General features: G+C 46.3%; 5 protein-coding genes across 8 annotated transcripts in view; all 5 read right to left on the bottom strand.

Moving 5' to 3' along the window:
* Window positions 1-600, bottom strand: part of LOC110079322 (cathepsin L2-like) — a 6747-nt gene extending 6147 nt beyond the window's left edge. Inside the window, exons 1-2 of the mRNA XM_072978162.2 lie at window positions 455-600; window positions 1-123 (exon numbers count right to left, since the gene is read on the bottom strand). The exon at window positions 1-123 is cut by the window's left edge and continues 6 nt beyond it. Coding sequence (XP_072834263.2) covers window positions 1-123; window positions 455-457 — 126 coding nt within the window. The 5' untranslated portion in view covers window positions 458-600. The remainder of the gene's footprint in view (window positions 124-454) is intronic.
* A 19559-nt stretch (window positions 601-20159) lies between these two features.
* LOC140701783 (procathepsin L-like) lies at window positions 20160-28941 on the bottom strand. The gene is made up of 6 exons (XM_072978771.2): window positions 28886-28941; window positions 24555-24873; window positions 22149-22277; window positions 21515-21628; window positions 20748-20903; window positions 20160-20312 (listed from the first exon to the last, which is right to left on the bottom strand). Exons 1-6 carry the CDS (start codon window positions 28939-28941, stop codon window positions 20160-20162), a joined length of 927 nt encoding a protein of 308 aa, XP_072834872.2.
* Window positions 28942-33582: 4641 nt separating this feature from the next.
* LOC140701782 (procathepsin L-like) lies at window positions 33583-36511 on the bottom strand (the record flags this gene model as incomplete). The annotated part of the gene is made up of 4 exons (XM_072978770.2): window positions 33583-33831; window positions 34849-34957; window positions 35369-35537; window positions 36266-36511. Coding segments are annotated over 4 exons (621 nt in total), but the record flags the coding sequence as incomplete, so codon positions are not given.
* A 650-nt stretch (window positions 36512-37161) lies between these two features.
* On the bottom strand, window positions 37162-39701 carry LOC140701693 (procathepsin L-like). The gene is made up of 4 exons (XM_072978165.2): window positions 39648-39701; window positions 39173-39301; window positions 38533-38655; window positions 37162-37721 (listed from the first exon to the last, which is right to left on the bottom strand). Exons 1-4 carry the CDS (start codon window positions 39648-39650, stop codon window positions 37467-37469), a joined length of 510 nt encoding a protein of 169 aa, XP_072834266.2. The 5' UTR covers window positions 39651-39701; the 3' UTR covers window positions 37162-37466.
* A 7893-nt stretch (window positions 39702-47594) lies between these two features.
* On the bottom strand, window positions 47595-69314 carry LOC110079328 (cathepsin L2-like). 4 transcript variants are annotated; one of them, XM_078378865.1, is made up of 8 exons: window positions 69196-69314; window positions 66350-66478; window positions 65726-65848; window positions 64950-65108; window positions 63793-64017; window positions 63030-63195; window positions 62157-62262; window positions 61109-61381 (listed from the first exon to the last, which is right to left on the bottom strand). In XM_078378865.1, exons 2-8 carry the CDS (start codon window positions 66470-66472, stop codon window positions 61288-61290), a joined length of 996 nt encoding a protein of 331 aa, XP_078234991.1. In that variant the 5' UTR covers window positions 66473-66478; window positions 69196-69314; the 3' UTR covers window positions 61109-61287. The 4 variants fall into 4 exon arrangements, 3 of the variants coding, with proteins under 3 accessions (XP_078234992.1, XP_078234991.1, XP_078234990.1); XM_078378864.1 differs by lacking the exon at window positions 69196-69314 and adding an exon at window positions 66804-69160; XM_078378866.1 differs by lacking the exons at window positions 61109-61381; window positions 62157-62262; window positions 63030-63195; window positions 63793-64017; window positions 69196-69314 and adding exons at window positions 47595-51159; window positions 52005-52107; window positions 52881-53007; window positions 66804-69167.
* Window positions 69315-69851: the final 537 nt, after the last annotated feature.

Below are 69851 nucleotides of genomic sequence, written 5' to 3'. Positions count from 1 at the left end.
GTATGCTTTCCCGTGGAGACTCTTCCAGTCCTCCCAGGCTGTGTCCAGGGCCGGATCCAGGGCTGCTGACACCCTCAGGAGCACCACCAGCACAGACGGCCCCAGGAAGGGCATCATCTTCACCTGCAGAAAGCAGCAGGAGCCCATCAGGATTCGGGGCAGAATCCTTTACCTGGAGCCCCCGATGACTCATCTTCCCAACCCCGATAGCCAGAGAGGCCTGATTTCCCCCCAACGCCCTCCTGCAAATCCATGATCGTTTGAATTTCAGCTCGAGGGTGCATCTGCTAGCACACATTCCTTTAAGTGATCTTGTCCCCTAACTTGTCAGAATTGACTTGAGGGCACATCATCATCATCATCATCATTATGACTACCCACCCAACATTTCACCTGGAAGGATCAGGTCTCTTTCTACCTCACCTGGAGAAAATAAACGGATGATAGACCTTACCATGAAGAACGGGGGTCCTTAATTGCTTAAAGGTTCTTCCTCCGGACCTCCAAGGGAAGCGTCTGATCGGGGAGACCAGGAGGTCCCTTTTATAGGGCAAAGACGGCCGAGTCCCTCCCTCTTTTTTTTTTCCAATGAATCCCGTTTGCATCATTTCTTGGTACCAAAGGTCATCTCGGGGAAAGATCGCTCATTTGCCTGAGGTTATCTTCCTGAACTCAGAACCTTCCCCAAAAGCTTACACCACATCACTTGTGGGTCCAGCCCTAGACCTCGCTGAGATCTAGCCACTTGCCTGAGGTCAGATGTTTGTCGTGTCGCTTAACTCCCTCCATCCGGCCACTTTCCCTGAAAGCGTTAGATCTTTTTCTGGCCTTGACCCACTTGGGCAATCAGGTTGATTAATTAGTCGACCAATCGACTTTCACCTTTCTCCCAAATTGGGCATTGACATTTGAAGCTTCACACCAAGAAGTATACAACGAACACAAAAGTTATAAATCAGTATCATGGGGTTAAATTCAGTGGCTCAGGTCCACGAGAGGAGAGCCGCTGAGTCAATGGGATTGACGTGCGTTTTGTTCTACGGTATCCTCAGATTTGTTTCGGGGAGTCTCCCTTGATCGGGACTAAGAGGGGATGCAGGATTACTCAGTGGGGCTTGCCATGTTTCTGGGGGCCTCTGCTCCCAGTTGGATGGGAATTGCATGCTATAATACATAGGCACAAAAGATTTATGGAGTTAACAGGCACACCACCTTCCACAGAGGCATCGAACCACCATCCATCCATCCAGTCTACTAAGAATTGCCGTTTTTAGTTTTTTTTTCCTTGCGGATGTTGCCATGTTTCTAACTGTCTCTTCTAAGATCCAGAAGGGCTTCTGTGTCTTAACGAATCTTCAGAAGATTCGCTAAGGAGGGGGAGAAGGTCCTGATTTCCAGCACCGGCTCACCGGGGGGTTCAGAGAAAAAGTGGCACATGAATCGTCCCACCCGATAAAGCTTTTTATCAGACAAGGCGGCCGAGCCGCCTGCTCTTTTTCTAAAACGAACCCAATTTGCGTCATTTCTTGATACCAAATGTCATCTCGGGGAAAGATCGCTGCTTTGCCTGCGATTATCTTGAGTGAACGCAAATAAACCCCATCGAAGCTTGAGCCACATCGCTTGTGGGTCGGAGGCTGGACCTCGCTGAGATCTAGCCACGTTCCTGACGTTGTTTGTTCCTCACAGCTTAACTCCCACGGCTTAACCTTCCTGGAAAGCTTTATAGCTTTCTCTGGCCCTCGCCACCTAAAGCAGCTAATCAATCAAACAAATCAATTCACTAATCTGTCGATCAATTAGTTTATCCTTTCACCTTGCTCCCAAACATGGCATTCGAAACATCTCACAATTATTTTTTTAATCAGATACAAATGAGAACACAAACGTTATAATTCAATGCAGTTGGGAGAAATTCAGAGGCTCGTGTCAACAAACGGAGACCTTTTGATTCAACAAAAGATTTATATGACATGTCATCCCCCTCCCGCAACCTATACAGTATTTGAACTTACAAGTAAGTTTAAACACATTTATGATGAGTAATCTGGTCAGGAGTATATCGTTTTTATTTTGCCTGGAAAGTCATCTTTTGACTTTTTTTTTAACATGTTAGTTATGTCATATTTATGCCTAATTTTGTAGTAAGCATTATATTTTGGTCACCGTTTCGTTGTTGGCAACCCTCCGGACGAGCCAGCAAATGAGGTGAGATGGATCGATCCTCAGAAGGCTGTAAAATACTGTACTCGCCTGCCGCGACCGAGGGAATCCTGTGTGGTTTCAATAGATGCAAGCAATGTAAACAGACAATATGGAACTACAGTAATGTATTTATTAGCACTCTAATGAGCCTGGCAAGGTGTTTATTCTAAGATGTAAAATTCTACAAAACTAAACAATTCCACTGTTGTTATGGTCTTTGATAAGTTTGTGAAACTCCTCTGGCTGGCTGGTGTAAAAAAGGGGAAACGTCTTCCTCTTCATCATCGATGCTGCTTCATACATGACTAAGGCAGCCAAGGGGTTTAAACTCCTTTATCCCCCCCCCCCAAAGATCCATCTGACATGCACCTGGTTTACATCAAGTGGCCTAATAGATACGAAGCAGCTCTCCCGATGTAGATAAGATGATTTCAAATGGGGGAAGAATTGTTCATTAAAACGGCGATGTATTGTTCGACAAACTATGATTCCGGCTTAAAACTGTACGACTGGAATGAGTGATGGCCTAGAAATTGCCGCGGAATGGAGGGGCCCGGCACCTTAAAAACCACAACATTCATCTCTTAAGACCACACCGCTTTGTTAGCACTCCATGAAACAGTCCACCTACCTCTGTTTCTAGTCAGGATGGTTTAGTGGATTGGCTCTCCAACCAGGATTAAGAGACCTGCATTCAAATCCTGCTAGGGCAAGAAAACTTGGTGGGTGAAGATAATGAACATCTTCTTGAACAACATAGGCACTTTGAAAGCATCACATAACGGAAACAAATGTGTGACCTAGAATTTCCATCCATCCATCTACAAATTTAATCTGCAGATTTTCTGTTGTAAGGGTTACCATGTTTCTGGGAGCCTCTGCTCTCCGTGAGATGAGAATGATATGCTACAATACAGATCCACAAAGAATTTATGGAGTTACTGGCATGCCACCGTCTACAGAGACATGGAACCACCGTCCGTCCGTCCATCCGTCCGTCCGTCCATCGTACCACTAAATGTGATTTCCAGATTTTCTCTTGCGGGGGTTGCCATGTTTCTGGGTGCCTCTGGGAAGGAGAAAAATCAAAACAGCTCGCTGGCGGCAGCCGCATCAGCCCATCTTATCCCTCCCAGTTGTCAAGAAATAGATTTTCTTCTTTAATGGAGGGCTTCCGTGTCTTTCTGTGTGTTTCACTAACAAGTCTACAGCCCATGAGAGGAAAATGATATGTATCTAAGTTCTTCTCTTCCCAGCCTGATGAAACATCCTAAAAGTTTTGAAAGCTTTCCTGTTTATGGCATTTTAGGGACGTCCTGAATCTATTAATACAGACACATCCCAGTTTAGGGACCCCAGAAAAGTCTTCCTCTCAATGGGGAAAAGGCCACGTATCAACGGGACCAATTCACCCTTCAGAAGATTCGTTAAGGATTAGAGAGGCAGATGTTCGTACTGTATTTGTAAATCAATATGGGCAGGGGGGCGGGGGGACGAGTCTCCCCGGATGGCTGTGGAGTAGCCAGCCGAGCTGGGCGAAAGCGAAGCTACGTCCCCGGCTGGCACTATTCGCACTTGGAGGCACAAGTGGGATGGGTTCTGGGGGGCCAGCCCCGCATGAGGTGCAGCTGCCATGGGGATAGTTATATTCGTTTACGATTATTAATACCCACATCTTTATTAAGGAGGGTGTGAGGGTCATCATTCCGAGCACAGGCTCACCAAGGGGTCAGAGAGAAGCATGCGTGGCCCTGTCAGGAAACAACGTTTTTTTATCAGTAAAGGCGGCTGAGTCGTTTCCTCTTTTTTTCTAAAATGCATTCTATCTCGGTTACCAAATGTCATCTCGGGGAAAGATCGCTCCTTGGCCTGAGGTTTATCTTCTTGAACTCAGAACCGGTTGAGAGTTTGCGTCAAGTTTCCGTCAAATGCACATCGGAAGGCCATCTCGTTAACATGGGAAGGAGCGACTCAAGTCCCCTTGTTTGCCCGATTGTTCTGGGTATCCACCGTCTCCAAAGCCTGGCACTTTAGGAAATAAAGATTCAGGAGCCGATCTTTAAGTATAAAAGGTTTTGGTGTGTTTTACTCACTTAAAAGTCAATTTCTAAAAGAGGCACTCCTTGGGCTTAAAGTGGATAGAAAGGAAATTAGTAAAAAAAATTAAGGTTTGTTTCCTCAGCCCACATGGCTGGGAATGGATCTCCAGGGTTCAGAGATCCTGCCTGGAGATCTAGCCTCTTCCAAGGTGAAAAAAGGGTCTGAGACCAAACGGAGTCTCCTCGAAATGCCTGAGGAGGAGAAGGGAAGAAACGAGGGCAGAGTTTTCTCTAGGCCGTGAAAAACCAACCCCTCTGAGGAGTTAGCGTGCAAACAAACATGCAAACCAGTTAGTCTGAGACAGAGCCTGTTCCTCCCATATCTTGAAATTGACATCAAGATTGTTCACTAGCCAGCAAGAATCCTCCCCAAAACCTTAAACCACATCCCTTTGTGGTTCCAACGCTGGACCTTGATGAGATCTAGCCACAGTCGTGAAGCCAACTGTTTGTCATGGCTTTAAACACACACACACACACACACACAGTCCAGCCACCTTCTTGGAAAGCTTTCACCCATCTTATCTGGGCTTTGTCCGCTTCCATCGAGATACAGATTTTCCATCGATCTATCTATCTATCTATCTATCTATCTATCTATCTATCTATCTATCTATCTATCTATCTATCTATCTATCTATCTATCTATCTATCTATCTATCTATCTGTCTGTCTGTCTGTCTGTCTGTCTGTCTGTCTGTCTGTCTGTCTGTCTGTCCTGGTTATGACATTTTAAGAGCCTAAAAAGATATTCACACATATTTTTTAATTTTGGACATGGAGCACATAAACATGTTTCCTTTTTTTTAATGCATTAAGGATGGCTTTTCCTGCTTGTAGAAAGATAGCCGGAGAGGGAAGTCAGTCTAATTTCCAGTGGGAGGGAGTTCCCCAGGTTAGAAAGGGCCACCAAAACCCTTCTCTCTCTCACACACAGAAATTTCCACCCAACATGCTGTGAAGGTGGCAGGACTGAGAGAAGGCCCCCCTTTCGAGATCTCAGAGCCCCAAAAATGCTTTTAGGAAGGAAAATGTGTTTGTTCAGTTCTTCTATTTTTATTTATTTATTCCATTTATTTCTCTTTTAAGGCGTAACAAGTCACTGCTGATTCTAATTAAAAGCACGGATGGAAGTCTAAATTTGGAAGTCCAGCTACTTCTCAGGAAAGCCCCCCCTTTAGCCATTCCTTTTTTTAAAAAAGGAGAACCCAGAAGCACAGCTTGGTCAGGCCATACCAAGGAACAGGTCTTTTGTAAAGCTGATAGCTCTTAATTGCCTTTACTCATTTGCAAAAGAGATCATGAACAACCACATCCTAACGCTGGGGGAAATCCATTTCTCTCCCAACATCTCTGAAGCGGGAAATCGGGAAGCCCGTGCTTCAGGAGATGTATCTAAGCCTGTTTGGTGGATAATGAATTGGTGAAGAAGTAGGCTTTGCTATTTAAGCGTGCCTTTTGATCCGGCTATACGCTTTTGCCTTTTCAGATGGACACTGTGTGTGCAGAGAGAGGGAGGGAGGGAGGGAGGGAGGAAGATAGACGGGCGGACTATTTAGACCCAACAGTTGTGAGGTTTTCCAGGTCCATTTCCGAGTCTGGCACTCAAAAGGGTTTTTAGAGATTTTAAAAATGCTGAATGTCGTACAGAGAGCACGACCGTGTTAGAACAGGAAACCGCAAGAGGGTGAGAAACGGCCGTGGGGAGAGAATGCTATTCATTGAGGGCTAGGTTTTCTAGGAAAGGCAAACTTGATTCCGAGCGGTTTGCCAGACTCCCTTTCTCCTGCTTTTCTGCAGAGAAAAAAAATAAAGATCAAGGCCATGAAAGAAGCAACTCCATCATTAAAATCTTCATGATCCTTTTTCCCCCCCTCATTGGGCTTCCTTTCGCTCTTTCTCACTCTGTCGCCCTTCCCAAAAGGTTCAGACTTTGCAAACAGTGGCCGAGCTGGTGTGTTATAAGAAAAAAAAAAAAACTAAAAACGACCAGCTAGATGTCATCCCTTTTGGGATGAGCACCCACCTCTCTGTGCATGCGCAGAGAGCGGCCCTCATCATCCAAAGATGAGTCTATTCATCATTTTTTAAAAAAATCTAGGTGACCTAAAACTCCTGACTCTTATCTCATGAACCCACACCACGGCGAGAGTATTTCGCATCTTGTGCTCAAAGAAACATTGGGTGCTGAGCTGGCATTCCAGGTGGACACCTTCTCTGGTTTCCATCCCCTCGGCCGCAGATGGGCCGTTTGCCCTCCATTTTCTGGCAAATTTGGCTTTGAAGACGGGACCGGGGAAGACCACCTTGGGTGACCCGAGCCTGCGTGACAAGCTTGAAAAGTCTGTAACTTCAAGCAACTGTAATTAAATTTAAAAAATTTTTTTGGTTCTTTCTCCTACTAATGTCTCAAAATGAGCTCCTGAGACTGTAAGTGCCAGTGGATGATCTGTAACGATTCTCCACTGTGGAGCTCTGTCCTTCTGCCGCATAGAAATAGAAGAATTTTACCAGAAATTGAAAACTGTGCAATACTTCTGCCCCGCCTTAATAATTAATAAATTAATTAATTAATTTGATTTTTTGTTTTTGTTTTCGTCTAGTCTCCCTAATTGCTGATGACCTGGGTTCTTATGATTGAATGCTTGGTCTCTCACCGTTCTGAATTCTGTCACAGATTTAATTGAAGTCGGAGTTTGGTCTGCTCTGTTATCTCATGTCTTCATGGTTGTTTATTTTTGAACGTTAGTTTATGTTGCGGATGTGATTTGTTTTTTTAAGCTGCCCCAGAGGAGTGGCCTGGCCACTAGAGGGGCCGGGGGGGGGGTAATGGAATTAAACAAATTAAATGGAATTAGCAAACAAAAATTAAATATTCAGAGTCTGCCTGAAAAGCTTTAAAATGACAATCTCTCCTTCCATTCCTTTATTTCATGGATGCCGGGTGCATCCACGTATATTCCCGTCTTGCGCTTCTGCCATGTGAACCGATGGCAGCGTAAAGGGAAACACGTTAAAACAGAGTTAGAGCATTAAATAATCAGCAACGAAAACTCTTTCAACGCAAATACAGCTGTTTATTGTTCAGGAAGCACCTTGAAGAAGCCGTTCTCTAAATTTTAGGGCAGGGGGTCCATTTGAGCTCAGCGGACGGAGGGGGAGGAGAGAGAGGGAACAGCTACCGGAGGCAAAAGAAGGATCTGGAAGGAGAGATCCGGCCGCCCTACTCCCTCCGAGGGCGGGGGGGTCACACGGGGTAGTTCGCTCTGTTGGCTATGCCGCACTGGTTGGATCCTTTCAGCAGATACAGGCAGCCCTTTATGCCCCAGTTTTTAGCGTAGCTGTGAGAAGATGAGAAGAAGCAAGAGAAAAAAAAAATAAGGGTGGAATAAAAAGAAGATGAAAAAAGTCACCATAATCATCTGCAGGCAGGATGGTGTAGTGGTTAGAGGGCTGGAGTAATGGAGACTGTGCTTGACTCCCCCAAAAGCCATGGATTTCCCTGCTTGATCTTGGACCGCCCCTGGCCTACCTTACAGGGCTGTGGTGAGGACAAACCCCCACGGATGCCACCTTGTGCTTAATGGAGAAAGGGCAGGGGATGAATTAAAGCATCCATCTGCCTTATAAGGGATCAGAGCATCCGTCAACGAAGGTCGGAGGGTCATGATTCCCAGAACCGGTATGCCAGAGAGAGGGGGGGGGCGGACTACGTCACCCAAAGGGCCTTGGAGAAAACCCGAATCTGGGCCTCCCGGATCCCAGTTTGACCCTCTAACGGGCACTGGGTCTTCTGCAAAAATCATTTGCTGAAACCCTGTTGACCAAAACTCACTGGTTTCTCATGCCCAGTGAGTTGTGCTTCGCACGACTGGTTCTACAAGCCATGCACAACTGGTGATGCGAAGAAGGAGGGAAACATCTGGACGATTCCTCTTCCACTGTAATCCTGGGCAAGCTGGGAGGCAGCAGGAGAAGAGGAAAAAGACCCAATGTGAGATGGATCAACTCAATAAAAGAAGCCATAGGCTCCGTGTGCAGACGTCGGAGGCAGTGTGACAGCACACAGCCACCACAACATCAACAACAGTACATTTTGAGGGTAACACATGCATTTGAACCCAGGTCTCCTGGATCCTGGCCTCTAGCCCCTGCATCACACAGAGTTTTATCTTGCTAGTATTAAGAGTTTATATCTTTTGATATAGAACCCCTACAGGTCTAAACTGAACTCTGCCCGGAGTTCTCGCCGAGACCACCCGGCCCTCTTTCCAAGGGAACCAACCTCACCTGATTTATAGAATTGCAGCTCTTTGCTACCACATGAGGTGACTACAGAGATGGGGCCAACGGTGGCCACCGCGTACTCCAGCGCCTTCTCGCTCCTTGGCTGCACTTGCACGATCGATTTAATTTTGATCCCAATCTTTCTGACATTCCTGCGGCACTTCCCGACCTGCAGAAAAAGGTCCATGGTTGAGTTTCATGCATGGAGACACAAGACACGAGTTCGGATTTTCCGTCTGAAGGGCTTCCCTCGAGGCATTGGAGCTCCCCAGTCCTGAGAAACTGGAATCGTAGCAGCCTCCTAGATTCCTTGGTTCAATTATTTATTTCCTTTCTCAGATCCGTATAGCGTGCCGTTAGGACAAAGCATGATTCTGGACGGTTTACAGCAGGGGAATAAAACGCGGCAACAGTGAACTTTAAAACCAGTCAACAGATAAAATCAGAGGCAAGAAGAAACATAATTTGAAAGACGGGGCAGCGGACAGGACCGAAAACTCAGGCAGGGTGGCGTCGGAAGCCCTCCTGACCGAAGAGCCTTGTGACAAACCCAGACCTACTGGGATATGCCACAGTTTCACTAAGCTGCCACCAACCATTCCCTATAAGAAGTCACACAGACCAGGAATGGATTTTTAACAAATAAAGGAATAAGGTTTATTTAATAACACACAGGGAAAAATAAAAGGATCAAGTGAATAAGATACAGTAACGTGGCTTAGTCTCAATCATACATACACTAGTTTGGTTCACTCAGAACACTTTTAAATAAAGCACAGACCCTGAACCTATCAGTTCTGGCTAACCCTACAGACACCTGAACCTATCAGGTTGGTACTGACTGACACACAGTAGTACCCTGTCTGACACACAGACTCCCACTCAAGCTTCTTCTCTCAGCTCTTCTTCAGCTCCTTCTCAGCTTCTCCACACACGCTCCACATATATATACAGTACAGCCCCTCCTCCTGATGTCCCGCCTTCCACTCCCCATAGGATGGAACTTTCCCTCCAAACCCATGACAGACAGGTAACATCAGTGCTGTATGTAACACCTCCCCTCTTTATAAGTTGTTTTGTAGGGGGAAAGCTAAGGTGCTTTTCACCAAAAAAACAACCTGGACCCAAAACAAACAAAAACAGTCATATAATAACATACAATACCATACTTACTTATACTTACACTCTATTAGGCATTTAAACATTTACCATTAACAATACATCAAGTTACCTTTATTCATACAAACCAACATGTTTAATAAACAGACACATTTGACTTTTTGTCATCAAAATATATACATAGTCCATGTTTCTTTCGCCGTCTTCATTCTTCAGGTCTTCTTGACAAGGCGTCAGCAACACAGTTCACTGACCCTCTGACCACCTTCACTTCAAAGTCATAGTCTTGCAGGTTTAAAGCCCACCTCATAAGTTTGCTATTGTGGGTTTTCATTGTCTTTAACCATTGCAGTGGTGAATGGTCAGTGCACAGAATAAAATGTCTTCCCCAGATGTAAGGCTTGGCCTTCTGGATCGCGTAGACTATGGCCAGACACTCCTTCTCCACGGTTGCCAAATGTCTCTCACCTTTCTGGAGTTTCCTACTCAGGTAGGACACTGGATGCTGGTCACCATTCTCATCCTCCTGGCAAAGAACTGCTCCTACCCCGCTGTTAGACGCATCGGTGTAGATGATGAACTCCCGGTCGAAGTCTGGAGCACGCAGCACTGGATAATTGATGAGCGCCTCCTTCAACCTCCGGAACGCCTCCTCACAGTCGCTGGTCCACGGGATGCGGTCATCAGCCTTCTTCCTCGTCAGATCGGTCAGCGGAGCCGCTATCTCGCTAAACCTCGGGATGAACTTTCTGTAGTAGCCTACCAACCCAAGAAATGATTTGACTTTTTTCTTGGTGTTGGGTCTAGGCCAATCACGAACGGCTTCTATTTTGGCCTCTAGGGGTTTTATCACTCCTCCCCCTACCATGTGACCCAAGTATTTTATTTCTGGGCTACCCAGCTGACACTTGCTCGCCTTTACTGTTAGCCCTGCTGCACTTAACCTCTGCAGCACTAACTCCAGGTGTTTCAGGTGATCTTCCCAGGTATTACTGAAGATCCCTATGTCGTCAATGTAGGCCACAGTAAAGTCACTGAGCCCTGCCAAGGTCTGGTCCATCAGCCTTTGGAATGTGGCTGGTGCATTTCTGAGACCAAAGCTCAGGACTCGAAACTCATAGAGACCAAAAGGGCTGCAAAAGGCGGTCTTTTCTTGATCCCTGGGATCAATTCTTAATTGCCAATATCCCTTTACCAGGTCCAATGATGAGATGAACCGACAACCCCCTATGGTTTCAATCAGGTTGTCTAGCCTGGGCATTGGGTAGGCATCAGGAGTGGTTACGCGGTTTAATTTCCTGTAATCAACACAAAACCTAATGCTCCCATCAGGCTTGTCCACTAGGACTATCGGAGAGGACCAAGGACTAGAAGAGGGGACGATTATGTTCTCCCTAAGCATCTCGTCCAGCTCCTTCCGCACCTTGTCCCTATAGGGTCCCGTTACTCGGTATGGGGATACTGCCTGCGGGGGTGCATCCCCTGTGTGGATCCGATGCATCACTCCCTTCACTATCCCCGGCTTGTTGGAAAACACCTGTTGATATTTAATGAGCAGCATTTTTAATTCTTGCTGCTGGTCTTGGGTGAGTGCAGGACTGATCTTTACCTCCTCTGGGTTGTATTTTACTTCCCCTCTACCCTCCCAGAAGGGTAATTCAGCTTCCTCACTCTCAGCTGCTTTTATCGCAAATAAAACCCTCTGTTCCCCTCTGTAGTAGGGTTTTAGGGCATTCACATAAACCACCCTCCTTGCTTGGTTCTCCTCCTGCTCTATAAGGTAGTTCAGGTCTGACATCTTGGAAATGACCCTATATGGTCCTGCCCATTTGAGCTGCAGTTTGTTCTCTCTGCAGGGCCTAGGCCAAAGCACTTCCTCCCCTGGGTTAAAGTGCCTCTCCCTGCCTTCCTGGTCATCCCAAGCTTTCTTTCTGACCTTTTGAGCTTGCAGGGTCTCTGCTGCTAGCTCTAGGTTTCTCTTTAGGTCATTCCTCAAGGTGTCTATGTATGTCACAACATCTTGTGGGTCACCCTGGGTGATCTGCTCCCAATTTTGTTTGATCAAATCAAGGGGCCCTTTCACCCTTCTCCCAAATAAAAGTTCAAACGGACTGAACCCGGTACTGGCTTGTGGCACTGATCGATAAGCAAACAAAAGGGATTGCAGCTTCTGGTCCCAATTGTTTGGATTCTCTGCCAAGTAAGCCCTAATCATGCGCATTAGAGTCCCATTGAACTTCTCAGTTAACCCATTACTTTCAGGGTGATAGGCAGTGGTTTCCTTGTGCTTAATTCCACAGATTTGCCATAACCGTTTCATGAGCTTCGATGTGAACGATGCGCCCAAATCTGTGATTATTTCTGAGGCAAATCCCATCCTGGACATATACCCCACCAAGGCATCTGCCACTGTGTTAGTTTCAATGTTAGTCAAGGGAATGGCTTCAGGGTACCTCGTGGCATGGTCCACAATGGTGAGAATGAACCTGTTCCCCCTCTTTGTGGCCTTGGGCAAAGGTCCCACAATATCCACCCCTATGCATTTGAACGGAGTGTCAATCACAGGCAAAGGGCACAACTTTGCTTTGGTCCTGTCGCGGCTATTCCCCTGCCTTTGACACACATCACATTGTTTACAGAACTCTTTGATCTGCTTCCCTATTTCAGGCCAGTAAAAATTCTGTGTGATTCTCTGCTGTGTTTTGTTCACCCCTAAGTGCGCAGCAAACATGTCAGAGTGCCCCCTTTGTAAGATCATGGGGCGATACTTTTCAGGTACCACTAGCTGACTTCTGATCCCATCTCCCCCTTTTGAGATATTCCTCAGGGTCTCTCTATACAAAATCCCCTTTTTCTCTAGAAATCTCACTGGGGTTTCAGGTGTTAGCTGGGCGTCAGTCACCTGTTCAAAACACTTTTGGAGAGTGGCGTCTGCCTTTTGCTCTTGGCCAAATCGGCTGTCTGTGGTTAAGGTTTCCACCACAGCTTCTGAACTCCCCTCTGCTTCCGTCTCTGGCTCATCATTACCCCCCTGAACTGTCCCCGTGGTGGCTTGTGAACGTGTAATCACTAGCACCCGTTTCACATGTTCAGCCAGGTCATTTCCCACGAGCACGGCTGCTGGCAGAGTCGATGAAATCGCTAGCCGCCAAACTCCCCTCCAGCCTTGAAAGTTCACAGGTACCTCCGCTACTGGCAGTGAGATCACCTGCCCCTCAATCCCTGCCACCTTCATGCTCTCATTTGGGATTATATATTCCCTAGGAATAATATCTGGATGGCACAGGGTCACCTGGGAACAAGTGTCCCTCAGCCCCCGATACTGATGGTCAAGTATTCCTACGTCCACCCCTGCTGTTTCAAACAACTGAGAATCTGTTCTCACGAGCAAGCAGCGCTTGACCTCCACAAGAGGACCATTTTCCTCAGCCTGATCAGCAGATGTAACTGTTCCAGATTGAGTAGCCATGGCAACAGGCTCCCTCAGTGACAAGGAGCTTTGCTCTTTCTGGACACAGAACACAGCTTTTGGCTTGGTTCCACTCGAATCCTGAGGCACAATTCCTTTTAGCTGCTTTAATTTCTCACACTCTGAGATTAGATGGCCCTTTCCCTGACAGAAATAACATTTTCTGCTATATTTTGAGTCTTTCTCATCTTGTTTTGGTTTTCCCTCCAAAATCTGAGGTCTTGGTTTCATGTCTGAGGGCTTCCCTTCACCATGGGCCCCTCCCCCTTGCTGGCTTTTCCCTGGTCCCTGAGAGTACTTGCTGTAGATTTCTTTAGGTTTCCCCATCGATTTCCCCTCACCCAAGGGCTTTCTTATTTGGGAAATAAAATCTGCGATCTCGGCTGCTTCTGCCACAGATTTCGGTTCCCTTTCCCTCACCTGGAATTTCAGTTCCCCATGCAGGACTGAATAGAACTGTTCCAGCGCTATCAAGTCTTTGACCTGCTGAAAGGTCTCTGTCCCCTCCTGAGATAGCCATTTCTCTAGCAGCCTCACCAATTGGGCCCCCACTTGGGTAAAAGTCTGCTCTGGTTTCTTGGTGATTGACCTGAATCTTTGCCTCAGCTGTTCCGCATTTATCCCATGTCTGGCAAACACCAGTTTTTTAAACTCTGCAAAATCTTTCATCAGTTCCTCTGGCATCTCTGCATAGACTTCTGCAAGGCTGCCACTGATTAAAGATCGCATGATGGTCATCTTCTCAGTTTCCCTTACTGAGAAGTCCACAAACGCTCTTTCCACTAGGGAAAAGAACACTTCAGGACAATCTCCCTTGTGGTACACAGGGAATTTCTTCAGGTCAGCTTTAGACAATTGGCCTCCCTCAGAATCCCTATTGTTATTATTGTTCTGATTCATCAGTTCCAATTTTCTTAACTCAAACGCCATTTTCTCTCTCTCCAATCTTTCTGCTCTTTCCATTCTCTCTATTTCAAATTGCCTTTGTTTCTCTCTTTCCCTTTCCTCCATTTTTTCTCTCTCTAATCTTTTCTCCACTTCAAATTGCCTCATCCTCAGTTCATGCTGTTGGGCTATGAGCATTTTCCTGAGTTCTGGGTTCTGTTCTCCCGTGCTGTCACCTTGCACTGAGCCAAATTCATCCTCAGAACCTTGGTCAACCTGGGGGTCTTTCACTTCACCCATTTCTGCCATTTGGCTTCGAGTCAAGGGCATAATCCCCCCCCCAGAACAGGCTGCTTTCAAAAGTCAAGCCTCAAAATAAAGCGACCACTTTTTTTTTCTTTTGCCTCAGAACCAGCTTTCTATAGATTACTGCTGTTCTTCAGCACTAACTTGCAACAGTTGCGAGCCAGAGTCTACCCCCCTCTGCTAGGCCTCGCAGCAGGCAGGCTAAATCACTTCTACTTTACACAGTTTTGCCTCAGCCTTTTTCCCGCCAAAACGGGTTGCCTCAGAGCTCCCTAATCTAGTCCCCAGTTGGCACGTTCTTCCACTAGCGCACCTCCCCGTGAGGTACACCTAGAAGATTACCTACGCGCCCTCAGATTGTCCCTGACTAGACCCCCCTTGCTCTGGGCACACTTGCCAAGGCTTTGCTGTACCACTGGACAACTGGACCAGTCGTATCCCACACGCTGGACACCAATCAATGTGACAAACCCCAGACCTACTGGGATATGCCACAGTTTCACTAAGCTGCCACCAACCATTCCCTATAAGAAGTCACACAGACCAGGGATGGATTTTTAACAAATAAAGGAATAAGGTTTATTTAATAACACACAGGGAAAAATAAAAGGATCAAGTGAATAAGATACAGTAACGTGGCTTAGTCTCAATCATACATACACCAGTTTGGTTCACTCAGAACACTTTTAAATAAAGCACAGACCCTGAACCTATCAGTTCTGGCTAACCCTACAGACACCTGAACCTATCAGGTTGGTACTGACTGACACACAGTAGTACCCTGTCTGACACACAGACTCCCACTCAAGCTTCTTCTCTCAGCTCTTCTTCAGCTCCTTCTCAGCTTCTCCACACACGCTCCACATATATATACAGTACAGCCCCTCCTCCTGATGTCCCGCCTTCCACTCCCCATAGGATGGAACTTTCCCTCCAAACCCATGACAGACAGGTAACATCAGTGCTGTATGTAACAAGCCTCTCTGGAAACCTTCTGAAGGTTGGGAGGGAGCCCCAGGAAGACTCCCTGGGAGGTGCTGCACCTGCAGAGTGTGGGTTGCCCCAGGGAAGAAGGTCCTGTTCCCTTTATCCACGGGATCTGTATGCACCGATTCAAATGTTAAAAATATTAAAAGGCCCTAGAAATAGGTAATCAGAACTGGCCACCAGAGGGAGCCAGAGACTAGGCTATGTTTAGTGTTGGCTATTAAAATTGTCTCCGGGTCCACCTCAAGGGAAGCCCCAGAGAGAGCGCCGTGCAGTAGTCCGTCCGGGAGATGACCCTCAATTTTACCCTTGCTTTGTAGGGGTAGTCGTTCTCCGAACTGAGGCCCCCGTTCTGCTTCATGTAGTACAAAGCCTCTCTGGCATATCCACTGTTAAGGTATATAATTTTTATATAGCCTGAACATAATATGTGTGTGTGCAGAACAAGAATAAGATGACGTCATTCCTTCATCCCTGGCTGATGCAATCCACTGCAATATGAAGATTGCCACACCTGTGTGCATGAGGTCACCTCAGACGGGATTGGATCAGACTGATACCAGAATTGTATTTAAGAAATGCACACTGTACAGTCTCTCTCTTCTCCTGTATACTGATGTCTGCATGTCATGCTGCTGGTTTGAATACTGAGCCACTGAAGTGCTGTATGTATGTATATCCTGTATATATTTTGTAAATACACTGCTGGAAAGAAGAAGCTGTTGTGTTCGTTTATCTGCGCTTTACTCTGCGAGAGACAAGATAAAGTCACAGACGCACACTCCCTTAACAGAGGTTATGGGCCCAGCAACGTTCCGCTGCGCTGCAAACGGGAGGTGGTGAGTAAATGAAAGAGGAGGAGAGCCTAAGCAGCAGTGATAGTGAGTCAGAAACCAGTTCGTCTGTAAACCCGGGGAAGGGAAGGATACAGAGAGCTGCAAGGATGGCATACAGCACGGGAGGAAATATAGGTGGCCTGGCCATAAATAGACTGAATGAAAATAACTATAGAACATGGGCAGTCAAAGCCGAGATGTTGCTGAGGAAGGAATCTCTGTGGTGTTATGTTAGAGCCCCCCCAGCGCAGCCCAGTGAGGAGGAAGAGGCAGAGCATGAGAGAGCTTTAGCCACGATCATTTTGGCCATTGAAGATTCGCTTCTGACCCACATTCAAGGACTGACAACAGCAAAAGCAGTTTGGGATAAACTAAAAGGCATTTATCAGAGGGAGACGACAGGCACAAATATTTCTCTTACCAGGAGGTTGTTCCAATGCAGGATGAAACTGGATGGGTGTGCTTCGGAACACTTAAAGAATATGAAGGACATGTTTAATCAACTGCAATTAATGAATGTTGTCTTCCCTCAGGAACAGCGCGTGTATATTTTGCTAAGTTCTCTGAATGATGATTACTCCATGCTGGTAACAAGTTTGGAAAGCATGCCAGAAACAGAGCTTTCAGAAGAATATGTGACGAACCGAATTCTGCAGGAGGAACAGCATTTAAAACAAAGAATGCTGAACAAAAAAGCAAGCCACGTGCGTGCTGACCACGAGAGAAAGAGATACTCTGATGGCAGCGTGCCCAGGAGGCGGGCAGACGGAGAACAAAGAGGAAGAGTGATGATGACGAAAGCCTGTTTCCTCTGCGGATCCACCAATCACCTGCAACGGAACTGTGACAAAAGCGGAAGTCTTCCAAGCAACAGAGACAGTAGAAAGAAAGTCTCCAAACGGTTTCAACAAAGAGACGACATGAGGCCGGTCTCCTTGGTTACCAGAGGAACGAGGGACAAGGTTCACAGCAAGACAAAAGCAGTGGAGTGGCTGATCGACTCTGGCGCTGTAGGGCACTTGACTAATAACAAAGATTTGTTTTGTCTTTTAGATGAAACCAGCCTCAGAAGTGTGATGATGGCAAATTCACAAGAGACGGCCGTCGAAGGACAAGGAACTGTTTACATTCCTTTGTTGAAAACTGAGATAAGTGGGGTATTTTACGCTCCTGAATTGTCGTTTAATATAATAAGTGTATCAGCGTTGGCTGAGCAAGGGTTCACTGTCACTTTTGAGAAACAGGAGTGTATAATTAAGAAAAGTGGTAAAATAGTTGCAAAAGTTAAGCAAGAAAACAATCTGTACATGTTAAAGAGCCAGACACATGAAAGTGCACATATGATACATACAAACAAACCACAACATGATAACTGTATACATTTATTGCATAGGAGGCTGGGTCATGTAAATTTTAGATCATTACAGAAAATGGAACATTTTGCCAGGGATATAAACATAAAGGAATGCAAAAATTACTTGGACTGTGATGTCTGTAAAAGAAGCAAAACGAATGTGGCCCCAAAAGGGAGGAAAAGTGACAGAGTCACAACCAGGCCATTTGAATTAGTTCATGCAGATTTAATGGGACCATTTCCTCCATCATTAGGAGGAGCGAAATATGCAATGGTTCTAGTGGATGATTTTACAAGGTTTTCTTATTGTTCTACACTAAAATCTAAAACAGAAGTGTTTGAAACATTTAGAAAATGGTTGTTTTCAGTAGAGAGGAGATTTGGCCACAAGGTGGCGCAGTTGCAAACGGATCGAGGTACGGAGTTTACAAACACTAGGTTTCAAAGATGGTTAGAAAGTCTGGGAATTAGACATAGAAAAACGAGCCCATATAGCCCATTTCAGAATGGTGTTGCTGAGAGACGGAACAGAGTGTTACAAGAGATGAAAAATGCATTGTTGGCAGACTCTGGGTTGCGTCACGGTCTGTGGAGTGAAGCGATACTAACCTCTAACTTTTTGATTAACAGAATTTATTCTTCCTCGATAGATGACACACCATATTTCATGTTATACGGTAAGAAACCATGTTTAAAATATTTGAGGGTGTTTGGAGGCACGGCATGGGTGCATATCCCGAAACAACTCAGAAGAAAAGGTAAAAATAAAACAAGAAAAATGACATTTGTAGGGTATGAACCCAATTCAAAGGCATACCGGTTTTTTGATGGGGATAGAAGTGTGATAATCTCTAGGTCAGCCAGTTTTAATGAAGGGGAAAACTGGGACCAAGTACACGCAAACTCACAGTTATACATCCCTCTACACGAAAGAAAGAGTCAATTAAGACAGACAGGAACACATAAGCAAGGCGTGGAGTCCTGTGCTGATGAAGAAGAAGGAGGAGCTACTACAGATGATGAAGAAGAAGAAGAAAAAGAAGGTAGTGATGAGGAAGGACACGAAGAGGAGGAAGCACACACAAGTAGTCAGATAGAAACACACACAAATTCACATGGTCCCAGAAGGTCCCAGAGGGCAAATAAAGGTGTGCCACCCAACAGATATGGAGTGGGTGGTATTACAGTGTGTAATGTTTATATTGAGCCCAGAAACTCTAAAGATGTTTTGAAGCTTCCTGATTATGAGAAGAATAAGTGGTTAGAGGCCATGGAGGAGGAGATGAAGTCCATGGAGGAACATCAAGTGTTCACTGAAACCAAACTACCAGCAGAGCATAAGGTATTAAGTATTATCTGGGTGTACAAATAAAGAAAACAGAACATGGACTTGAATTAAGTCAAGAACACAAAATAAAACAAATGTTAGAAAAATATTGTATGGGAGAGTGCAAGAATGTGAGTACTCCCATGACAGTGGATTTTCAAAAGGAAGATGAAATAAGTAAAGATTTTGAAAACAAAGAATTATATCACTCAGCAATAGGGAGTCTAATGTATCTAGCGAACTGGACGCGCCCGGACATAGCGGCGTCAGTAAACATACTCAGTAGATATATAGAAAAACCTAGTGAAATACACTGGCAAGGATTAAAAAGGATTTTTGATACCTAAAGGGAACATATAATTATCATATAACTTTGCAACCATCAAAAAATTTAAAACTGTCAGCTTATGTGGATAGTGACTGGGCCAACGATGAAAAAGACAGAAAATCTATGACTGGATTTGTCATAAAATTTGGAAGTAATATAGTTGGTTGGAAATCACGAAAGCAAAATTCTGTAGCAATCTCAACTTCTGAAGCAGAGTTTGCTGCATTGTCAGATTTATGCTCTGAATTAATTTGGTACAAACAATTAACAAAAGACTTAAAGTGTAAAACAGATAATGCAATAAAAGTAATGGAAGATAATACCACTTGTATACAAATGGCCAAAACAGATAGAGTAAAAAACAGGAGCAAACATGTTGATATTAAATATCATAACGTAAGGGAAGCTGTAAAAGGAAAACTAATTGAATTAGAATATTGCAAAACTGAAGAAAATATTGCAGACATATTGACTAAACCGTTGTGTGCTCAAAAACATGAAATGTGTATAGATGTATTGGGAATGCGTAATGGGTTCAGGCAATTTAAAAATTAGGAGGAGTGTTAAGGTATATAATTTTTATATAGCCTGAACATAATATGTGTGTGTGCAGAACAAGAATAAGATGACGTCATTCCTTCATCCCTGGCTGATGCAATCCACTGCAATATGAAGATTGCCACACCTGTGTGCATGAGGTCACCTCAGACGGGATTGGATCAGACTGATACCAGAATTATATTTAAGAAATGAACACTGTACAGTCTCTCTCTTCTCCTGTATACTGATGTCTGCATGTCATGCTGCTGGTTTGAATACTGAGCCACTGAAGTGCTGTATGTATGTATATCCTGTATATATTTTGTAAATACACTGCTGGAAAGAAGAAGCTGTTGTGTTCGTTTATCTGCGCTTTACTCTGCGAGAGACAAGATAAAGTCACAGACGCACACTCCCTTAACATCCACCTTTGCACCCGTTCTTGCCCTGTTTTTGGGAGCAATCCAGCAGGTTCTGCTCGCTGAAGGAGACCAGATTCTTGTGTTTCTTGAAATGGAAGCTTTCCAGCGCCCTGGTAGCGCTGAAGGCCCAGCAGGACCCACATTTACCCTGTGGCAGGAAATTTAAAAAGGAGGGGAAAAAATTAGAAACCAGGAACTTCTCGTGAGCCAGCTCTGATCCGGCTCAGCCAGAAAGGATCCGAAATCCGCTCTGAAGGGTCCGAATCCAGAAGACCAGGAAGGATCCCTTGAGAAGCCGAGCAGCTCCCAAGGTCCAGACTCTGATCTGAGTCCCAGAATGCTGGTTTGTTTCCTAAGCGTGATCCTGCAATTTCTGCTGTGGTGGATTGATTTTGTAAAGGAACCCACAGGCTTGAGTTTTCAAGAGCTGAGCCAGGCTGTTATGGGCATGATGTTTTGAAGGCTGCTATTTCACAACATCACCGTTAAGTAGGAAATTGCTTGGGAGCATCTAATGAAAACCGTTGCAAGGTTGATGTCTTCAACTTTAACAGGACGCCTCTCTCCCGGAGTCCAGACTCACCTGGTTCTTCACCCGTGTAACGTAACCTTTCTCCCGCCAGTCCACGTTTTTGGGGACCTCCTCGGTGGCCAATTCGTGGAAGAAACTTACGTTCCCCATGGTTGGTTCGACCTCGTCGGGCAGGAAGCCGTACATCTGGTTGAACTCCTCGTTTGTCTGGAAAGAGGAAAGAAGCAGAGGTGAGTCGCCAGCCGGCTTCTGCCCCTCTGGAGAACCCGGGAGGAGGAGACTGACTTTGGGGGGCTCCAGAGGGCAGGGGGAGAACCCAAAAGGGCCCCAGGGAGAGGGGATGGGAGGCTTTAAACATTAAACATTAGGCAAGCAGGAAAAGAACCTTGGATGAAAACCCAGAGCGGACACACAGAAAAACATGAAACTGAAGCCACCAAGTCTTGTCAAGTTTCAGAATGCAAACCATAGACAGAGGTTGCCTTGTTTAATTTGTTATATGTGAGCCCCTCTCTTCTCCTCTGACTTTAGGAGCTGAACGAAAATACTTCGAAATAAATTAAACAACAGCAGTGAAAATCCTACTTACACTCCTGCAAAGCAGTCCAGACCTCTTTCCTCTTTTGCTTAGATTAAAACATGGACAGCGGTAATTTCAACTGGATTGAAACTTGCTCGCACACCCCTTAAGCGAATGGAGATGGAGGCATCAGGCTCCGATTCTGTGGGTCTACTCAAACGGAGACCATCCATCAGATGTGACCCACATTTCCTGAGCAGGAAAAAGGGGGTCTCTGTTGAAGATCGGGGGTGCTCGCCAGGTCGCCAAAGTGGTTCATGCCCAGCCAGTAGGTGTGTTTCCCCAGGGAGGCCTCCCAGTTATGCTGCTCAATCATCCTCAGGTTCTCCTCCCAGACGGCTCTGTGGGAAGCCTCTTTAAGGAAACAAAGGGTCACCCTAACTCGGAAGCAACTTGACGGCACAGAGCAACCCCAATAAACCAGCTGAGAGGGAAGCCTTAGCTGTGGACGCCCAGCATTGGTGAGGGGGGTCTGTCTAGATGACCCTGGGGGGTCCGTTTCTGCCCTTCTGTGATTCTAAGGCAGGCCTTCTTATATACCTATAAATCCACTTCCTTCCCAATAAAACAGGGCTCAGGAAAGCTCAGGGGTTCTGCGGATGGCGTTGGACTCCAGTGCCCATCAGTTCCAGGTGACATGGTGCAGCTGGCAGGGATGATAGGTATCGTTGTTAGAGAGTACCTGTTGCTCTACAGTTTCTCCACAGTATGAAGGTCTCCTTTGTAAGGGAGGAAAAGGGAAGGCAGGTCTCCTGTTTTGTCTGGGGATGATGGGAGGGAGGAAGCAGGGGCACTTCGTTTACAGCTCCTAACAGAGCCGACCCCCAGGTTGCTTCCTGGGCCTGACGGTGGGGCCAGGGTGGGGAGCTCACCTCCAAGTATGCTTTCCCATGGAGACCCTTCCAGCCCTCCCAGGCCATGTCCAGGGCCGGATCCAGGGCTGCAGACAACTTCAGGAGCGCCACCAGCACCGACGGCCCTAGGAGGGGCATCATCTTCGCCTGCAGAAGGACAGAACAATCTCACGGTAGCAGCCACGTCACCCATAGTTGAAAACATGGCCACTCAAATGTCAAGAGCGAATGGCATGTGATGGGGGTGGCCTTGTCTCCGTCCTTGGTTTTGGTCCAAACTTTCACAGTCCTGTCCAAGATGCTGGATGCTCTTTTGTCAATAAACATCCTCAGGCTGGGAAGGTCCTGCAAGACCGAAACCTGATCCCTTGACCACCCCCCCCCCCCGACCTGCTCTTCTTCCTTTGAGATGGAGGCTCAAAGGGTTGCCTATCTTCTTCATCATCATAATCTTAGAATGGCAGTGCTAGACGGGGCCCTCCGGATCATCCAGTCCAGCCCCTATCAAGGCAGCTCAGTGTGTGTGTGTGGGGGGGCGGATTCGAACTCTCAACCTTTTGCTCTGCAGCCAGGGACCTCAGCCTGCTCAAGCCAGGATTGTTTGTAGGACCCGATGTGGGAATTTCTCAGTTTGACCTGGGGAAAAGATTGATGTGAAAAACACACGCCGCCTCCCTCTTTCCGCATAAATTGATCTAAAAGGGTGGGATGAAGTAACACAGCAGGAATTGGGGCAGAAATATTTTCCTGTAAACCCCCCCCCCCGATATTCCCCGGATGTTCTCGCTAACCCTTTGACATTTCTTAGTTTCCAAAATGAACCAAGACTGAGAACTCTGAATCCCATCATCCCCACCGTTGGCTGGACAGGAACCAGGAGGAGAACTAGCAGATTTCGATTTGAAACCGTCAGCCTCTCCTGCCCTTCTTCAGGTCCAGCATTGACAGCCAGAGCTTTTTCTTCCTTGGAGAGAGGACCCTATCTGGCCTGTCTTGGTGGGAACTCAGGCCCACGGCAATAGGGGCAGAAAGTTGGATGGAAGGATGGTGCCCCCATGTCTATTGACAGCCCTGCTGATTGCTCTGGTGGATAGGGGTTCGTTAATAGATACCGGGGAACACATCCTGCAACCCCCTCCTGTCTCTCCCTTGATAGAAATCCAGTTTGAAGGTCTGTTTATGAGCCCCAAACACACACATTTGAAAGGATCTCGTCCCCTGACTTGGCTCGCCGGTTCTGCTGTCTGGATAGTTCAGGGGTTTTGACCTCTGAGTTGGGAGTTCGAATCCCCCACTGTGTACCCTCCCGGGGGGGGAGAAGAGCCACCCTGGGTGGCCTTGGGGGCCCAGCTGCACCCACCCAGAAGAAGGGAAAGGGGAACCACTTCTGAATATTTTTTTTCTCTTGAAAACCTTGATAAGGGAGAACTAAGTGGATAGCACATCATCATTTTCTCCGTCATTGTAACAGCCACCCTCAAACCTCACAGGGTGGTTGCTACTTCACTTTAAAAACTCACTGCCACCAAAGTTTCTTTTCAAAACAAAAACTGGTTTATTGATTACAGAAAATAAAAATAGTCAATCAATGGTATAGAATCAATAATTCAATCACTTTTACTAAATCACTGGCACACACAGACTCCTCTCCACTGACAGGCTCTCTCACTAACAATCACTTTCAACCCTCAGCTCAAAACTCCAATCTCTAATCTCCTCTACTCGCGCCTCACACACACCTTATATATCACAGCTCCTCCCACCTCTGCACCACCCTCCGTCCTCTCATTGGCTGAGATTTCCCTCCTCGCTGTGACGGACAGGTGAAGCTATGGCTGCCCGTTACAATACCTCCCCCCTTAATAAGTTGTTTTGTGGGGAAAAGCTAAAGTGCTTTTCTCCAAAAACAACGAGGAGCAATACATAACAATTACATTACCTTCATATTACATTCACACTTACCAAAATATAGAACAGTTCAATAGAAGAAAGTCATACATTATAACAATTTCACTCCATATTACTTTAAACACTTTAAACATCTATCATTTCTTATACTCTAAGCATTTTATTAACTCCAAACAATATACTTTAACTTATACTTTATACATTATAATTAATTTTCATTAACTTTATCAACTTTACATTAATCACCTTTATGAAACTTATAATCACTTTAAACCATTCTTAGAGTCCAAGTTTTCTTTTCCATCTTCAGTCATCGGGTCGTCTAGAAAGGGCATCTGCAGCACAGTTCTGAGTCCCTTTGACCACTCAACCCTCAAAGTCGAAGTCCTGCAATATCCAAGCCCACCTCATCAGTTTACTGTTGCTGGCCTTCATAGTCTTTAGCCACAACAGTGGGGAGTGATCACTACAGAGGATGAAATGTCTCCCCCAATTATACAGTTTCAGTTTCTGGACCGCAGACAAAATGGCAAGACCCTCCTTCTCGCAGGTGGACAGGTGTCTCTCCTCTTTTTGTAGCTTCTTGCTCAGGTAGGCAACCGGATGAAGGTCTCCGCAGTCGTCACTCTGGCACAGCACAGCTCCTAACCCGGAGTTGGACGCATCTGTGAAGACGGTAAACTCACGATCAAGATCCGGAGCACGCAACACAGGGTCGGTGAGTAACGCCTCCTTCAGCTTCCCAAACGCCTCCTCGCAGCTACTGGACCACTGGATGTTGTCAGCACTCTTCTTGCGCGTCTGTTCCGTCAGTGGCACTGCGATCTCGCGGAACCTAGGGATAAATCTCCTATAGTAGCCTACCAGCCCAAGAAAAGATCTAACTTTCTTCTTGGTGGTGGGTCTAGGCCAACTACTTATTGCATATACTTTTGCTTCCAGGGGTTTGATTACACCTCCCCCTACCACATGACCTAAGTACTTCTTTTCAGGGCTACCCAGCTGGCATTTGCTTGCTTTCACTGTTAGCCCTACTGCCTTTAATCTTTGCAGCACTTTGTCAACATATGGCCCAGTGTCTCTATATGGAGTTACTACTTGTGGGGGTGCATCTCCTGTATCTAACTTGTGCACCACTCCTTTGGCTAACCCGTGCTTGTTAGGGAAAACATGTTGGTACTTTGTAACCACAGATTTTAATTTATTTAGCTGCTCTTGAGTTAAACCAACTTTAGTTGAGGCTCTCACAAGCACTAGATCAGCTCCAACCACACTCCTCAGCTGAGTAACCATGGAAACATCTCTCTGCAGGCTCTGATACTGTAACAATTTCAGCCGCAGAGGGTGATTCCTGGCCTCCTGGTGAAAGTGTAAGTGTGAAAGCACTCTGAACATGCTTTATTAACTGCACTCCATCTCCATATATCCAATCTCTGTCAGTCACAAATTTCTCAGGGTAATCAGAGGTTAGTGTTGTACCATCTGTCAAGGTACTAGCTTCCCTCTGGTCCTCCTTGCCAGCTGCTAGATCTAAATCTCTTTTCAGGGTGTCTAAAAACGAGATTACGTTCTCAAAATCATCTTTTATTAGCTCCCAGTTCTTTCTAACTAAATCAAGGGGTCCTTTCAGCTTTCTTCCAAACATCAATTCAAACGTACCGAACCCTGTACTGTCCTGGGGTACTGATCTATATGCATATAACAGTAACTGTAATCTCTGGTCCCAATTATTAAGGTTTTCATCAGAATAGGCCCTAACCATGCGCCTCAGGGTACCATCAAATTTCTCTGCCAACCCGCCAGACTGCAGATGATATGGAGAAGTATCTAAGTGCCCGATACCACACATTTGCCATAGTCTCTGCATGAGTCCCGAGGTGTAATGATATGTGTTTTTATGGTTATTGGAATGGTTTATGTAGTCAATAAGATTGTCTTAATAGCATCCATATTGAATTAAGGTCTGTGTCTGTAGTAGGAATTTTACATGCTGCTTTCAAAGAGGCCTAGTTCTCCGCCTTATCTGGTTGCTAAGAGAGCTGGAGAGTGAGACTCTCGTAGTCATAATAAACCAGTCACAAATGAGATAAAAACTGAAATTCTCATGAGAAGTTAAGGCGGGACAAGACACTAGGGGGTGTTCCTAATAGGTCATCCTGTGGAGGAAGAAGAAGGGGGAAGAGAGTTGTAAAATGGTGTTTGGCTAAGAAAGACAGAGAAGTGCCGTTTTTCCCAAAATGGATTATAACTTCTGAATGAAGCTTTTTTCCCAACATGGACTCTTGGATTACAATTGGACTCTACCTTTCCTTATGGACTATGGACTATGGAGTCACTGGATACGTAAGAATACCTTTTCTTTAAGAGAAGAATGACTAAGCCTATGCTTTATTCTAGCTTAGTATGCATTTCTTGTTTTATTTTTCTTAGCTGGAGTTTGTGGGGTAATCTATTTGACTTGGTATGGAAATCTTACTAACTGATTTACTTTGCAATAAACTGAATTCTATTTAGAACTATATTTCTTAATAAAGCAGCAATTAATAAGATTCCATGCATTGGTCTCTTGAACAGAATAGCCTAACTAATTGGCCACGAGTATTTTGCTACCATAGAGCCCAGATTTTACCTGAGTATTAACTCATGGATTGTCTGTGTTTCTTGCCTTTTATTTATTTATTTATTTATTTATTTATTGGACTTATATACCGCCCCATAGCGCTACAAGCACTCTCCGGGCGGTTTACAATTTTTAATTATACAGGCTACACATTGCCCCCCCCCCAGCAAGCTGGGTACTCATTTTACCGACCTCGGAAGGATGGAAGGCTGAGTCAACCTTGAGCCGGCTACCTGGGATTTGAACCCCAGGTCGTGAGCACAGTTTTAGCTGCAGTACAGCATTTTAACCACTGCGCCACGAGGCTCCTAACAAAGGGGATAGACTTGAGGAAAGAGATTTAGTGCAGGGCCTGGCTGAGGTTTGGGCTCATCTTAGCTACATAAGGACTGACTTATCTCTGGAATCTCTCTGTTCCCGGCTCTCCTTTATCTCCTTGGAGACGGGGGTAGCTTACACCCAGGTCAGTCACCATCTCTGAAGCAAAACCCATTCGACCCATACAACTCAGCATGGCATCAGCCACTGCATGAGTCTCAACATTACCAAGAGGAACAGCCTCTGGGTATCGTGTGGCATGGTCCACCATAGGATAATTCTGTTTCCCCTTTTTGTGACTCTAGGCAACAGCCCTATATTATCCATGCCAATACATTGAAATAGGATAGAGATAATGGGCACAACTTTGCCTTTGTTCTAACCTGGTTATTACCTTGTCTCTGGTAAATATCACAACTCTGGCAGAAACTTTTAATATGCTTCCCTATCTCTGGCCAATAGAAATTTTGCGTTATTCTTTGTTTGGTTTTATTGATCCCTAGTTGTGCAGCAAATATGTCAGAATGTCCCCTTTCTAATATCATCTGGTGGTATTTTACAGGCACTACCAACTGCTTTTGAATATCTTCTCCCCCTTTTGAGGGGTTTACCAGTGTTTCTCTGTACAGTAATCCCTGCTTAATGTGAAATCTTTCAGGTGTTTCAGGGGTTAACTGTATTCCAGACAGTTTCTCAAAGCAGCTTCTTAATGTGGGGTCTGCTTGTTGTTCTTGTGAAAAAGTATTGTGTTGTGGCATATCAAGTGTAAATATCTCTGCTGTGTTTCTATTGTCAGTCATTTCTTCTCCCGACTGTCACTCTTTTCCTCAGCTGTCTCTGTCTGCTCATGTTGTGAACGTGTTATAACCAGAACTCTCTTAACATGCTCAGAGAGGACTGTACCAATTAAAACAGCTGATGGCAGCTGTGAGGAAATTCCTACATGCCAATTTCCCTGCCATCCCCGATATCAAATTGGTACTTCAGCCACAGGCAAGATAATAGTTTCTTGTCCTATTCCTTTCACTGCCATGTGCCCTTCTGGTAATTTGTATTTGTGTGGTACAATATCTGGATGACATAAGGTCACCTGTGAGCAGGAATCTTTCAGAGCCATGTAGTTGTTATCTAAAATACAAATATTGTCCCCAGCCGTTTCAAATAATTGGTGATCCATTCTAATCAAAAAGCAGTGCCTGATCTCAGCCAAAGGAATACTAGATTCACTCTCATCGTCTGGAGAAGATAGCTCTGCTGGCGTTGCCATGGCTACTGACTGCTCACCTATTGTATCAACTTGTCCCTGCTGGACACAGAAAACAGCTTTAGGCTTGCTTACATTTACTTTCTGTGGTAAAAATTCTCTATTTTCTCTGCTTTTACCACACTGGGACGCAATGTGCCCTTTTTCGTTACAGTTGAAGCAGGTCTGAACATTCCATTGATTATTTCCAGCCCCTTTTACTACTTTTCCCTCCAAATTTTGCCCTCTGGCTTGGCTCTGTTCTGAGGCTTTTCCCACAAAATGGTCGCCAACCCTCTGCTGGTCTTTAACTTGTCCTCTAGGTCTAGGATATTTATTAGAATCCTCCCAATTTTTCCTCACACTTTTCTCCTCAGAAAAGCTGTTTTTTTGTATCTGGGAAATGAAATCAGCAATCTCCCCTGCCTGTTTCAAATTCTGGAGTTTCTTGTCCTTGACCAAATATTTTAGTTCAGCATGTAAGAGGGAATAAAACTGTTCTAATCCTATAATATCCTTCAGCTGCTGAATTGTCTGAACCCCCTCTTGCAACAGCCATTTTTCTAAACATCTGGACAAGTTTGCCCCAATTGTGAGTAGGATTCATCAGGTTTCTTAGTTAGTGATCTGAATTTTTGCCTCAGATGTTCTGCGTTTATGCTATACCTGGCAAACACTAACTTTTTGAATTCAGGGTAATCTTTGATTAATTCAATTGGCATCTCCGCATATATCTCAGTGAGGCCTCCACTAATTTGGGAGTGGTGCACAAGTTAGATACAGGAGATGCACCCCCACAAGTAGTAACTTTCTGAATTCTCTTGAGGCCTCTCCCTCCTGAGCTGAGGTAAATCCTTCCTCAACGTCCCCATCCTCACTATCTGACCCAGTTGCCATCTCGTAAAGCACTTGCTCAGCCTTCTTTCCCCTAGTCAAGGGCATTTTCCTTCCCTCAGGCTTCTGTTCCCACTTACAAGCCTTGATTTTAAAAGGTACACTTTTTTCCTGTCAGTGAGTCTGTTATAAAGTTGCTGCTCTACCAGCACTGGCAAGCTAGCTACTGTTACCAGGCTTCAGCCTCCAGCTAGGCCTCCCGCCAAAACAGAATTTTCCTTTCTGCCTCAGGCACCAAGTCTCAAACACACACACAGCTTCCCCTTGTCCAAGGTTCAGCTGCTTTTGAGTTCCCTCAGCCTCACTGTCCCTGGCTCCACTTTGTCCTCTCAGAGTTTTCCCCAAACTCAGGACAAGCCAGCCAATCTGCCACAGCTTTTGCTTTGGGCAACTCTCAACAGAAATGGTCACCACAGAGCTTCCCTGTCTTTGCCCCAATCTGAAGCTTCCGCGCCCTCCTACTAGACTTTCTCCCCCGTGAGAAAAGTCCTAGGAAGTTACCCACGCTTGTAATGATATGTGCTTTTATGGTTATTAGAATGGGTTTTGTAGTCATAAGATTGTCTCAATAGCATCCATATTGAGTTTAGGTCTGTGTCTGTAGCAGGAAATTTTACATGCTGTTTTCAAGAGGCCTAGCTCTCCGTCTTATCTAGTTGCTAGAGAGCTGAATTCCTTGTAGTCATAACAAACCCTTGCACCTGCAAAACTCTCATGGGAAAGTAAGGTGGGATAAGACACCAGAAGGGGTGTTCCTAAGAGGTCATTCTGGGAAGAAGAAGGGGGAGAGAGAAGGGGGAGAAAATGGCATTTGGCTGAGAAAGACAGAGTCGAGCTGTTTTTCCCAAAATGGATTATAACTTCTGAATGAAGCCTTTTTCCCAACTTGGACTTTTGGACTACAACTGGACTCTATCCTTTCCTGATGGACTATGAAGTCACTGGATACGTAAGAATGACTATGCCTATGCATTATTCTAGCTTAGTATGCATTTATTATTTTATTTTTCTTAGTGGGGTGGTCTATCTGAGTTTGTGGGGTGGTCTATCTGACTTGTCATGGAAATGTTACTATCTGATTTACTTTGCTATACTCTGAATTCTATTTTGAACTATATTTCTTAATAAATCAGTAATGAATTGGATTGCATGCATTGGTCTCTTGAACAGGATAGCCTAATTAATTTGGCCGCGAATATTTTGCTACCATATTGAGCCCAGATTTTACCTGAGTGTTCTCATGGATTGTCTGTGTTTTCTTGCTTTTTCTTAACAAAGGGGATGGACTTGAGGAAAGAGAATTAGTACAGGGCCTGGCTGAGATTTGGGCTCATCTTAGCTCATAAGGACTGTCTAATCTCTGGAATCTCTCTATCTCCGGCTCCCCTGAATCTTCTTGGAGACTGGGGGTAGCTTACAATGCTTCTGCTCAGACGTCCCTGACTAAAGACCCCTGCTCTGGGCACCTTTCCACACAAGGCTTCACTGGATCACACGTATCCCACACGCTGGGCACCAATTTATTGTAACAGCCACCCTCAAACCTCACAGGGTGGTTGCTACTTCACTTTAAAAACTCGCTGCCACCAAAGTTTCTTTTCAAAACAAAAACTGGTTTATTGAAGAAAATAAAAATAGTCAATCACTGGTATAGAATCAGGGGGGAAACCCTTATATAGGAAAAAAGGGGTCCCTCCCTCTTTTTCTAAAATTAATCCAATTTCTTCCATTTCTTCATCACCAATGTTATCCTGGGGGAAGATCTCTCTTTTGCCCAGTGTTATCTTCCTGAACTCAGAACCTGCCCCACCCAAAGCCTGAACCACATCCCTGGCGGGTCCCACCCTGGATATCACTGAGATCTAGCCGCATGCTTGGGCTCAAATTTTTCTCTTGGCTTACCTCCCTCTTGTCCAGCCTTCCCAGAAATCTTTACAATGCTTTCTGGGCAATCTGGTAGATTAATTAATTGACCGACCAATTAGTTTGTGCTCCCACCTTTCTCACAAACATGGGATTTGAAGCATCTCGCCAAGATTTAAAAGAAAACCTTCAGATCCAAATAAGAACACAGCAGTTATCATTCAAAGCCATCAGGCTAAATTCAGGAGCTTATGTCAATGATAGGAGCCCTTTTTCTGGGTGCCTTTACTCTCAATATTATGCTGTAATAGAGTCACAAAGGATTTGTGGCTTTACTGGCATGCCACTGTCTACAGAGACTTAGAAACACCATCCATCCACCCACCCACCCACCCACCCATCCACCCACCCACCCGTCCGTCCGTCCGTCCGTCCGTCCGTCCACCCATCCACCCACCCATCCATCCATCCATCCATCCATCCATCCATCCATCCATCCATCCATCCATCCATCCATCCATCCATCCATCCATCCATCCGTGTGTCACCTGGTGTCTCCCATTATTGCCGACGTATAAATGGAAGATGTGGACAATAAGTTACTCAACACCTGCCCGGGGATGCCTCCCAGCGATGGGTTCAGGGATGTGGATGACCCTTGGGTGAAGGTTGAGATTCAGGATGGACAGGCCTTCACAGACCACGGACATGCAGTCAACCCAAATGAATCGTGAATCTTGCCACCCAATTATGCTTTTTATTGTGCAAAGTGTCCAAGTCCCCCCTTCTTTTTCTGAAATGAACTGAGCGTACATCATTTCTATGACCCAATGTCATCTTGCTGAAAGATCCCTCCTTTTTGTTATCTTCCTGAACTCGCAACCCACTCGTTGCTCAAAGCTTTAACCACATCCCTTTGGGTCCTACCCGGGATATCACTGAGATCTAGCCACGTTCCCAAGGTTTCTGATGGCTCAGTTCCCCCATCTGGACACCTCCCCTGAAAGCTTTCCATCTTTCCCTCGCCCTCGCTCTCTTGGACAAACGGGTTGGTTTATTAATTGACCAATCAATTAGTTTATCTTTCCCCCTTTCTCCCAAACATAAGCTTGGAAGCGTCACAGGAAGACTTAAAATATTCAGATACAACGATGAACGCAAACATGCTAACTCAATCCAATAAGGTTCAATCCCTTAAACTTCTAGGAGAGGAAATGAGAGCGAAGGAGGACGGGACAAGGGGATAGGTGTCCATCTTTTGGTCTATATTCAGAGTCGATTCTGGGAGTCTCTGTTTGAGACCCCGTCATGGAAGAAAACGGATAACTGAGATCCATCCATTCATCCATCTACTAAATTTAATCGTTTCATCCCCAGGTTTGCTGGAGTTTGCCATGTTTCTAGGCGGCTCCGCTCCTTCTTAAATGGGAGTTAGAGGCAACAATAAAGAGCTACAAATAATTCATGGCCTTGGTTGTTGTGGGTTTTTCGGGCTCTTTGGCCGTGTTCTGAAGGTTGTTCTTCCTGACGTTTCGCCAGTCTCTGTGGCGGGCATCGTCAGAGGAACAGGAGTAGGAACTCTGTCCATGCTCTGTTGCTGTTTGTTGGGTGGTTGAGTATTTATAGCTGTGGGAACAGCTTTTGTCCTTTTCAGGGGATAGGGTGATGATGGTGATCCACGTGGTGTTCTTCTTCTTGTTGTTGTTGTGGATGTATTGTTGTGATAAGGGAGGAGAGATTATCTGTCACTGGTTGATGGGTGTCTTTAGCTGTTTTTTTGTGTGCAATGATCCCTGGTCCTTGTGGCTGGGTAGAGTTCGTTGACCTTTTTGCATGCTGTATTTTCCAGTGCTGGCAGCCAGGTCGTATTAAGTTTTAGACTTTCCTCTTTTTTCTTGAAGCTCTGCTGTGTTTATGGATTTAAATGGCTTCCATGTGCAGTCTAACATGATTGCTAGTGTTGTCCAGTACTTCAGCATTTTGAAAAAGAATTTCATGTCCAGCTTGTTTTAGGGCATGTACAGCTACTGCTGATTTTTCTGTGTTTTTTTTAGTCTGCAGTGTCTCTCATGTTCTTTGATTCTGGTGTGAATGCTGCATTTTGTGGTTCCAATATATACCTGTCCACAGCTGCAAGGTATCCGGTATACTCCTGCAGTGATGAGGGGGTCCCTTCTGTCCTTTGCTGACCGTAATATTTGTTGTATTTTTGTGGTGGGTCTGAATACTGTTTGCAGACACGGCAGAAAAAAACCCCCAGTGTTTGTGTCTGTGTTAATAACTTTATTAGGCCCTTAAATTGCTGTGAATCTTATAGGACATTTCAACAGGCTGGAAAGAAAATCAGGCCAATTCCCACCCCCCAATCATTCAACTAAGATCTAAATAAATTTGCATGGATGGATGGAGTCACCCTAAGGGTTTCTCCAGGTCCCTTCCTGGTGTTAAGCTGAGAACATTCATTTATATTTTTAGACAATACATTCATTTATTTAATTTAATCCAGGTGCCTCCAGGAATACCCTGTTTTGCACTTCTGCGATGAGTCGAAGGAAAGGAAAACGGGTTAAAAAGGACAGACAGAGCATGAGATAATCAGTGACGAAAACTTTGAAATCAGATCAGTTTATTGTTCAGCCAGAAGCAACTTGGTATTTATGGGCACATTTCCAAAGAGTGGGTGGGATGGTCTGAAGCCGGGCAACAGAATGTTCTGGAAGGAGAGATCCGGCCACCCCACACCCTCCAAGGGGGGGGGTTACAAGACAGGGTAGCTTGCGTCGTTGGCTACACCGCAGTGGTTGGATCCTTTCTCCAGATACAGGTAGCCCTTGTCGCCCCAGTATTCAGACCAGCTGTGGGGAGACGGGAAGAAGAAACAGAGAAAAAGAAGAAAATATCATCATTCATGACCCTCCCTAGGCAGGAGGGAGTAGTGGTTGGAATGGGCTGTGGAGTTCCCTGGTGAACTTTGGTCCTCTCCTTCTTTCTCAGCCTGGTCTGCCTTAAAGGGTGGTGGAGAAGGAAAAAGGTTGGAGTCATTGCAACCTCGCATGCTGCCTTTAGCAGGTTTGGCTGGGCTGCCTGTCAATCTCTCCAGCAGCAACCAATCATTCTCTCTGTCCTCTCATTCAAAGGGAGCCCCGCCTCTCTCCTTTTGAGCTTTCCCCCTCTCTGTAGTCCCCCTCTCTGAAGCAGTGAGTTTCGGGGGGGGGGGGGCTTGTGGCTGAAAGCAGCCACATTCTGTTAGTTTTGCTGCTGGATCAGAACTGGAAGCCAGCAAAGCTTTTTGTTCACCTCACGTCTCAGAGGGAGTGACGGAGACTGTAAGTGCCAGCTCATGGGAAGACAAGGGGTGGGCTAATCAGGGGAGAACCTGAAGCTATTCTGCCCTGGGATCCTCTGGACATCTGCTGTGCTGCTAGAGGAATTTCACCTAAATTTAAACTCTGCAACCTACAGCAGGGAGGACAAGCCCCACGGATGCTCCCTGGCTCTTCAGGGAGAAAAGGCAGTGTATAAATAGAATAAACTGCATAAAATAGCACACAAGAACATTAGCCAAGGATGGTTAGAGGATTACGATTCCTGGCACCGGTTCACCAGGGAGACGGAGAAACCCACTGTGTCACTTGGCGAATTTGGTGGTGAGCACCAGACTCCGGGTCTCCCGAATCCTGGTCTGACCCTCTAACTGGCACTGGGTGTTATGCAAATAATAATAACCACCACCACCACCACCCATGGTCGAAATCCTTGTGACTAAAACTCCCAGCTTTTCTGGCCAGCCCTGGCTTGTCCCCAGGTCCCCTCCGCGACACTTTCGTATCCGGGGGCCCCCATCCGCTTGACTGGCTTGGGCACCGTCTCACCTGTTTTTCAGAATCCAGTAATCTTTCCCATTGTAGCCTGCCTTGTCGTAGCCGACCGCCAGCACGGCTTGGGTCAGCTTGTCACCCCCCCAAGGGCATGACAAGATTCCTGGGTGGAAGATGGAGAGGATGATGGTATGACATAACGACAATTTTTTACTAAAGAGTCACACTCCAGTGTAACAGAATCAGCCCTAACAACAAACTGCTATTGATGAATTAAGGGCTGCTCTCATTCCCGGTCATACGCACAACAGGCCCGAGGCTGGGAATTCAAGCTGCGACTTTGGAAGTAACAGCCATTGGCCATTACCATTTATAAACCGCTGGAGCAAGTGTATGGCTCTGTTGAGTTCTTGTTATTAATATCAGCCATGAACTGTAAAGTTAATTCTGACTTACGGTAACCCTTTTTTTTAAGGGTTTTCCAGGTCGAGAAGCGGTTCCCCATCCCATTCTTCTCGGGGTGCCCTGGAGTTCTCCCTGAGATGACCCGGCCCTCCGTTGAAGCGAACCTCACCTGATTTATAGAACTGGAACCCCGAAGACCTGGCGTCGATGGCCACAGCCATGGGGCCAACGGTGGCCACGGCTTTCTCCAGCGCCTTCTCGTCCCCCAACTTCACGTACTTCAACGATGCACATTGGCCCACGGCGTTCTCGCGCTTGGAACGACACCTTTGGTCATCCTGAAATAGACTCAGATTTGAATTTCTTGCCCAGGGATACGGAATCATCACATTCAGATCTCTCATCTAAAGGGATCCCCGGGGTGGCCCGAGAGAGCCGGTCTTTAGAAACTGAAATCCTGCTGATGTTCTAGAGACGCGACTCCGGCAGAACCTCGTGCCCGAGCACACGCTGGGACGCAACGCTTGGGCTCCCCTCCCGACGTCCTGCCGCAGAAGAAAGCTGGCTCACTGTCAAGGCCCAGGGGGTGAGCCACGCTTTCCTTTTTTTCGCCATGACAATCAGCCCTCCTTTAACTCGTAAGGAACCCCCTGTTTTAACGAGAGGCTATCTGTGGATTCTCTGGGACGAATGACACGTTATCCCATCCTCCACGCTTAGAAGGAGCAGGAAGGATCGGTCTCCCTGCCTGCCCCTTGCCTAGGACAGCGGTCCCCCACCTCTACCATGGACAACAACTCCCATCAGCCAAAAAGAAGGATGATGGGAGATGCAACCCAGCATCTCTGAAGGAAACCAAGGTGGTCAAAGAGGGACGCGAGAGACCTTTGCCATCATGAAGGCGTCTTCCAGACGTGCCCAGAAAGGTCCAGGAAGGGGGCTGGGCTGGGCTGGCCTGGCCTACCTCGCAGGGGCGTCACTCTTGGTGCGCAGGGACCCCATCCTGGTGGATGTGCTCTGATCCACCCGTGCCATAAAGATTCATAGAGCTGCTCAGGGCTCTTACCCTCCCTTCATAGGGGTAGTCCTTCTCCAAATTGAGGCCCCCGTTCTGGCGGACGTATTCGAAAGCCAATATGGGCGATCCACTTTGGCACCCGCGGTTGCCCTGATTCCACGAGCAATCCACGAGGTTCTGCTCGCTCAAGGAGACCCGTTGGCGGGTTTCCTTGAAATGCAAGTGTTCCAGAGCCCCCGTGGCGCTGAAGGCCCAGGAGGACCCACATTGACCCTGTGGAAGGAAATAAAAATGAGGAGGAAAAAATTAGAAACCAGGAACCTCTCGTGAACAAGCTGAGATCCGGCTCAGCCAGAAAGGATCCAAAATTCGCTCTGAAGGGTCCAAATCCAGACAACCAGGAAGGATCCCTTGAGAAGCCGAGCGGCTCCCAAGGTCCAGACTCTGATCTGAGTCCCGAAACGCTGGCTTAATTTTTTTCCTCAAGCTGTTTCTAAAGTTCTTCCGTGTTTTGAATAATTAGGATAGAATAAATTCATAGCTTTAATTATTATTGTGTAATTAATAGAATTTTAATACTTGTAATCTGAATGAAGTTTCAATTCCTATTGTACACTTAATGGAGTTTTAATTCTTATGATATCATGAATTAAAGGAATTTTTATTATTATAGTTTAACCAATGGAGTTTCCATAATTGTAGTATAATTAATAGATAGAGTTTTTAATGATTATTAAATTATTAATCCATCGGGGGCTGAAGGGGGCTGAGCCCCTGGAGGCTGGTTTATCTGGGTGTGGTTGCTTTTTCTAAGTATGATTTAAATGTTTTTAAATGATTTACAATTATTATTATAAATTAATTACTGGATTTTAATGATTGTTGTATTAGCAGTTGCATAAGACGTCATAACCATGACTCTATCTTTTTTTCTCCCAATAATATTTTTGAAATCCTGATATTTTGCTCTTTTATTAATTAATTAACGCAAAGAGTAAGAAAATAAAATCCATTAATTTATCATAGGGTAATAATTTGTTTTAATAATGGATGGATGGATGGATTTTTAAACATTCTTATTGTATGATTAGTTAATGGGTTCTAATTTCTTACTGTTTGTTTTTTAATCTTGTAATTTATGGTGCGATGGACCGACTCTCTTAAAGGAAGCCACAGGCTTTCATTTTGCAAAACCTGAGCAGGACAAAGAAGAACAGGGTGTTTTGAAGGTCGATACTCCATAGGTCGTTCATCCTTCAAGTGGTGAAGCACTAGAGAGCATCTCACAAAGACCCTTTGCAGAGTTTATCTCTTTAGCTTTAATGGGAATATCTCCCGGACTCACCTGGTCCTTCACCCGCGTGACGTAACCTTCCTTCCGCCAGTCCACACTTTTGGGGACCTGTTCGTTGGCCGATGTGTGGAACCAACTCACGTTCCCTTCAGCTGGTCTGACCTGGTTGGGCAGGAGGCAGCTCATCCTCTGGTTGAACTCCTCGTTTGTCTGGAAAGGGGAAAGAAGCAGAGGTGGGTCGCCAGTCTCCCTGTTTCTGCTCGCCCTGGCGAGCGCCGGCTTCCGCCCCTCCGGAGAACCCGGGAGGAGGAGACGGCCAAGCCTGGCTTTTGGGGGGCTACAGAGGGCAGGGGAAATACCCAAAGAGCCCGAGGGGGAGGGGACAGGTGGGTTTGGTTCCAGCATTACAGAAACCATCATCCTCAGAGGGAGGGCAGTCTACCCAAGGAGGTGGGGAATGCTCACAATCCTTCTTTGCTGGAAAAATGGAAGCAGAAGCGGTCTCTTCTGGCTCTGCTGGCATTACAAGATTTCCACATAGCGCAAGGGGTGGGCTAAATGACCTCGAGGGGCCCTCTCTACGACAAGGCTTCACTCAGTAGAGAAAAGTTGGGTGTTGTCCTACTGCTTTGTTTCTCTGTTTAAAATGTTTTTACCCCAAAGTTTCCTGAAGAAGGTTCTGAGTTGTGAAATTTTAGACTCCAAGCTGCAGACAGAGGCTGCTCTGTGTTATTTATTATATGTACGGCCCTCTATCATCTTTTTCGGTTCTTAAGAAGTTGGGCCAAAATTCTTCTCGTCAACTAAATAGCAGCCATGCAAACTCTGCTTACACCCCTGCAAAGCGGTCCCCGACGTCTGACCTCTGTGGCTTAGATAAAAACAAAAGCCACGGATAGTTTGGCTCTAAACTAACTAGAATAACCATCAAGCGAGTGGAGTCGGAAGCATCAACATGGACGTGAACCATAATTTCCTGAGCAGGAAAAGGGGGTCTTTGTGCAAGATCGGGGGTGCTCACCAGGTCGCCAAAGTGGTTCATGCCCAGCCGGTAGGTGTGTTTCCCCTGGGAGGCCTCCCAGTTATGCTGCTCAATCATCCTCAGGTTCTCCTCCCAGATGGCTCTGCGGGAAAACTCTTCCCCCTGCCAGGAAGAAACCGGATTAAGCTCAAACACGAGGATGGATTTTAAAGGAACAAAAATAACTCGGAAGCAACTTGAAGGCACAGAGCAACCCCAATAAACCAGCTGAGAGGGAAGCCTTAGCTGTGGACGCCCAGCATTGGTGAGGGGGGTCTGTATAGATGACCCTCGGGGATCCCTTTCTACCCTTCTGTGATTCTAAGGCAGACCTTCTTATATACCTATAAATCCATTTCTTTCCCAATAAAACAGGGCTCAGGGAAGCTCAGGTATTCTGTGGATGACGTTGAACTCCAGTGCCCATCACTCCCAGGTGACATGGTGCAGCTGGCAGGGATGATACGTATTGTAGTTAGAGAGTATCTGTTGCTCTACAGTTTCTCCACAGTATGGAGGTCTCCTTTGTAAAGGAGGAAAGGGAAAAGCAGGCCTCATGTTTTGTCTGGGGATGATGGGCAGTGTAGTCCGACCTCTGGACTTCCCAGGCCTTACGGTGGGGCGAGGGTGGGGAGCTCACCTCCAGGTATGCTTTTCCGTGGAGACTCTTCCAGTCCTCCCAGGCCGTGTCCAGTGCTGGATCCAGGGCTGCCGACACTGTCAGGAGTGCCATCAGCACAGACGGCCCCAGGAAGGGCATCATCTTCACCTGCAGAAAGCAGCAGGAGCCCATCAGGATTCGGGGCAGAATCCTTTACCTGGAGCCCCCGATGACTCATCTTCCCAACCCCGATAGCCAGAGAGGCCTGATTTCCCCCCCCAACGCCCTCCTGCAAATCCATGATCGTTTGAATTTCAGCTTGAGGGTGCATCTGCCAGCACCCGTTCCTTTAAAGTTTAAGCAATCTTGTCCCCTAACTTGTCAGAATTGACTTGAGGGCACATCATCATCATCATAATCATCATCATTATGACTACCCACCCAACATTTCACCTGAAACGATGAGGTCTCTTTCTACCTCACCTGGAGAAAATAACCAGATGATAGACCTTACCATGAAGAACGGGGGTCCTTAATTGCTTAAAGGTTCTTCCTCCGGACCTCCAAGGGAAGCGTCTGATCGGGGAGACCAGGAGGTCCCTTTTATAGGGCAAAGACGGCCGAGTCCCTCCCTCTTTTTTTTTTCCAATGAATCCCGTTTGCATCATTTCTTGGTACCAAAGGTCATCTCGGGGAAAGATTGCTCATTTTCCTGAGGTTATCTTCCTGAACTCAGAACCTTCCCCGAAAGCTTAAACCGCATCACTTGTGGGTCCAGCCCTAGACCTCACTGAGATCTAGCCACATTCCTGAGGTCAACTGTTTCTTGTTGCTTAACTCCCTCCATCCGGCCACTTTCCCTGAAAGCGTTAGATCTTTTTCTGGCCTTGACCCACTTGGGCAATCAGGTTGATTAATTAAGTCAACCAATCCATTACCATAGTTTCTCCTTCCACCTTTCTCCCAAAGCGGGCATTTGAAGCCTCACACCAAGAGGCATAAAATGAACACAAAAGTTATAAATCAGCACCACGGGGTTATATTCAGTGGCTCAGGTCCACGAGAGGAGAGCCGTTGAGTCAATGGGATTGACATGCATTTTGATCTACGTATCCTCAGAGTTGATTGGGGGAGTCTCCCTTGATCGGGACTAAATGGGGACGCAGGATTATTCAGTGGGGAGTTGCCATGTTTCTGGGTGCCTCTGCTCCCAGTTTATTTATTTATTTTTATTTATTTATTTTTGGACTTATATACCGTCCCGTAGCAGTTCAAGCACTCTCCGGGCGGTTTACAATTTCATTATACAGGCTACACATTGCCCCCCCCCCCAGGAAGCTGGGTACTCATTTTACTGACCTCGGAAGGATGGAAGGCTGAGTCAACCTTGAGCCGGCTACCTGGGATTTGAACCCCAGGTCGTGAGCACAGTTTTAGCTGCAGTACAGCATTTTAACCACTGGGCCACGAGGCTCTTATTCCCAGTTGGATGGGAATTGCATGCTATAATACATAGGCACGAAAGATTTATGGAGTTAACAGGCACACCACCTTTCACAGAGGCATAGAACCACCATCCATCCACCCAGTCTACTAAGAAATGCTGTTTTTAGTTTTTTTTCCTTTTGCGGATGTTGCCATGTTTCTAACTGTCTCTTCTAAGATCCAGAAGGGCTTCTGTGTCTTAATGAATCTTCAGAAGATTCGCTAAGGAGGGGGAGAAGGTCCTGATTCCCAGCACCGGCTCATCCAGGGGTTCAGAGAGAACACGGCACATGAATCGTCCCACCCGATAAAGCTTTTTATCAGACAAGGCGGCCGAGCCGCCTGCTCTTTTTCTAAAACAAAACCAATTTGCATCATTTCTTGATACCAAATGTCATCTCGGGGAAAGATCGCTGCTTTGCCTGCGATTATCTTGAGTGAACGCAAATAAACCCCATCGAAGCTTGAGCCACATCACTTGTGGGTCGGAGGCTGGACCTCGCTGAGATCTAGCCACGTTCCTGACGTTGTTTGTTCCTCACAGCTTAACTCCCACGGCTTAACCTTCCTGGAAAGCTTTCTAGCTTTCTCTGGCCCTCGCCACCTAAAGCAGCTAATCAATCAAACAAATCAATTCACTAATCTGTCGATCAATTGGTTTATCCTTTCACCTTTCTCCCAAACATGGCATTCGAAACATCTCACAATTTTTTTTTCATCTCATACAAATGAGAACCCAAACATTATAATTCAATGCAGTTGGGTGAAATTCAGAGGCTCGTGTCAACGGAGACCTTTTGATTCAACAAAAGATTTCTGTGACATGTCATTTTTCCTCCCTGCAACCTATATTTGAACTTACAAGTAAGTTTAAACACATTTATGATGAGTAATCTGGTCAGGAGTATATTGTTTTTATTTTGCCTGGAAAGTCATCTTCTGACTTTTTTAACAGTACAGTACAGAAACCTTTATTGGCATGCTACTTTTTTAACATGTTAGTTATGTTATATTTATGCCTAATTTTGTAGTAAGCATTATATTTTGGTCACCGTTTCGTTGTTGGCAACCCTCCTGACGAGCCAGCAAATGGGTGAGATGGATCGATCCTCAGAAGGCTGTAAAATAAACCTGTGTGGTTTCAATAGATGCAAGCAATGTAAACAGACGATATGGAACTAATGTTTTTATTAGCACTCTGAAGTGTGATGAGCCTGGCGAAGTGTTTATTCTAACATGTAAAACTCTACAAAACTAAACAATTCCACTGTTGTTATGGTCTTTGATAATTCTGTGAAACTCCTCTGGCTGGCTGGTGTAAAAAAGGGGAAACGTCTTCCTCTATGTCATCGATGCTGCTTCATACATGACTAAGGCAGCCAAGGGGTTTAAACTCCTTTATTAAAAAAAAAACTCCATCTGACATGCACCTGGTTTAGACTGAGTGGCCGAATAGATACGAAGCAGCTCTCCTGATGTAGATAAGATGATTTCAAATGGAGGAAAAATTGTTTATTAAAATGGCTATGTGTTATTCAACAAACTATGATTCCGGCTTAAAACTACATGACTGGAACTAGTGATGGCCTAGAAATTGTGAAAGTGAGGAAAGGGGGAAGTGGCTGAAAAAAAATTGTGATCAACTGTAGAGTACGGCCATGTCACCTGGGTGATTCAACAACTTTGCAAAATAAGGAACATTCTCAGTGGACTGGATGCAAAATCTGAATGAATTTGAGCCAGAATTTTCTCCAGATACGTTAGCTTTTTTTCAGATTGGTTCCTGTCGCCTCTTCTTATGCCCAACTGGGTTTTCCGAGCTACTGGTGGACAACAGAAGAGTCTCTGAGTTTGATGGCCCTAAGAGGCATGTGATCTTCTTCTGCTGTTGACAAAAACTTACCCAGATTTGACCATTTTCTTCTCAAGATGCTCATGTAATTCCTTCCATACTAGCCCTTCTTGATTGGAAGTGAAGAAGAAGAAAAATTTTCATTATTTTAATGCGGAGGTAGAAGCATGGATTTTTTTAAAAACTGGGCACTAATTTCAGAAAAATAGTAAAATGTTTTCAGTTTAATTGGTCATATTTAAATGATTTTAAGGTCATAAATGGTTATATATTGGGTTTAGCAGTGGGATGCAAGATAAGTCAGCAATTGTACAAAAAGGTTTAAAAACAGTTTTAGGGCCTGGCACCTTAAAAACCACAACATTCATCTCTTAAGCCCATTCCACTTTGTTAGCAATCAATGAAAGAGTCCACCTACCTCTGTTTCTAGTCAGGATGGTTTAGTGGATCGGCTCTCCAACCAGGATTAAGAGACCTGCATTCAAATCCTGCTAGGGCAAGAAAACTTGGTGGGTGGAGATAAGGAACATCTTGAACAACACAGGCACTTTGAAAACATCCCATAGCGGAAACAAAGGTGTGACCTAGAATTAGCATCCATCCATCTACAAATCTGCAGATTTTCTGTTTTAGGGGTTACCATGTTTCTGGGAGCTTCTGTTCTCAGTTAGATGAGAATTTTATGCTGCAGTAAAGACCCACAGAGGATTTATGGAGTTACTGGCATGCCACCGTCTACAGAGACATGGAACCACCATCCATCCATCCATCCATCCATCCATCCATCCATCCATCCATCCATCCATCCATCCATCCATCCATCCATCCATCCATCCATCCATCCATCCATCCACTAAATGTGATTTCCAGGTTTTCTCTTGTGGGGGTTGCCATGTTTCTGGGTGCCTCTGGGTAGGAGAAAAATCAAAACAGCTCACCAGAGACAGCTGCATCAGCCCATCTTGTCCCTCCCAGTTGTCAAAAAATAGATTTTCTTCTTTAATGGAGGGATTCCGTGTCTTTCTGTGTGTTTCACTAACAAGTCTACAGCCCATGAGAGGAAAATGATATGTATCTAAATGCTTCTCTTCCCAGCCTGATGAAACATCATAAAAGTTTTGAAAGCTTTCCTGTTTATGGCATTTTAGGGACGTCCTGAATCTATTAATACAGACACATCCCAGTTTAGGGACCCCAGAAAAGTCTTCCTCTGGTTGGGGAAAAGGCCACGTATCTACGGGACCAATTCACCCTTCAGAAGATTTGTTAAGGATTAGAGAGGCAGATATTCGTACTTTATTTGTAAATCAATATGGGCAGGGGGGCGGGGGGACGAGTCTCCCCGGACGGCTGTGGAGTGGCCAGCCGAGCTGGGCGAAAGCGACGCTACATCCCTGGCTGGCACTAGTGGCACCAGGAGGCACGAGTGGATGGGTTCTGGGGGCCAGCCCTGCATGAGGTGCAGCTGCCATGGGGATATTTGTACAGTATTCATTTACAAATATTAATACCCACATCTTTATTAAGAAGGGCGTGAGGGTCATCATTCCGAGCACAGGCTCACCAGGGGTTCAGAGAGAACCACATGTGACCCTGTCAAGCAACAAAGTTTTTTATCAGTCAAGGCGGCCGAGTCCCTTTTTTTTTCTAAAATGAACCCAATTTGCATTTTATCTTGGTTACCAAATGTCATCTTGGTGAAAGATCGCTCATTGGCCTGACGTTATCATCTTGAACTCATAATGTGTTGAGAGTTCTGGGAACTTGCTTCTTGTTGTTTAGTCATCAAGTCGTGTCCGACACATCGTGACCCCATGGACCAGAGCATGCCAGGCCCCCCTGTATTCCACTGCCTCCCAGAGTTGGGTCAAATTCATGTTGGTCGCTTCGATGACCCTGTCCAGCTATCTCATCATCTGTCGTCCCCTTCTCCTCTTGCCTTCCCATTTCCCCAACATCAGGGTCTTTTCCAGGGAGTCTTCTCTTCTCATGAGATTACCAAAGTATTGGAGCCTCAGCTTCAGGATCTGCCCTTCCAGGGAGCACTCAGGGTTGATTTCCTTTAGAACGGATAGGTTTGTTCCCCTTGCAGTCCAGAGGACTCTCAAGAGCCTCCTCCAGCACCACAGTTCAAAAGCACCCATTCTTCGGCGGTCGGCCTTCTTTATGGTCCAGCTCTCACTTTGTTGGCAAGGTGAGATCTTTGCTTTTAAAGATGCTGTTGAGGTTTGTCATCGCTTTCCTCCCAAGAAACAGGCAGCTTTTAATTTTGTGGCTGCTGTCACCATCTGCAGTGATCATGGAGCCCAGGAAAGGCAAGTCTGTCACTGCCTCCATATCTTCCCCTTCTATTTGCCTGGAGGTGATGGGACCAGTGGCCATGATCTTAGTTGCATAGTGCATTTTACTGGAAGTTCCAGTAAAATGCACATTGGAAGGCCAGCTCCTTAAGGGGAGGATTAGCTGCTGAAGTCCCCTTCTTTGCCTGACTGTTCTGGGTATCCACCCTCTCCAAAGCCTGGCACTTTAGGAAATAAAGACTCAGGAGGCGATCTTTAAATGTAAAAGGGTTTTGTGTATTTTACTCACTGAAAAGTCCATTTCTAAAAGAGGCACTCCTTGGGCTTAAAGGAAAAGAAAATAGTAAAAAAAATTAAGGTTTATTTCCTCAGCCCACTGGCTGGGAGGGTGTCTAGGTTCAGAGATCCTGCCTGGAGATCTAGCCTCTTCCAAGGTGAAAAAAGGGTCTGAGACCAAAGGGAGTCTCCTCCAAACGCATGAGTTAGCATGCAAGCAAACATGCAAACCCATTAGTCTGTGATGGAGGCCCTTCCTCCCATATCTTGAAATTGACATCAAGATTGCTCACTAGCCAACAAGAACCCTCCCCCAAAGTTTAAACCACATCCCATTGTGGGTCCAACGCTGGGCCTTGATGAGATCTAGCCACAATCCTCAGGTCAACTGTTTCTCGTAACTTTACTTCCCCCGCCCCCCATCCAGCCACCTTTCCGGAAAGCTTAGAGCTTTTTCTGGCTCTCTCACACACACCCCTTGGGCAATCGGTTTGATTAATCAATCCATTGATCAATTAAGTTTATCCTTCCACCTTCCTCCCAAACATGGGAATCAAAGCATTGACCAAGATTTTCTTAAAATTCAGATATCAATAAGAACACAAAAGTCATAATTCAAGGTGGGTGGGCGAAATTCAGGGCCTCCGGTCAATGACAGCCATTGAATTGAATCCGTTGAACTTCTAGGGGAGGAAGCGAGACCGAAAAGAGGACGTCACAAGGGGATGGATGTCCATTTTGGTCTATATGCAGAATTGATCCCGGGAGTCTTCCTTTATCGGGATTAAGAGGGGAAATGCAGGAAAAAGAAATGAGTTTAAAAGCAATTTGGGGGCTTGCCAATCTAAAAAGTACAGCATCCTTCCATTAAGACGCCCCCCTTCATTAGCAATCAACCAAACAGCCAAAATCCACCTGCCTCTCTCTCCAGTCAGTATGGTGTAGTGCACTGGTTCTTAACCTTGGGTTACTCAGGAGTTTTGGACTGCAACTCCCAGAAGCCTTCACCACCAGCTGCCCTGACTGGGGTTTCTGGGAGTTACAGTTCAAAAGCATCCGAGTAACAAAGGTTAAGAACCACTGGTGTAGTGGACTGGCCGTCCAACCAGAATTCAGAGGCCCGGGTTCAAATCCTGCTCAGCCATGGAAACTCCTTTATCCCCCCCCCCCACCAAAGATCCATCTGACATGCACCTGGTTTACATCCAGTGGCCGAATAGATACGAAGCAACTCTCCCAATGTAGATAAGATGATTTCAAATGGGGGAAGAATTGTTCGTTATAACGGCGATGTATTTTTCTACAAACTATGATTCCGGCTTAAAACTGTACGACTGGAATGAGTGATGGCCTCGAAATTGCCGCGGAATGGAGGGGCCCGGCACCTTAAAAACCACAACATTCATCTCTTAAGACCACACCGCTTTGTTAGCAATCCATGAAACAGTCCATCTACCTCTGTTTCAGTATGGTTTAGTGGATCGGCTCTCCAACCAGGATTAAGAGACCTACATTCAAATCCTGCTAGGGCAAGAAAACCTGGTGGGTGGAGATAATGAACATCTTCTTGAACAACACGGGCACTTTGAAAGCATCGCATAACGAAAACAAATGTGTGACCTAGAATTTCCATCTATCCATCTCCAAATTTAATCTGCAGATTTTCTGTTGTAAGGGTTACCATGTTTCTGGGAGCCTCTGCTCTCCGTGAGATGAGAATGATATGCTACAATACAGATCCACAAAGGATTTATGGAGTTACTGGCATGCCACCGTCTACAGAGACATGGAACCACCATCCATCCGTCCGTCCATCCATCCATCTGTCCATCGTACCACTAAATGTGATTTCCAGGTTTTCTCTTGTGGGGGTTGCCATGTTTCTGGATGCCTCTGGGAAGGAGAAAAATCAAAACAGCTCGCTGGAGAGAGCTGCATCAGCCTATCCTATCCCTCCCAGTTGTCAAGAAATAGATTTTCTTCTTTAATCGAGGACTTCCATGTCTTTCTGTGTGTTTCACTAACACGTCTACAACCCACGAGAGAAAAATTATATATATCTAATTTGATGCTTCTCTTCCCAGCCTGATGAAACATCCTAAAAGTTTTGAAAACTTTCCTGTTTATGGCATTTTAGGGACCTACTGAATCTATTAATACAGACACATCCCAGTTTAGGGACCCCAGAAAAGTCTTCCTCTCGATGGGGAAAAGGTCACGTATCAACGGGACCGATTTACGCTTTAGAAGATTCGTTAAGGATTAGAGAGGTGGATATTCGTATTTGTAAATCAATATGGGCAGGGGGGTGGGGGGACGAGTCTCCCCAGACGGCTGTGGATTGGCCAGCCGAGCTGGGCGAAAGCGAAGGTACATCCCCAGCTGGCACTAGTCGCACCGGGAGGCACAAGTGGGATGGGTTCTGGGGGGCCAGCCCCACATCAGATGCAGCTGCCATGGGGATAGTTATATTCGTTTACGATTATTAATACCCACATCTTTATTAAGGAGGGTGTGAGGGTCCTCGTTCCGAGCACAGGCTCACCAAGGGGTCAGAGAGAAGCACGCGTGGCCCTGTCAGGAAACAACGCTTTTTATCAGTCAAGGCAGCTGAGTCGTTTCCTCTTTTTTTCTAAAATGCATTCTATCTCGGTTACCAAATGTCATCTCGGGGAAAGATCGCTCCTTGGCCTGAGGTTTATCTTCTTGAACTCAGAACCGATTGAGAGTTCTGTGAACTTGGTCAAGTTTCCATCAAATGCACATTGGAAGGCCAGCTCCTCAAGGTGAGAATTAGCTACCAAAATCCCCTTCTTTACCCGATTTTTCTTGAGATCCACCTTCTCCAAAGCCTGGCACTTTAGGAAATAAAGACTCAGGAGCCGATCTTTAAGTATAAAAGGTTTTTGTGTGTTTTGCTCCCTTAAAAGTCCATTTCTAAAAGAGGCACTCCTTGGGCTTAAAGTGGATAGAAAGGAAAATTGTAAAAAATATATATATATAAATGTTTGTTTCCTCAGTCCATGTGGCTGGGAATGGATCTCCAGGGTTCAGAGATCCTGCCTAGAGATCTAGCCTCTTCCAAGTTGAAGAAAGGGTCTGAGATTAAATGGAGTCTCCTCGAAACGTGTGAGGAGGAGAAGGGAAGAAACAAGAGCAGAGTTTTTTCTAGGCTGGGAAAAACCAACCCCTCTGATGAGTTAGCATGCAAACAAACAAGCAAAGCAGTTAGTCTGGGACGGAGCCTCTTCCTCCCGTATCTTGAAATTGACGTTAAGATTGCTCACTAGCCAATAAGGACCCTCCCCGAAAGCTTAAACCACATCCATCCATCCATCCATCCATCCATCCATCCATCCATCCATCCATCCATCCATCCATCCATCCATCCATCCATCCATCCATCCATCCATCCATCCATCCATCCATCCATCCTGGTTATGGCATTTTAAGAGCCTAAAAGAGTGCTCGTTCTGAGCAGATAGGCGGGGTATAAATTAAATAAATAAATAAATAAAAAATAAAAAGATATTCACACACATTTTTGAATTTTAGACAAGGAGCACATAAACATGTTTCCTTTTTTTAATGCATTACGGATGGGTTTTCCTGCTGGCAGAAAGACAGCTGGGGAGGGAAGTCAGTCTAATTTCCAGTGGGAGGGAGTTGCCCAGGTTAGAAAGGGCCACCGAGACCCTTCTCTCTCTCACACACAGAAATTTCCACCCAACATGCTGTGAAGGTGGCAGGACTGAGGGAAGGGCCCCCCTTCAAGATCTCAGAGTCTCAAAATTGCTTTTAGGAAGGAAAATGTGTTTGTTCAGTTCTTCTCTTTTAAGGTGTAACAAGTCTTTGCTGATTCTAATTAAAAGCATGGATGGAAGTCTAAATTTGGAAGTCCAGCTACTTCTCAGGAAAGCCCCCCCCCTTTACTAGACATTCCTTTTTTAAAAAAGGAGAACGCAGAAGCACAGCCTGATCAGGCTATACCAAGGAACGGGTCTTTTGTAAAGCCGATAACTCTTAATTGCCTGTTCTCTACTCACTTGCAAAAGAGATCATGAACAACCACATCCTAACGCTGGGGGAAATCCATTTCTCTCCCAGCATCTCTGAGGTGGGAAATCGGGAAGCCCATGATTCAGGAGAGGTATCTAAGGCTGTTTGTTGGATAATGAATTGGTGAAGAAGTAGGTTTTGCTATGTAAGTGTGCCTTTTGATCCAGCTATACACGTTTGCATTTTCAGATGAACAGTGTGGGTGCAGAGAGAGAGGGAGGGAGGGAGGAAGATAGACGGGCAGACTATTTAGACCCAAAGGTTGTGGGTTTTCCAGGTCCATTTCCGAGTGTGGCACTCAAGGAGGTTTAGAGATTTAAAAATTGCTGACTGTCGTACAGCGAGAACGACCGTGTTAGAACAGGAAACCACAAGACGGTGAGAAACGGCCGTGGGGAGAGAATGCTATTCATTGAGGGCTAGGTTTTCTAGGAAAGGCAAACTTGATTCCGAGCGGTTTGCCAGACCCCCCTTTCTCCTGCTTTTCTGCAGAGAGAGAGAGAAAAAAATAAAGATCAAGGCCACAGATCCCATCGTCTGAAAGAAGCCACTCCATCATTAAAATCTTCATGATCTTTTTGTTTTGCCTCATTGGGCTTCCTTTCGCTCTTTCTTACTCTGTCGCCCTTCACAAAAGGTTCAGACTTTGCAGACGGTAGTCGAGCCGGTGTGTTATAAGGGAAAAAAACTAACTAAAAAGGACCAGCAAGATTTAGCTGTCATCCCTTTTGGGATGAGCACCCACCTCTCTGTGCATGCACAGAGAGCGGCCCTCGTCCTCCAAAGACGAGTCCATTCATCAGTATTTTTTTAAATCTAGGTGACCTAAAACTCCTGAGTCTTATCTCATGAACCCACACCACGGCGAGAGTATTTTGCATCTTGTGCTGAAAGAAACATCGGGTGCTGAGCTGGCATTCCAGGTGGCCACTTTCTCTGGCTTCCATCCCTTAAGCCACAGACGGGCCGTTTACCCTCCATTTTATGGTGGACTTGGCTTGCTTGGGAGATGGGGCAGGGGAAGACCACCTCGGGTGACCCGAGTCTGTGTGAGAAGCTTCAAAAGTCTGTAACTTCAAGCAACTGCAAGAAAATATATAATTTTTTTTTGTTTCTTTCTCCTACCAATGTCTCAAAATGAGCTCCTGAGACTGTAAGTGCCAGTGGATGACTTCTAACGATTCTCCGCTGTGGAGCTCTGTCCTTCTGCCGCATAGAAAGAGAGGATTTTTACCAGAAATTGAAAACTGTGCAACAATACTTATGTCCCGACTTAATACAGTAATTAATTAGTCTCCCTTATTGCTGATGACCCAGGTTCTTATGATTGAATGCTTCGTCTCTCACCGTTCTGAGTTCTGTCACAGATTTAATTTAAGTTGGGGTTTGTCTAATGGTTGTTTATTTTTGAAGGTTAGTTTATGTTGCGGATGTGATTTGTTTTTTTAAGCTGCCCCAGAGGAGTGGTCTGGCCACTAGAGGGGCGGGGGGGGGAATAGAATTAAACAAATTAAGTGGAATTAGCGAAACAAAAATTAAATATTCAGAGTCTACCTGAAAAGCTTTAAAACTTTTAAATGAAAATTTCTCCTTCCATTCCTTTATTTCATGGATGCGGGTATATTCCGTTTTGTGCTTCTGCCATGAGAGCCAATGGCAGAGTAAAGGGAAACACGTTAAAACAGAAAGTTAGAGCATTAAATAATCAGCAACGAAAACTCTTTCAATGCAAATAAAGCTATTTATTGTCCAGGAAGTGGCTTTAAGAAGCTATTCTCTAAATCTGAGGGCAAGGTGGTCCATTTGAGTTCAGTGGAGGGAAGGGGAGGAGAGAGAGAGAGAGAGAGAGAGAGAGAGAGAGAGAGAGAGAGAGCTGCTCTTCGGGGGAGGGGAGTCAAGAGAGGCAAAAGAAGGATCCGGAAGGAGAGATCCAGCCACCCCACAGCCTCCGGATAGGGGGTTTACACGGGGTAGAATGCGTAGTAGGCTATGCGCACAGGTTAGATCCTTTCTTCAGATACAGGTAGCCATTGATGCCCCATTTTTCAGACCAGCTGTGGGGAAACGGGAAGGATAAGTAGAAAAAGGTGAGGGCACAATAAAAATAAGAAAATACCACCATAATTGTCCATAGGCAGGATGGAGTAGTGGATAGAGGGCTGGACGGATAGCGAGGGAGACCACACTTGAGTCTCCCCAAAGCTGTCCTATTCCCTGCTTGATCTCAGTTTCCTTTCTTCCTCCGCCTAGCCTACCTTACAGGGCTGTGGGGAGGATAAGCCTCCATGAATACCACCTGGCGCTTCACGGAAAAAAGGCAGGTGAGAAACAGAATAAATGAAGACATCCGTCTGCCTTCTACACAAGCAGAACATTCGTGGAAGATGTGCGGAGGGTGAAACCCCCTGGCCCCTGCTCCTCAGGAATTCAAAGAGAGTGTGTGAAAGAGAGAGACAGTCGCACCATATCCCTCAGTGAGGCTTGGAGAAAACCAGGAATCTGGGCCTCCTGGATCCCAGTCTGACCCCCTAACTGGCACCGAGTCGGGTGCAAAAATCCTCGGCCAAAACGCTGTTGACTGACACTCCCTGGTTTTCCTCTGTCCAGTGAGCGGTGCTTTGGACAACCGGTTGGGCAACCGAAGCACACCTGGTTGTGCGAACCATGCACAACTGGTGGCCTGAAGGAGAGGGAAGGAAACGCTAGGAGGTTTGCTTCCACAGACGTTGAAGCAAAACGGATCCTCCTGACCCTTACATTTAAAGGTACCCTGAGTTTGGTGCCGGAGGGATCCTCTCCTCCTCCTCTTAGCACCCATCCGGATCAGTCCTGTTTCATCCGCCACGACTCTCCATGTCCATGACACCCTTCAGCTTGACCGGCCTGGGCGCCGTCTCACCTGTTTTTCACAATCCAGTACTTTTTCCCTTTCAGTTCCCCGTAGCCGACCACCAGCACGGCGTGCCCTAGCTTGTGATGTTCGCACTTAGCTGAAAAGATTCCTGGGTGGACGACAGAAAGGATGATGATATGAGGAGGAGGACTCAGAAGCCTCCTGTAGATTCACGCAGCTGCAAGTGACACATAATAAATTGTTCTCAATGAAGTAATGGCTGCTCTCATTCCCGGCCATGTGCCAAGTGACTCAACGGGCACATGGCTGGGAATTCAAGCTGCGACTAGTGGCTGCAGTCCCACACAGCTTTCCATAAGGGCCACAGACCCTGCCACGCAGACTTTCAGCAAATGAACCCGGATGTGGGTCCTGAGGGAAATCAAGGCTGAACTTTTTCTGGAGGCAAAAAAGTTTGGAACCGAGGCTCTCCTCCTTCGGGCCTTCGGGAGAAGGCAGGATTCCCTGGAAGAGACCATTATGCTGGGCAAGGCAGGAGGCAGCAGGAAATGAGGAACAGGTCAATGTGAGATGGATCAACTCCATGAAGGAACGCACAGCTTTTGGGTTTGCAAGAGCCTGGCAGAGCTGTAGAGGACAGGACCTCCCAGAGGTGGCTCATTCCTAGGACTGCTCGATGTCCAAGGCAACTTGACAGGACGTAATAAATAATAACATTGTCATCAAAAAGAGTTTTGATGGCCAAGCAGGGATTTGAACCCACCTCTCCTGGACCCTGTTCTCTACCCCCTGCAACACATTGCCATTTCTCTTGTTGTTTTATGGGTTGTATCTTTTTATACCAACACTCGCAGGTCTTTACCAAACCCCGTCCAAAGTTCTTGCCAAAACCACCCAACCCTCTTTCGAAGGGAACCTTGCCTGAGTTATAGAATCTGAAATTGTCTTCATTAGAGTTGATGGCTACAGTAGCAGGCCCAAAAGATGCCATTGCATGCTCCAGTTCCTTCCCCGTGGCGCTGAAGGCCCAGCAGGACCCACATAGACCCTGTGGTAGGAAATAAAAAGGAGGGAAAAATTAGAAACCAGGAACCTCTTGTGAGCGAGCTCAGATCCGGGTCTGCCAGAAAGGATCAGAAAATCACTCTGAAGGGTCCAAATCTATATGACCAGGAAGGATCCCTTAAGAAGCCGAGTGGCTCCCGAGATCCAGACTCTGATCTGAGTCCCCCGATGCTGGTTTAATTTTTTTCCTCAAGGTGTTTCTACAATTTCTAAACGTTTTGGATAATTATGACAGGTTTAATTATTAGTGTGTCATTAATTCATGGAGTTTTCATTCTTATTGTAAACTTAACGAAGTTTTAACAATTATTATATTATCAATCAATGGAGCTTTAATTACTATATAATTAATAAATGTTTCAGTATTGTTGCATGTTGTGTAAGAGATTGTCGCTATGCCTGAGTCCCAGGCTTTTCCTAAATGGATTTTTAAAGTTTTATATACTTAAAAATTATAATAGCAAAAATCTTAGAAGCACAGAGCTGGACGGGGGACTCTAAAGATCATCCAGTCCAGCCCCGCTCAAGGAGGCCCCGTGGAGGAATCAAACTCCCAATCTCTCTCTCTCTCTATTTGAACTTGTAATACATGGTGTGATAGACTGACTTTACAAAAGAACCCACAGGAGTTGTGAAGGTTGTTCATTCACAGAAACACCATGAAGTGGTAAATCCCTCCCGAGCATCCCACGAAGACCCTGACAGAGTTTATGTCTTGAACTTTAACGAGACGTCTCTCTCCCGGAGACCAGACTCACCTGGTTCTTCACCCGTGTGACGAAACCATTGACCCGCCAGTCCACACTTCTGGGGACCTCCTCGGTGGCCGATTCATGGAACAAACTCACGTTTCACACAGCTGGTTCGACCTCGTCAGGCAGGAGGCAGCTCGTCCGTTGGTTGAACTCCTCGTCCATCTGATGGAAAGATCCAGGCCTCTGGTTTCTGCTCGCCCTGGCGAGCGCCGGCTTCTGCCCCTCCGGAGAACCCGTGAGGAGGAGGAGACGGCCCGGCCTGGCTTTTTGTGGCTCCAGAGGGCAGGGGGAGAACCCAAAAGGGCCAGAGGGAGAGGGGACGGAGGGCTTTAAATATTAAACATAAGGAAAGCAGGAAAAGAACCTTGGATGAAAACCCAGAGCGGACACACAGAAACACATGAAACTGGACCCGCCAAGTCTTGTCAAGTTTCAAACTGCAAACCATAGACAGAGGCTGCCTTTTAAAATTTGTTATATGCAAGCCCCTCTCTTCTACTCTGAGTTTAGGTGCTGGGAGAAAACTCTTCAAAATAAATTAAAGAACAGCAATGAAAATCATCCTGCAAAGCAGTCCAGAGTTCTCACCTCTTTTGATTAGATTAAAACAAACACTGTGAACGGCTGTAATCTCAACTGGATTGAAACTAGCTCCCATACCCATTAAGCGAAAGGAGACGGAGGCATCAGCAAAGAGATACGTCCCACTGATTCTGTGGGTCTACTCAAACGGAGACCATCCATGGAATGCGACCCACATTTCCTGAGCAGGACAAAGGGGGTCTCTGTGCAAGACCGGGGGTGCTCACCTGGTTGCCAAAGTGGTTCATGCCCAGCCGGTAGGTGTGTTTCCCCTGGGAGGCCTCCCAGTTATGCTGCTCAATCATCCTCAGGTTCTCCTCCCAGACGGCTCTGCGGGAAAACTCTTCTCCCTGCAAAGGAGAAACTGGATTAAGCCCAAACACAAGAATGGATTTTTTAAAAACAGCAGTTTTCCTTTTATAGAGAGGCTTAAACAGAAGATGTCCAATTTGGGCACCTCATGAGGATTCCCTGACGGTGGGGCCAGGGTTGGGAGCTCACCTCCAGGTATGCTTCCAGTCCTCTCAGACCGTGTCCAGGGCCGGATCCAGGGCTGCCGACACTCTCAGGAGCAACACCAGTACAGACGGCCCCAGGAAGGGCATCATCTTCACCTGCAGAAGGGCAGAACAATCCCATGGTAGCTGCCATGTCACCCGTGGTGCAAAATACGGCCACTAAAATGCTGATAGATACAGTGCATAGTGGGCGATGGTGGTGGTGACGTGTCCGTTCTGGGTTTTGGTCCAAACCTTAACAGTCCTCTTGAAGACACCAGATGCCATTTCAGCAACAAGCATAATCCGGCTGGAAAGCTCCTGCTCAGTTCGGACCAAAATCCGAGTGCGCTGGTATCCTCGCCCCGTCCTCCCCCGGGCCAAGGCTCCTCCGAGGGCCCCCTTGACCGTCCCCGACCTGCTCTTCTTCCTTCGAAATGGGGTAACTTGAGTCAGTTCTTTGATGCCCCCAAGACTTATATTGCCAGCTCTGACCGGCAGCTACGAAACATGCAGCTTTAGGATAGAAACCTTTGCCTGGATATTCCCTGGGCATCCCTGCTAACTCTTCCCATTAGCTTTGCTTGTGAAATAAGCCCAGATCAGGAACTCGGAGTCCAATCATCCCCAATTCTGGGCAGGTACTATCCAAGGTCAGGGAGACAACCAGATTTTTCCTCCCTGGTGCCAGATTTTAGATTTGAAACCGCCAGCCTCTCCTGCCCTTCTTCAGGTCCAGCGTTGACAGCCAGAGCTTTTTCTTCCTTGGAGAGAGGACCCCATCTGGCCTGTCTTGGTGGGAACTCAGGCCTACGGCTACAGGGGCAGAAAGCGAGGGGAAAGGACGGTGCCCCCACGTCTAGTGACAGCCCTGCTGTTTGCTCTGGTGGATGGGGGTTCATAAATAGATCCCGGGGTACACATCCTGCAACCCCCTCCCGTCTCTCCTTTAATAGAAATTCAGCTTAAAGGTCTGTTTACAAGAGCCAAAGACACACATTTGAAGGGATCACTTCCACTGACTTGGCTCTCCGGTTGTCCAGCTGGATAGTTAGGGGTTTTATTCTCTGAGTTGGGAGTTCAAATCCCCCACTGTGTACCCTCCCGGGGCGGGGGGGAGAAGAGCCACCCTGGGTGGCCTTGGGGGCCCAGCTGCACCCACCCAGAAGAAGAGAAAGGGGAACCACTTCTGAATATTCTCTCCCTGGAAAACCTGGAAAAGATGATGCCATAAGGCAGAACACACTGGATAGCGCATTTTCTTCTTCTTCTTTTTCATCATCAGTATTAAGACACACTTGCGCCATTTCTTCCTCCCACCCATAATTCACCTGGAAAAGATCAGGACCAGTTTTACTTAGCCTGGAGAAAGCAACCAGATGATAGACCTTACCATGTAGAACAAGGGTCCTCAAAGTTTCCTCCTCCAGCTCTCCAAGGGAAGCTCCTGATCGGGGAGACAGGGGGGTCCCTTTTAATAGGAAAAAGGGGTCCCTCCCTCTTTTTCTAAAAGTAACCCAATTTCTTTCATTTCTCCATCACCAATGTTATCCTAGGGGAAGATCTCTCTTTTGCCCAGTGTTATCTTCCTGAACTCCGAACCTGCCCCACCCAAAGCCTGAACCACAATCCCTGGTGGGTCCTGCCCCAGATATCACTGAGATCTAGCTGCATGCTTGGACTCCGATGTTTCTCTTGGCTTACCTCCTTCTCGTCCAGCTGCCTTCCCAGAAATCTTTACAATGCTTTCTGGGCAATCTGGTAGATTAAGTAATTGACCGACCAATTAGTTTGTGCTCCCACCTTTCCCACAAACATGGGATTTGAAGCATCTCATCTAGATTTAAAATAAAACCTTCAGATCCAAATAAGAACACAGCAGTTATCATGCAAAGCCATCAGGCTAAATTCAGAAGCTCATGTCAATGATAGGAGCCCTTTTTCTGGGTGCCTTTGCTCTCAATATTATGCTATAATAGAGTTACAAAGGATTTGTGGGTTTACTGGCATGCCACCGTCTACAGAGACTTAGAAACACCATCCATCCATCCATCCATCCATCCATCCATCCATCCATCCATCCATCCATCCATCCATCCATCCATCCATCCATCCATCCATCCATCCATCCATCCATCCATCCATCCATCCATCCATCCGTGTGTCACCTGGTGTCTCCCATTGTTGCCGACGTATACACGGAAGATGTGGACAAGAAGTCACTCAACACCTGCCCGGGGGTGCCTCCCAACGATGGGTTCGGGATGTGGACGATCCTTGAGTGAAAGTTGAGATTCAGGACGGACAGGCCTTCACAGACCCAAATGAATCGTGAATCTTGCCATCTGATTATGCTTTTTATTGTGCAAAGTGCCCAAGTCCCCCCTTCTTTTTCTAAAATGAACTGAGCGTACATCATTTCTATGACCCAATGTTATCTTGCTGAAAGATCCCTCCTTTTTGTTATCTTCCTGAACTCACAACCCTCTCGTTGCTCAAAGCTTTAACCACATCCCTTCTGGGTCCCACCCAGGATATCACTGAGATCTAGCCACGTTCCTGAGGTTTCTGGTGGCTCAGCTCCCCCATCTGGCCACCTACCCTGAAAGCTTTCCCTCGCCCTCGCTCTCTTGGACAAACGGGTTGGTTTATTAATTGACCAATCAATTAGTTTATCTTTCCCCCTTTCTCCCAAACATAAGCTTGGAAGTGTCACAGGAAGACTTAAAATATTCAGATACAACGATGAACGCAAACATTCTAATTCAATACAATAAAGCTCAATTCAGAGGTTCGGGTCGACGAGAGGAGAGAGCCGTCAAATCCGTTGAACTTCTAGGAGAGGAAATGAGAGCGGAGGAGGACGGGACAAGGGGGTGGACGTCCATCTTTTGGTCTATAGTCAGAGTCGATTCCGGGAGTCTCTGTTTATCGAGATTAAGAGGGGGGTGCAGGATAACTCTGTGAAAATATGAAAAGGTTTAAAAGCTGTTTGGGGGGGCATCCCAACTTTAAAAGCCCAGCGCCCCGTCTCTTACGACTACAGCACCCTCTTTGTTAGCAATCAACAAAAGGACCACAATCCACCTACCACAACCTCCAGTTGGCACGGTGTAGTGGATGAGTGACAGAGTTTACTTTCTTGGGCTCCATGATCATTGCAGATGGAAACAGCAGCCACGAAATTAAAAGACACCTGCTTCTTGGGAGGAAAGCAATGAGAAACCTGGACAGCATCCTAAAAAGCAGAGACATTACCTTGCCAACAAAGGTCCGCATTGTCAAATCTATACTTTTTCTTGTACTGATGTATGAAACCAGCATATTTCTCGTACGCTGGACATGCTGCATTGGCTCCCGTTCGTTTCCGCATCGACTTTAAAGTTCTAATGCTCACTTATAAGGTTCTAAACGATTTAGGACCTTGATATTTGGCGGAACGCCTGCTCCCACCAAGATCTACCCGGATCACCCGTGCAAGCCAGGAGGTGAGGCTGAGGAGCCTGACGCCCAGAGAGGCCCGGAAGGAAAAGACACGGTGGCTCCTCGCCTCTGGAACAATCTCCCTCCTGAGATTCGCGCCCTCCCCCCTCTGGGCACCTTTAAAAGTCAATTAAAAACATGGCTATACATTCTGGCCTTCCCTCCAGCTAATATCTGATTTTTCTGTTTATTCTCTCTTTATTTATTTTCTTTACTTTACAAAAGTAAAGTAAAGTACTTTACTTTACAATTTATTTCACTTTACAAAAGTTGGACAGCTTAATAGAACTAAGCTGGTTGCAAGTGCAAGTTTATTGTCTGGACATGTCTTACAGACTGTATTACAACCTAGTTTAAGGGATTTGTAAATTGTATCCAGGAAGGATGTCGTGGAATGGTACAGCCTCTGTAATATCAAGGATATTAAGGATCAGATCATACTTTTGCACTATTAAAGAGCAGGCCGGGTAGGTGGGGCTCGTCAGCCATGGAAGGCAGCCCATCTAGGAGAAGGAAAACTCCAATTTCAAACCTCCACTGCCTTGTGGCTATATCCACTCATGCAAAAGGCTTCAGGAGTTAACCTCGAGGCAAAATCCGGAGCTGGAGTCCCGAAGGCAGCATGTGTCGTTCTGCCAACTCCTGCGACATTGCTGGAACCAGTTGTATTGGCTCTTGCCTTTCCATTGGATCATTTCAGCAATGTGGAGAGGGGGGATCTGCTGCTTGGGTAACAGCCTATCCTCCATATTACCTTACCCGGGCTTCATGCTCTGGAGAGGATACTCCTCGATTCAGAGCATGTTACCATAGTCTCTTGAGACTGAAGGATGCCTATGATTTATTTTCTACTCTATTTTTGGATTGTGTATGTTATCGTATGGTTTATGTAATTTTTGTATTATTTTATTATTTATGTTATACTGGAAGCCGCCTAGAGTGATCTTTAGGCCAGATGGGTGGGGAATGAATGAATGAATGAATGAATGAATGAATGAATAAATAAATAAATAAATAAATAAATAATATGGAAGTGAGAGCTGGACCATAAAGAAGGCTGACCACTGAAGAATTGATGCTTTTGAATTGTGGTGCTGGAGGAGGCTCTTGAGAGTCCCCTGGACTGCAAGGAGAACAAACCTATCCATTCTAAAGGAAATCAAGCCTGAGTGCTCACTGGAAGGACAGATCCTGAAGCTGAGGCTCCAGTACTTTGGCCATCTCATGAGAAGAGAAGACTCCCTGGAAAAGACCCTGATGTTGGGAAAGAGTGAAGGCAAGAGGAGAAGGGGACGACAGAGGACAAGATGGTTGGACAGTGTCATTGAAGCAACCAACATGAATTTGACACAACTCCGGGAGGCCGTGGAAGACAGAAGGGCCTGGCGTGCTCTGGTCCATGGAGTCACGAAGAGTTGGACACGACTAAACGACCACGAAGTAAGTAAAGTGCCAGTTGATGACTTTTAACGATCCTCCTTTGTGGATCTCTATCCTTCTGCCTCATAGAAAGAGGAATTTTACTAGAAATTCCAAACTTGGCAACCATATTCCTGTCCCTGTTCAATTGAGTTAATTATTTTTTGTTTTGTTTCTCTTAATTAGTGATGACCCACATTCATAGGATTGATTGTTTGGTTCGTCATCATAGTGAATTCTGTTTCAAATTTAGTTCAAGTCGGGGTTTGATCTGCTCTTTGGTCTCATGTCTTCATGGTTGTTTATTCTTGAACCTTAGTTTATGTTGCAGATGCTCTTATTTTAAGCTGGCTCAGAGGAGTGGCCTGGCCACTAGAGGGGCAGGGGGGAAATTGAATTAAATAAATGTAATGGATTTAAATAGGCAAAAATGTGATATTCAAAATGGAAAAACTCAAACTTTAAAAAGGAACTATAACCCCTCTTTCAGTTTTTTTCAGTGGACGCCAGGTGCATGCATGTATATTCGAAAGTGCACTTTTATGACAGCTGAAGGCAGCATAAGGGGAAATACAGTGGTGCCTCGCTTAACGATGTTAATTGGTTCCCAAAAAACATTCTTAAGCGAAACACCATTTCCCATAGGAATGCATTGAAAACCGGATAATCCGTTCCAATGGGAACGGATTACCATCCTTAAGCGAAAATCACCATAGGAAACATCGCTAAGCGAAACGCGGTTCCCCCATTGGAATGCATTGAATAGGTTTCCGTGCATTGCAGTGGTTTTGACAGGTCCGTTTTTGCTATTTTTAAAGTGTCTTGAAATGTTCAAAAACTGTTTAAAATGCTTGGAATCATTAATGCACCTTGTAAAACCTTTGCAAACTTAATTTAGCTTTGTTCTGAGTCTTTGTTAAATTTTGGTGAATTTTTCCCCCCTATTGGAATGCATTGAAGCCTATTCAACGCATTTCAATGGGGGGAAAAATTCACCAAAAATTAACGAAGACTCAGAACAAAGCCAAATTAAGTTTGCAAAGGTTTTACAGGTGCACTAATGATTCCAAGCATTTTAAACAGTTTTTGAACATTTAAGACACTTTAAAAATAGCAAAAACGGACATCGTTAAGCGAAACAGGGGGACCTAAACTGTCATCGTTATGCGAGGCATGGTCCTGAAGATCGGTAAGCGAAAATCGCCCATAGGGAACATCATTAAACGAATCGTAAAATGCTCCCAAAAAACCAATCACTAAGTGAATTCTTCGTTAAATGAAGCAAGCAATTGTTAAGCGAGGCACCACTGTACATTAAAACAGATTAAATAATCAACAACGAAAACTCTTTCAATGCAAATCAAGGTGTTTATTGTCCAGGTGGTACCTTTAAGAAGCGATTTTCTGATTTTAGGGCCAGGGGGTCCTTTTCAGCTCAGCAGAGGGAGGGGGATGAGACAGAGGGAACAGCTCCTGGGGGGCTAAAGAAGGGTCTGGTAGGAGAGATCCGGCCACCCTCCGAGGGCGTTACACAGGGTAGAATGCATTGTTGGCTATGCCGCAGAGGTTGGATCCTATCTTCAGATGTAGGTAGCCGTTTATTCCCCAATTTCTAGAATAGCTGTGGGAAAACAAGAACAGATAGAAAATTATGAGGGAGTAATAACAAGATGGGTTAATAACAACCATAATTGTCCATAGACTGGATGGAGTAGTGGTTAGAGGTTGTGCTATTCCCTGCTTGATCTTGGTTTTCTTTCTTCCTCCACCTGGTCTACCTTACAGGCCTGTGGGGAGGATGAGCCTCCATGAATACCACCTTGTGCTTCACGGAGAAAGGGCAGGGTAGAAACAGAATAAATGAAGACATCCGTCTGCCTTCTACACAAGCAGAACATTCGTGGAAGATGTGCGGAGGGTGAAACCCCCTGGCCCCTGCTCCTCAGGAATTCAAAGAGTGTGTGTGAAAGAGAGAGACTGTCACACCGTATCCCTCAGCGAGGCTTGGAGAAAACTGGAATCTGGGCCTCCTGGGTCCCAGTCTGACCCCCTAACCGGCACCGAGTCGGGTGCAAAAATCCTCGGCCAAAACGCTGTTGACTGACACTCCCTGGTTTTCCTCTGTCCAGTGAGCGGTGCTTTGGACGACCGGTTGGGCAACCGAAGCACACCTGGTTGTGCGAACCATGCAGAATTGGTGGCCCAAAGGAGAGGGAAGGAAAGGCCAGGACAATGTTCACAGTCGTTGAAGCAAACGGGATCCTGACTGTTGCGTTGAAAATTGCCCTCAGTTTGGGGCCAGAAGGATCTCCGCCTCATCCTCTCAGCACAACACCACCATCATCCCCAGAATCCCCCAATTCTCCGTGTCCGTGGCACCTTTCAGCTTGACTCACCTGTTTTTCACAATCCAGTAACCGTTCCCATTGTTATCTGTCTTGTAGCCGACCACCAACACAGCGTGCCCCAACTTGTCCCTTCCGCAGTCTCTTGAAAAGATTCCTGGGTGGAAGACAGAAAGGATGATGATAGGAGGAGGAGGATTCAGAAGCCTAATTGAGATTCACACAGCTGCAAGTGCTAAAGAATAAATTATTCTCAATGAAGTAACGGCTGCTCTCATTCCCGGTCATGCGCCAAGTGACTCAACGGGCACATGGCTGGGAATACAAGCTGCGACTATTTGTTGTCATTTCGATTGACACCGTCTTCCTAGTGGCTGCAGTCCCACACAGCTTTCCATAAGGGCCACAGACCCTGCCATGCAGCCTTTCAGCAAATGAACCTGGATGCGGGTCCTGGAGCAAATCAAGGCTGAACTTTTTCGGGAGGCAAAAAGGTTGGAACAGAGGCTCTCCTCTTTGGGGCCCTTCGGGAGAAGGCAGGATTCCCTGGAAGAGTCTGTTGTGCTGGGTAAGGCGGGAGAATCAACTCCATGAAGAAACCCACAGCTTTTGTGTTTGAAAGAGCGTGGCACGGCTGTTGATGACGGGACCTCCCAGGGGTGGCTCATTCATAGGGCCACCGGAAGTGAGAGGCAACTTGACAAGAGGCAACAACAACATCATCATCAAAAAGAGTTTTGATGGCCAAGTAGGGATTTGAACCCAGCTCTCCTGCCCCTGTTCTCTACTCCCTGCAACACATTGCCATTTCTCTTGTTAGTATTATGGGTTATATCTTTTTATACCAACATTCGCAGGTCTTAACTGAACCCTGTCCAAAATTATTGCCAAGACCACCCGGCCCTTTTTCCAAGGGATCCTCACCTGATTTATAATATCGGAACTTTCTTTTATTAAAGTTGATTCCTACAGAAACAGGGCCAAACTTTGCCACTGCATACGCCAGTTCCTTCTCGTTCCCACTTTGCACTTTTCCAAATCCTGAAATTTTGATCCAGATCTTCCTGACATTCCTGCGGCACCTTCCGACCTGCAGAAAAAAGGCCCAGACTTGGGTTTCTTGCCTGGAGGCAAAAGACACGAGTTCGGATTTTCCGTCTCAGCGGCTCCCTTGAGGCATTAGAGATCGCCTGTCCTGAGAAACTTGAATTGTATCAGCGTCCTAGATTGATACATTAATTTAATTTTTTTGCTCAGATTTGTATAGCTTTCCGTTCGGGCCAAGCATGATCCTGGAGGATTTACAGCAGGTGAAATAAAACACAGCAACAAGTAAATGAAAATAAAATCAGTCAATGGGTAAAATCAGATGCAAGAAGAGGCATGATTTGAAATCAGGGGCAGCGGACAGGACCGAAAACCCAGGCAGAGTGGCGTCGGAAGCCCTCCCGAGCGAAGAGCCTCTCCGGAAGGCTTCTGGAGGTTGGGAGGGAGCCCCGCAAAGCCTCCCCAGGTGCCCCAGATGCAGTGGGTCCCCCAGAACTGGGGAGATCTGATCAAAGTTGCTCGCATCAGCCGCCCGTCTGGCTACCTCCTTCGGGACCTGCTCCAGTCAGTGTCAAGGGAAGCCCCACGGAGAGAGTCTTGCAGTAGCCTATCCAGGAGATGGGCATAGATTTTCTTTTACCTTTCCTCTGTAGGGATAGTCCTGCTCCGAACTGAGGCCCCCGTTCTGGCGGACGTATTCGAAAGCCTGTGCGGGGTGTCCACCTTGACACCCACGGTTGACCTGATCCCGGGAGCAATCCAGGAGGTTCTGCTCGCTGAAGGAGACCCGTTGGCCGGTTGTCTTGAAATGCAGGTTTTCCAGAGCCCCCGTGGCGCTGAAGGCCCAGCAGGACCCACATTCTCCCTGTTTCAGGAAATAAAAAGGAGGGGGAAAAACTCAGATCTGACTCAGCCAGAAAGGATCTGAAATTCGCTCTTATGTGTCCAAATCCAGATGACCAGGAGGGTAACCTCAGAAGCCGAGTGGCTCCTGAGGTTCGAGACTCTGATCTGAGTCCCGGAACACTGGTTTATTTGTTTCCTAAAGGTGTTTCTACAATTTCTAAATGTTTTGGATAATTATGACAGGTTTAAATATTGTTGTTGTTGTTTAGTCATTAAGTTGTGTCCGACTCTTCTTGACCCCAGGGACCAGAGCCCGCCAGGCCATCCCGTCTTCCACTGCCTCCAGGAGCTGGGTCAAAGTCACGTTGGTTGCTTCGATGACGCTGTCCATCCATTTCATCCTCTGTCATCCCCTTCAGAGGGGGTTTAATTATTAGTGTGCCATTAAATCATGGAGTTTTCATTCTTATTGTAAACCTAATGGAATTTTAATAATTATTATATTATCAATCAAGGGAGCTTTAATTACTATATAATTAATAATTTTTTCAGTATTGTTGCGTTTTGTGTGAGAGATTGTCACTATGCCTGACTCCCAGGCTTTTCCTAAGTGGATTCTTAAAGTTTTAAATACTTTAAAAGTATAATAGGAAAAATCTTAGAAGCGCAGAGCTGGAAGGGGGACTCTAAAGATCATCCAGTCCAGCCCCGCTCAAGGAGGCCCCGTGGAGGAATCAAACTCCCAATCTCTTTCTCTCTCTCTCTATTTGAACTTGTAATACATGGTGTGATAGACTGACTTCACAAAAGAACCCACAGGAGTTGTGAAGGTTGTTCATTCACAGAAACACCATGAAATGGTAAATCCCTCCCGAGCATCCCACGAAGACCCTTGCAGAGTTTATGTCTTGAACTTTAACGAGACGTCTCTCTCCCGGAGTCCAGACTCACCTGGCTCTTCACTGGCGACACGTAACCTTCTTTCCGCCAGTCCACACTTTCGGGGACCTCCTCGGTGGCCGAATCGTGGAACCAACTCATGTTTCCCACGGCTTGTTCGACCTGGTCAGGCAGGAGGCAGCTCGTCCGTTGGTTGAACTCCTCGTCCGTCTGATGGAAAGAACCAGAAGTGGGTCGCCAGGCCTCTGGTTTCTACTCGCCCTGGCGAGCGCCGGCTTCTGCCCCTCCGGAGAACCCGTGAGGAGGAGGAGACGGCCCGGCCTGGCTTTTTGTGGCTCCAGAGGGCAGGGGGAGAACCCAAAAGGGCCCGAGGGAGAGGGGACGGAGGGCTTTAAATATTAAACATTAGGAAAGCAGGAAAAGAACCTTGGATGAAAACCCAGAGCGGACACACAGAAACACATGAAACTGGACCCGCCAAGTCTTGTCATTTCAGACTGCAAATCATAGACAGAGGCTGCCTTTTAAAATTTGTTATATGCAAGTCCCTCTCTTCTACTCTGACTTTAGGAGGTGAACGAAAATACTTTGAAATGAATTAAACATCAGCAGTGAAAATCTCACTTACAGCCCTGCAAAGCAGTCCAGACCTCTTTCCTCTTTTGCTTAGTGTAAAACAAACACCGTGGACAGCTGTGATCTCAATTGGATTGAAACTAGATGGGATACCCATAAAACAAATGGGTACGGAGGGATCAACGTGGACGTGACCCATAATTTCCTGAGCAGGAAAAAGGGCTTCTCTGTGCAAGATCGGGGGTGCTCACCAGGTCGCCAAAGTGGTTCATGCCCAGCCGGTAGGTGTGTTTCCCCTGAGAGGCCTCCCAGTTATGCTGCTCAATCATCCTCAGGTTCTCCTCCCAGATGGCTCTGCGGGAAAACTCTTCCCCCTGCAAGAGAGAAACTGGATTAAGCCCAAAGACAAGAATGGCTTTTAAAGGAACAAAGGATCGCCCTAACTCGGAAGCAACTTGAAGGCACAGATCAACTCCAATAAACCAGCTGAGAGGGAAGCCTTAGCTGTGGATGCCCAGCATTGGCGAGGGGGGTCTGTCTAGATGACCTTGAAGAGTCCCTTTCTACCCTTCTGTGATTTTAAGGCAGGCCTTCTTATATACCTATAAATCCACTTCCTTCCCAATAAAACAGGGCTCAAGTGTTCTGTGGATGACAGACTCCAGTGCCCATCAGTTCCAGGTGACATGGTGCAGCTGGCAGGGATGATGGGTATCGTAGTTAGAGAGTACCTGTTGCTCTACAGGTTCTCCACAATATGGAGGTCTCCTTTGTAAAGGAGGAAAGGGGAAAGCAGGCCTCATGTTTTGTCTTGGGACGATGGGCAACCTCTGGACCTCCCAGGACTGACGGTGGGGCGAGGGTGGGGAGCTCACCTCCAGGTATGCTTTCCCGTGGAGACTCTTCCAGTCCTCCCAGGCTGTGTCCAGGGCCGGATCCAGGGCTGCCGACACTCTCAGGAGCACCACCAGCACAGACGGCCCCAGGAAGGGCATCATCTTTGCCTGCAGAAAGCAGCAGGAGCCCATCAGGATTTGGGGCAGAATCCTTTTCCTGGAGCCCTCAATGACTCGTCTTCCCAACCCCGATAGCCAGAGAGGTCTGATTTCCCCCCAACGCCCTCTTGCAAATCCATGATCGTTTGAATTTCAGCTCGAGGGTGCATCTGATAGCACACATTCCTTTAAGTGATCTTGTCCCCTAACTTGTCAGAATTGACATGAGGGCACATCATCATCATCATTATGACTACCCACCCAACATTTCACCTGGAAGGATCAGATCTCTTTCTACCTCACCTGGAGAAAATAACCGGATGATAGACCTTACCATGAAGAACGGGGGCCCTTAATTGCCTAAAGGTTCTTCCTCCGGACCTCCAAGGGAAGCGTCTGATCGGGGAGATGTGGGGGTCCCTTTTATAGGGCAAAGATGGCCGAGTCCCTCCCTCTTTTTTTTCCCAATGAACCCCGTTTGCATCATTTCTTGGTACCAAAGGTCATCTCGGGGAAAGATTGCTCATTTTCCTGAGGTTATCTTCCTGAACTCAGAACCTTCCCCGAAAGCTTAAACCGCATCACTTGTGGGTCCAGCCCTAGACCTCGCTGAGATCTAGCCACATTCCTGAGGTCAGCTGTTTCTCGCGTCACTTAACTCCCGCCATCCGGCCACTTTCCCTGAAAGCATTAGATCTTTTTCTGGCCTTGACCCACTTGGGCAATCAGGTTGATTAATTAAGTCGACCAATCGATTAGTTTCTCCTTCCACCTTTCTCCCAAACTGGGCATTGACATTTGAAGCATCACACCAAGAAGCATAAAACGAACACAAAAGTTATAAATCAGCAGCACGGGGTTAAATTCAGTGGCTCAGGTCCACGAGAGGAGAGCCGTTGAGTCAATGGGATCGACGTGCGTTTTGTTCTACGGTATCCTCAGAGTTGATTCAGGGAGTCTCCCTTGATCGGGACTAAGAGGGGATGCAGGATTACTCAGTGGGGGTTGCCCTGTTTCTGGGTGCCTCTGCTCCCAGTTGGATGGGAATTGCATGCTATAATACATAGTTGTAGGCATCCTTCAGTCTTGAGAGACTATGGTAACGTGCTCTGTATGCAGGACTTGGAACAGCGTCTAGTGTGGCTGAGAAGGCCAATTCGAGAGTGGCAATCCCTTCCACACTGAAGACAAATACAACCTGTCCCTGTCCAGCTCCCTGGTTTTGCTGGTTTTGGCAGTGCCTCTTTGCCTCGGCCTGCTGGACATGGGTCCCTTCAAATTGGGAGAGGATGTGATGCAATGCTGCCTCCACTCTGAATGCTCAAATGTCAGAGTTTCCCATCTGTTGAGGTCTATTCCTAAGGCCTTCAGATCCCACTTGCAGATGTCCTTGTATCGCAGCTGTGGTCTCCCTCTGGGGCAATTTCCCTGCACTAGTTCTCCATACAGAAGATCCTTTGGAATCCGACCATCAGCCATTCTAACGATGTGCCCAAGCCAATGTAGACGTTGCTTTCTCAGTAATGTATACATGCTAAAAATTCCAGCTCATTCTAGGACTACTCTATTTGGAACTTTGTCCTGCCAGGTGACACCAAAAATCCATCAGATGCAACGCATACGGAAGGTGTTCAGCTTCCTCTCCTGCCGGGCACAAAGTGTCCAGGACTCACTGCAGTACAGGAGTGTGCTCAGGACACAGGCTCTGGAGGCCTGGATCTTGGTGTATGTCAGCTTCTTATTGAGCCATACCCTCTCTGAGAGTCTAGAGAGCATGGTGGCTGCTTTGCCAATGCATTTGTCCAGCTCGACATCTAGAGAGAGGGTGTCAGAGATTGTTGAGCCAAGGTAGGCAAAGTCATGAACAACTTCCAATTCTTGTGTGGAGATGGTAATAGAGGGAGGTGAGTCCACACCCTGGCCCTACATAGGCACAAAAGATTTATGGGGTTATAGGCACGCCACCTTCTACAGAGGCATAGAACCACCATCCACCCAGCCAGCCTACTACGAAATGCAATTTTCAGTTTTTTCCTTGTGGAGGTTGCCATGCTTCTAAGATCCAGAAATAAAAACAGGATCATGGAGAGGGCTGCCTTAAACCCTCTTATCCATCCTGGTTTTGTTCTCTGTTGCCAGATCCAGAAGGGCTTCTGTGTCTTAAGGAATCTTCAGAAGATTCGCTAAGGAGAGGGAGAAGGTCCCGATTCCCAGCACCGGCTCACCCGGGGGTTCAGAGAGAAAGCGGCACATGATTCGTCCCACCCGATAAAGCTTTTTATCAGACAAGGCGGCCGAGCCGCCTGCTCTTTTTCTAAAACGAACCCAATTTGCGTCATTTCTTGATACCAAATGTCATCTTGGGGAAAGATCGCTGCTTTGCCTGCGATTATCTTGACTGAACGCAAATAAACCCTATCGAAGCTTGAACCACATCGCTTGTGGGTCGGAGGCTGGACCTCGCTGAGATCTAGCCACATTCCTGATGCTGCTCGAAGCAGCTCTCCCAATGTAGATAAGATGCTTTCAAATGGGGGAAGATTTGTTCGTTAAAATGGCAATGTATTTTTCTACAAACTATGATTCCGGCTTAAAACTGTACGACTGGAATGAGTGATGGCACAGAAATTGCCGCGGAATGGAGGGGCCCGGCACCTTAAAAACCACAACATTCATCTCTTAAGACCACACCGCTTTGTTAGCAATCCATGAAACAGTCCACCTACCTCTGTTTCTAGTCAGGATGGTTTAGTGGATCGGCTCTCCAACCAGGATTAAGAGACCTGCATTCAAATCCTGCTAGGGCAAGAAAACTTGGTGGGTGAAGATATTGAACATCTTCTTGAACAACATAGGCACTTTGAAAGCATCACGTAACGGAAACAAAGGTGTGACCTAGAATTTCCATCCATTCATCTACAAATTTAAACTGCAGATTTTCTGTTGTAAGGGTTACCATGTTTCTGGGAGCCTATGCTGTCAGTGAGATGAGAATGATATGCTACAATACAGATGCACAAAGAATTTATGGAGTTACTGGCACCGTCTACAGAGACATGGAACCACCGTCCGTCCGTCCGTCCATCCGTCCATCCGTCCGTCCATCGTACCACTAAATGTGATTTCCAGATTTTCTCTTGCGGGGGTTGCCATGCTTCTGGGTGCCTCTGGGAAGGAGAAAAATCAAAACAGCTCACTGGCGGCAGCTGCATCAGCCCATCTTATCCCTCCCAGTTGTCAAGAAATAGATTGTCTTCTTTAATCGAGGCTTCCGTGTCTTTCTGTGTGTTTCACTAACAAGTCTACAGCCCATGAGAGGAAAATGATACAGTATCTAATTTAATGCTTCTCTTCCCAGCCTGATGAAACATCCTAAAAGTTT

This window comes from Pogona vitticeps, chromosome 7 (genome assembly GCF_051106095.1).
Source record: "Pogona vitticeps strain Pit_001003342236 chromosome 7, PviZW2.1, whole genome shotgun sequence".
In the NCBI taxonomy this organism is placed as follows: domain Eukaryota; kingdom Metazoa; phylum Chordata; class Lepidosauria; order Squamata; family Agamidae; genus Pogona; species Pogona vitticeps.
The sequence above is the reverse complement of the archived record's forward strand: the minus strand, read 5'-3'. Positions and strand labels throughout refer to the sequence as shown.

Bases quoted from the DNA above. Each gene is read 5' to 3' on its own strand.
- LOC110079328 (XM_078378864.1), bottom strand. The intron at 63,196-63,792 runs GTAAAAGAAAAT...TTTTTTCTGCAG, and splicing joins ACTATCCCTACAGAGGAAAG to GTCGGAAGGTGCCGCAGGAA. The intron at 61,382-62,156 runs GTGAGTCAAGCT...GTTTTCCCACAG, and splicing joins TACTGGATTGTGAAAAACAG to CTATTCTAGAAATTGGGGAA.
- LOC140701693 (XM_072978165.2), bottom strand. The intron at 38,656-39,172 runs GTGAGCTCCCCA...TCTTCCTGGCAG, and splicing joins ACGGAAAAGCATACCTGGAG to GGGGAAGAGTTTTCCCGCAG. The intron at 37,722-38,532 runs GTGAGCACCCCC...TCCCCTTTCCAG, and splicing joins TGAACCACTTTGGCGACCTG to ACAAACGAGGAGTTCAACCA.
- LOC140701783 (XM_072978771.2), bottom strand. From the start codon at position 28,941: ATGCCAATTGAATTAATCAAAGATTACCCTGAATTCAAAAAGTTAGTG. The intron at 21,629-22,148 runs GTGAGCTCCCCA...TTCCTTAAAGAG, and splicing joins ATGGGAAAGCATACTTGGAG to GCTTCCCACAGAGCCGTCTG. The intron at 20,313-20,747 runs GTGAGTCTGGAC...TTCCTGCCACAG, and splicing joins TTACACGGGTGAAGAACCAG to GGTAAATGTGGGTCCTGCTG.